The sequence below is a fragment of the Manis pentadactyla genome, chromosome 3 (assembly GCF_030020395.1).
Source record: "Manis pentadactyla isolate mManPen7 chromosome 3, mManPen7.hap1, whole genome shotgun sequence".
Lineage (NCBI taxonomy): Eukaryota > Metazoa > Chordata > Mammalia > Pholidota > Manidae > Manis > Manis pentadactyla.
Genome location: NC_080021.1, coordinates 48,703,250 through 48,769,510, shown reverse-complemented (window position 1 = coordinate 48,769,510; position 66,261 = coordinate 48,703,250). Strand labels below are relative to the sequence as shown.

The 66,261-nt window shown below is 36.6% G+C and overlaps 1 protein-coding gene and 1 pseudogene across 1 annotated transcript; one reads left to right on the top strand and one right to left on the bottom strand.

Annotated features, from left to right (window-relative positions):
- Nucleotides 1–7,548: 7,548 nt before the first annotated feature.
- On the bottom strand, nucleotides 7,549–64,049 carry PIP4P2 (phosphatidylinositol-4,5-bisphosphate 4-phosphatase 2). Its single transcript, XM_036932787.2, has 7 exons — nucleotides 63,740–64,049; nucleotides 36,538–36,686; nucleotides 32,523–32,629; nucleotides 31,282–31,405; nucleotides 23,006–23,058; nucleotides 10,056–10,146; nucleotides 7,549–9,219 (listed from the first exon to the last, which is right to left on the bottom strand). The coding sequence occupies exons 1-7, from the start codon at nucleotides 63,843–63,845 to the stop codon at nucleotides 9,076–9,078; spliced, it is 774 nt and encodes a 257-aa protein (XP_036788682.1). The 5' UTR covers nucleotides 63,846–64,049; the 3' UTR covers nucleotides 7,549–9,075.
- Nucleotides 49,170–49,670, top strand: LOC118936052 (U6 snRNA-associated Sm-like protein LSm8; annotated as a pseudogene).
- Nucleotides 64,050–66,261: the final 2,212 nt, after the last annotated feature.

Genomic DNA, 66,261 nt, shown 5'->3' with positions numbered 1-66,261 from the left:
GGTTGCCGGCCGGGCGGTGGTCTCTAGGCGACGCCTGTGGGCGAGGCCGCCTCCTTCCGCGCTGGGGTTCGGGAGCTCAGAAACGGTTACCGGGCAGGACTACTTTCTCTCACCCAGACTGCCATCCCGAAAGGAATAAAACTAGTTGAAGCGACTCCATCCTTCATTTTCAATCTTCATCTTTATTTTTTTATTCTGTTATCTTTGTCCGAGGGGTGCCAGCACTACACTGGGGACGGTGCACAGGTGAACAAGATAGTTCCTGCCATCACTCCACCCGGAGGGCACCTGGGCCAATAGACAATTCTGTGGGCCGTGCTAAGTACCCTGACGGAGGAACAGATTTAGGTCAGGAGAGAAGTACAAGGGAAGCGTCAATCGACCCTTAGGCCTGGAATGTCAGAGTAGTTTTCAAAACAGTGACAGTTGGCTTGGGGAAGGAAGCCAGAGAGAAGAGGACGTGCGAAGGGAAAAGATAACTTCTCTAGTATGAAGTAGCTGGAGTTGGCAAAACAACGGTGGGGCAATGAAATACAGTAGGTGAAAATGAATCAGACTTTAAATCTTTTAGAGTTTGTCTTTTTGATTATTTAAAGATCGTTGTCGGCAGTATGGAGGGCAGATTTCCGGGGCGGGGATGTTAATAAACTATATAGCAATATTAAACAGGCCCCACGAAAGATGCCTTAGAGGCATTTGCAATAACTGCAGTTAAGAAATAATGATGGCAGAGAAGTAGTGAAGACCTGAGAGATGTTGCTGAAATGAAGTCAACAGTTTAGTTACAGATTGGATGGAAGGGGTGAATGAGAAGAGAATCTAGGGTGGTTCTTGGTTTTCTGACTTGGGACAAGTTAATCGGTGGTGGTGACACAAGATAGGGAATATAAGAGGCAGAACAGGTTTGGAGAGAGAAATGATGAGATCAGATTGGGACTTGTAAATAGATTTAAGTTGAGGTATTCAAACAGCTGTTTTATAAATAGTACAGAAAATAATATACAAATTATGTGTTGCAAATACATGCATACACATATATATCATAGGCATATTAAAGACAAATTGTAACATTAGGAAAGGGATACTAATTGAGAAAACTTACTGCACTTTCTAAAAAGAGGTATTTAGAAAGAAAACCCAAAAGGCATGCGATCTCCAAAGGAGGCTATGTAAAGGCAATGAAAGCTTGTCTAGAATGGGGTAACTGAAGAAGGAATGCCTCTCTGAAAAGAGGTCATCTAAGCTAGGCCTGAAGGCTGCTGTAGAACAGGAAAAAAGTGTTTTGGTAAAGGGAACTTAGGTATTAATAATGCCCTGGGGTGAGAAAAAACAAAGTTTGGCTAATTTCAGAAACTGATGTAAAATTAGTATGGCTGGGCTATTGAAGGCAAGAACAGAATGCTGAGGATGAGTTTGTAGATATAAGAAAAGCCAAAATCATAGTGTTTTGCAGGCTCCAGTAAGGAGGTTGAATTGTATTTTAAGAGCAATGGGAAACATTGAAGGATTTAAGTGAGGCAGTAGTATGATAGGGTTCACCATTTTAAAAGGTGTGCTGTTTCACAAGCACTCCCGTGCATAGTCAAGTTATTGCTAACTAGGTGTAGAAATGGCTTCCAGGAACGTTCCTCCCTCTTACTGAGGCAACTTACCTGGCATCAGACACTGAAGTGCAGGATCTGAGAAACCAGAAGTCAGTTAATTGACAATGGAGTCAATAAATTCTGCCAACCCCCAGATGTAGAAAATTTTAAGTGTAGGATTCAGTTCTCATCAATCTAGTCAAAATAGAAGTCTTTTCTTCAGGAATACTTTTAACAATGTAACATATGCAATTATATATACTTCATACAATGAAGTTATTTTGTATATAGTACTACATGAAATAAATAGTATTATGACAAAAAAGTGAACTGGAAGAAAAAATATTTCCTATCAAAACAAAAACTAACTTACTGAGGAGAGAGAAATGTTAGGTAAATTAATAAACTAAATTTTTTTGATAATTGATAAAGAAGAATGAACCAAACACACCGAAATTTTTAAAAACTTCTTGTTATTTGGCAAGAAATACTGGCATTTACAAGGATAATCTAGAACTCATACCTCTACAACAGCTTGACAACAGGCTAATAAGCAATTTAAAGAGGAGTTAAGATTCATCACATTGCTCTGGAAAACTTGAGATGTCCTGAAATCTTAGACCTCATCTAAGAAACTCAACAGTTTTCACCAAATTTAACAATACTTGGCATGTTGTTACCAAACAAATTCTGACTGAAATTGACTTTTCTAAACTTTCAATAATAAAGCATAAATTTTGATTATGCTGGAGAAACTGCCAAGTTACTTATTCTCACACACAAAAAATTGTCAAGAGACAATTGAAAACTATGAAACTAAAAATACAGGGAAAATATAGGGACAGTTGAGGCAGTTAATTAAAATATTTCTATATATTTTTTGATGTTTGTGGTATTCGTCAACTTTTTAAAATTTTTAACTAGTTGACATTGTATTGCTTTTCTTATTCTAAGTAAATATTTACTTTGGTTCCAAAAATAAAGTTTGGAGAATGGATTGAGGAAAAGCAAGAGTGGAAATAGGAATCCCAGTTAGAAAGATAAATCATAGTTGAACATATCTCCTTACTTGTAAGTAGAGGTTTTATTTACAATTATAGTTTCATATCTTGCTTAACCTTGCATTTACTTAATAAAACCCTGTATGAACATAAGTAACACACACAAATTGGTTACCTGCTCTCATGGCATGTACAGTCTAGTGAGAGAACATATAAAGAAAATTCCAATTCAATAAGCTAGTTGTTAAGATAAAGGCACTCACATTTTGCCTGTGTGCCTGGGTGGTGCTTCTGAAGGCCTGTGGAGTTGGGAAAAGCTGAAGGGTAGCATTATTTCGTGTTTACCAGTGATCTTACCAATCTCCTGCGAATAATCTGCCTCTTGTTCACTTATTCCATAAACATTTACAAAAAATTTATGGAGTACACACACACTTACACACAGTTGATCATTACAGCAATGCATTATGAGCTGTAATTGAGATTTCATTCCACTGAGCTCAGCTCTGCAAAAATAAAGCTTTGGAAGGCTCATGCCTATTATGCCAGGCACTGAGAATACAAACTGAAACAAGACTAGTATCAGAGGCACAATTAGCAAGAAGAGAATGATAGTCTAAGGCTACTTATAAATCAGTAAGTAAAACAGTGTAGTATATATAGTACTTAGAAGTATTTACATGGAATACAAATAGTACAAAGAAATAATTTGGTCTGGGGGTGAGAAGGAGAAGAAGGGTCATGGAAGGGTTAGCAGGGGAGGAAATGCTTGAGCAGGATTTTCAAGGATAAAAAGGAGTTTACCAACTTCGGGATGTTCCTCGCAGGTGGGAGGACATGTCCAAAGACATGACCGGTAATCCATGTTAAGGAGTTGAAGATGAAGATAAAAATTTTAGTGGCATTAATCCATGTGGTTGTGGGATTCACTGGTAAATATAGAATGAAATGACAGATTGGAGGAGTAATCAAGAAACTAGAAGTGTTGAAGGTGATACTCAGGAATAATGGTGCAGAGAAAGTGAGAATTCTGTAGGGAGAGTAGAGGTATACATTCAGAAAGTGGGTATCTAAGTGTAAGAGTTCAGAGATGGATGATGGTTCTCAGCATGAGCACCTGGAATGTAGCTACAGAGGTGAACAGCAGAAGTGGAATCGAGATATAGGTCATTGGATGTGAGGGACTCAGAGAACTGAGTTGAGACCAAAGACAGATCACTCACATTAACATTTAAATCAATGGCATATGACAAAAATGAAAACCAGGTACTGAAGTTTGCAATGATTATGGGGTAGTAAAAGGAGACCTGTGGATATGGTAGCTAGAGAGGAAATTTTAGAGGAAAAAGTAGAGAAGGTGTGTAGGAAGCGGCCAGGAAAGAACAAAGCATTATGTAAGCTAAGGAATTCTCTACAAATCTCCTAAGCTTACTCTTTCTAAAGGCTTAATAACTAATAAAACTTTAATGCATTTTCTCCAAAATTATTTAAATGCCCAGTATCTGAAGTCCAAGGTATATTTGGTAAAGAAATATCAGACACTGTGACAAAGTTTTTCAAAATATTTATTTCAACAGTGGGGACTTGCAGTAACTCTGTATTCCAACCATTAGTACCTACACATATGCATAAGCCACTTGGGGTATTTAAAGAAATTCGGTGAGAACAATGTGTGTGATTACTTCTATTTAGCAAGTTACCTTAAATGAATTTAGATATACTGACAAAACTAGAAAGACTACCTCTGTGGTAGATCAGACTGCGGCTCAGGAGAAAGGGGGTTCCCTGCCTGAAGCAAGATCCCTATTCATCTGGTGAAATCTAAGGAAGACAAGGGCGAGAAGTTGGGAAGGGTTTATTCTCACAGCTCAGTCTCTGCTTGCACACTGGTTACTCTCTCCAGCACTTCTTGGGACCCCCTGCCACATAGCTCCCAAGCTCCCGGTTCCCTCTGGCTGCACTCCCTGCTCAGAACCTGCATGCTTGGCCTCTCCCCACCCACTCCCAAGTCCCGCCTCTCCAGCTGCCTCACGCTCTCCTTCCCCGTGCCGCCTTCTGGGAGGATCTCCCTGGGCAGGTCCCTGGTGACTGGCAGGTGCCTGACCAATTAAATACCAGGAACAGAGGGGATGAGAGAATGGTTTCTACTCTCCACCCCTTACCCTGGAGTGGCAATCAGTGAGGGACTGGTGGCTCTGCGGCGGTAAAAATCACATTGACATGCAAATAGGCCCTTATATGCATCTCACTATCTAGGCCAGGTGGGGATTCTGGTTGAACACTTCCTTTTACCCAACAACTCTTACCTGTTAAAGTGCAAACTATACTCTCTTCTTAGATTTTTAGCCTTATCTGACACCTTCATGGGAAGTCCCAAAAGAAAACAGACAATTTTTCTGCTTTTCACATAGCATTCCACCTCAAGTCAGACACATGTACATTTATCAAAACAAAAAATATTAATATTTATTTAAATTTGTAACTGTGTAAAATGGATTAAAAAAATCAAAAGCCTTTACAAATCCTTTTTAGCATTTTGTGTTATTTAACAACCATTTTAATATTGCTATTACAAGAAAAATTAATTAAAATTCATTGTATGTCAATTTCCTCATATTTAACATGTAATATTACTATTCAGACTTATTATTTTATGTTAATTATAAAGGAGAAAATACATGTAATAATATTTTGTTAACAAGAATTGCTCTAAAATAAAGTAGGATATGACATCAAATTCATAAAAATACTTTTAAAACTAGAGTACTAATACTTAGGGTATTTTCCAATTTTTTTCCCACAGATAATTACAGACAACGAACAGCAGGGGGCACAAAAAACAAAAGTTATTGTCCACAAAGCAAAGCACATACTGTGGAGGAAAGCAGGTAACTTTTGGAGACAGATTCCAACTGGCTCCATCAAATATAAGCTAAGTGACCTTTAATTATTTAACCTCTCTGAACTTCTTCAATGAGAGAATCATGATAACATGACACTGAGATTAAATATTAATATATATAAGGCAGCTCAATAAACACTAGGAATTTTTCTTCAGTGCTTATTACATATATGTCAGTGGGCACCAAAACACACAAGTAAATGCAAATTTAGATTGTATAGCAATTTGTACAGACGCTGCATATGGAAATGGCTGTATAGTTTCAGGACAGCACATAGACACTAGTATCGCTAGATCACAAATAAAACAAAAGCTAAACAAAAGAAATGGCAATATTTACTCAAATATGACCTAAGTTTTTTTCTCTATGAGGGAATATGAATGTCAGAGAAAGTGTATGTGAACACGTGTGCATATTTTTCAGCCTGATACCATGCAGTGTTTCTGAGTATGACCAAGGAAAAACCCACATTAAAAATCACCTGGGGAGTGGGGAAGGGGGAGGGGGACTTGTCCTACTCAAAATCTACTTTTTCATATCTGTGAAAGTAACATCTCAATTTCCTCTGGTAAAAGAGAAAACACTTGCTTCCTAGGGTTCCTATGAATATTAAACAGCATGTGTTATATATAAGGCTAGCACTCTACATAACATATGTCATTTTTAGGATCTTTTCTTTTAAAAGGAAATATGTATACACGCAAATGACTTGCTCAAGAATACCTTTTCATAGTTTGTTTTCCCCCCCTTTTCTAAGAACTAAGCCATTTTTTACTATTTTGGACAGCAGGTGACAAATCCTTCCTTTTCTGATTAGTAGTTACAGGGTATTCTTCAAATAACATTTTTCCAGCACTTTCTGTGTTCCACATGTCTACTAGGCTCTGGAAAGCATGCTCTACTTAAATAAAACTGAGTATAGAGTTTTAATATAACTTATAACTCATAAATTTTGATTTAATTAATTAAAAATATATACTTTATATATAGGACTAAGTTTAAATATGTAGTTTAACTTTAAAACTTAAGGTTTTATCAACTAAATCAATTGGTTTTGATTTTAATAAATACATTTAAAAACTTCAAGAATTTACATGAAGGTGTAATGAATATTGATGTTATCACATGGCACTCTTATTTATCAAGAGCAAAACTTAAACTTTTCAACTGTTAATCTGGTACAGAAATCTTAAAAAGTCATTTATCTTCCATCACCCAGAATAACCACTTGTAACATCATACTGTTTAATTTTCCTTTTTTCTTAACACATACACATAAAATTTTTTGGGGGGGAGTGAATCATACGCTATTGATTTGTAATCTGATTTTGCCACAATATTTTGTAATTCAACAGATGAGCAATTTCATTATATTTTTAATGATTGCCTATTATTTCAAAATAAGAGTATACTATATAACTTATTACCCCTATCCCACATCATTGAATTTTTGGACTTTTTCCTTTTTTAAATTACTGTTACAAACAAAATGTGATACATATCATTGTATATACATATTTGTTCTTTTATCCATAACACCTTTAGGATAAATTCCTCAAGAAATAATTATTTGGTCAAAAAAATATATGTGTGTATGTTTTCTCATATGTTCAACATTATAGGGATATAATCATTCTTTCATTCAATACTATAACAAAATATGAAGTTCAGACCCAAGGGTATATAGGAATCTAATATAACAATTCATTCAATCATTTATTCATTCATGCAACAAATATCTATTGAACACATACATACTAGGTAGATGCTGGAGTTAAAGCGCTGAGCAAGACCACTAAGGTTCCTGTTCTCATGAGTTATATTCCAAAAGGAACAAACAAGATCATATAATTTAATGTGCAATATCAAATTAATGGGGAAAGAATAGATTATTCAATACACAATGGTGTTACAACCATTAAGAAGTAAATTAGATTTATATTTTCATGTATGTCTCATCAAGTGCATTGTAAATGGATTTAAAATCTATATTTTAAAAATGAAACCATGGAAATATTTGGAAAAAAACATATGAATTTAATAAAAAGTAACATTACATACATTCTTAAAAACATGAAAACTCCTTTAGTGTAAGATCAATGCAGTTTTAGAAATGACATCTTATTTTTAAATAACAGAACAGAACAAGGAAATTTTTGAACAATAATCTTTATTAGTATATTTTCAAAGGTACATATGATCCTGAGCTACTTCATGTAGACATTTATCATTTACTCTTTGAAGTTTACATGTATTTTGTTACCAATTCTCTGGTGAGTACATTTTTGTACTAATCAGGAACATAATAACTTAAAATATTGTTATCCCTGGAATAGCCACCTAATTTACTCAGATCATCTCATTACCTAATTCTACTACATTAAAGGCTATAGAACATTATTTCTCAATTAAGCAATTTCTTTTTCAAAACTGCAAAGATGGGCAGTGCAAGAGCTGATTCCTTAAACCCGAGTAAATTCTTAGAAAACTATGTTGCTTTCTGTTTTTGATCTATTCCATTCAATGAACTGGGTAATAATTAGACCATCGATATTTGAGAAGAATGGCAAAAGTAACTACCTCTAATCTCAACATTTTAGCTAGTGAAAAATGTTATAGGCTCCCTTCATATGTAAGTAGTCCAAAATTATCCCAATAAGAACTATTTACCATGATCTAAATGAAAAGGGGGACAACCCAATGTAAATAGATCTATGTTTAAATGGTTGTGTTATAAAAACATGTTACATGAAATGCCTCTCCAGGTTCTGTAAAGGAATACATACAGATGATTAACGTTAAATTTTGTAAATCTAGACCAGGACTTTTATAATTGGCAAACAACAACAACAACAAAAAACAGACAAAAATGGAAGACAAAGTTCTGTGACCTTTAAGAAAAAACATTTATCCAATATTACCTCCGACTGTGCACAAATAAATATTTTCATTCTTGAATTTTAAATTACTACCAAAATATTGTATCTTCCTACAAACAACAAAAAACAAGCAAACAGTATCTAGAAATGGTTGTTATCTGACAAGAATGTCAAGTCTTTGAAGGTACACCCCAATTTTTTTCCTGAATAAGGTCACTATGATCTTAGGTTAAAGTTGCAGTAAGCAGTTCAAGCAAAATGCATATTGCTTAGATTTTAAAGCAAGCACTTTTGATACTTTTTAATTAAAATATAAGTATAAACGTGAAGCTATTGTAGAAACATTTTTAAATGCTTCTTGAGAATACTTACAGATCAGCAAGTAATAGGATAACTAATTTAAAAATAATGAAAAGATGATGTTATGTGTAATGTTTGGTGACAAATCCAAAAACATCTTTACAAGATGTAATGGAACATGAAGATACAGCTTCGTTATTCAGAGCGTGAAAACCAAACAGCAATCAAAACAAACTCTTTGCATATAATGTAGTGCAAGGAGCATTTGTTCATAAAAGACTCCCAAAGTCTTGAAACTTTATACATAAACAAGAATGGAATCCATTAGGATAAATGATTTAAGGATGTCCAGAGTAGCTTATCAAGAACTGCTAGATACTATTACCTGCTCACTAAATCATAAGCAAGCTTATGCAAAACTGTGTTCTGGATAGCTCACTCTTATCGCTCCCCAATAACAAGCTCGGATAAGGCAGATCAAACCTAAGAGATAAGCAACTGCCCAAGAAACATAGGTTGCATGAAATCGCCTTGCAAAATCTTGGCTGCCAACCTAAAATAAAAAGCAGTACAAAAACAATAGGTTATAAACTTTAAGGAAATATCTATCTAGAGAATTGTGTTGGCTTATATGTGATTTTTATGAAATATATTCATGAGGCCACAAAATCCTTATAAAATATGAACTGGAATATTTGTTGATTATCACTGACAGAGTAAAATTTAATAAGAACAGTGCTAATTATGTTAACTATACATTTTATGAAGTAAACAAAAAGCCCACTAAAATATGTTATCTCTGTAAGGAATTTAATCTTTGTAACTGCTTAGTATTGTGTGACACAACAGGAATATTGCTAATAATATGGGACCAGATAGACCAAAGATGCATTGAAAGCAAATAAATGACAGCAAAAGAGATCAGTCCCTTTCTCTTTTCTTGAGATAATCCCTATGCCAATCACAGCTTCAATCTCCTCTAAAAATAAGCCATCCCCATGTTGGCAATAAATCTCTGCTTGACTTGAAAAAAGATAAGAATGTTTTCCAGACTTGCAAACTGACAATAACTGCTTCAGCTTTGGCCATGGCAAAATTGGTTCTGGCACTAAATAAAAACAAGTGGCTTTTGTTAAATGAATGGTAATATCCCCAGTGCCAAGGACCTTCTGGGGGGTCTCAAGACCCCTTTCATCTGATTGAGCAAACTCCATTTACAGGTCCAGGGATTGGGCTTCAGATTACCCACAGTCCTTCACCAGCTTCTGGGCCTGGTATACCAGGGAGGCAGGCTCTTCAATGATCACTGAAGGTTGTCTGAGGCCTCACCATTTACTAGTGGTAAAGTTGAGAGAAAAGAATCCTACCAGTGAGTAGAGTAATACTCACAGTTAATCCAACTCCAATGAAAATACATATCATTCCAATGGTAATGTATGCACAGCAACGTCTTCGCGGAAGAGCACTACCCACCGAGGAACTGCAAATTCATGAGGACAAAGGTGAACATGAACAATTACATGAAGACTCTCTGCTTCATCTTTGTGAGTACTTATCTATGAGTTTAGTAACATATGCATGTCCATTTTTTCAACGTGAGAGACAAGAACATGCATAAAAATTTCATTTTTAATAAGTGACTACAATCATAAATGGTGACTTTGTCATATACTATTGTGGCTTTAAACGAAGTTCAAGCCTTGGAAATTGACAATATCCACAAAAATCCACTATAGTCAACAACAGTCTTCCAAGATAAAAATCCATTTCCAAAATGGAAAATCAGTGCTATCTTATAAATAGTATTTGATGTTTTCTACATTTAGTTATGTTTAGAGTAGTTAGTAGGTTTAGAGTAGAAAATTTGGAAAATAGAGTAAAGAATAAAAAGGAAAAGGAAAATTACCTATAATCCCACTACCATTATCACTCACATTTGGTATGTTTTTCTCCAGTCATTGTTTTGTAACTTACCAAAATAATGCAAGCATTTTCCTATGTCATTATGTATTTTCAAACTGGATTTCCAATGCATGGATATAATATAATTTAACCAATTCCCCACCACTGGACACTTTAATGTTTTCATTATTATAAAGCCAGCTTACACATCATTTTTAAAGAATTCTATTTTTCTTTGTTTTCTTGATATATTTTCAGAATTAGGATAACAAAGCTAAACTTTTTGAAATCTTTTAATGCATACTGCAAGAAGCCTATAGGAAATTCATAAAAGCATATACTATTATCACACTTCTCAACTGAAGTTCCAAATCCAGTAATTTTTACTTCTCTCCACTTTTAATTATTGTAATTTCAAAACGACAGAAGTACAGCAGAGATCACACAGCCAAATCAATGCTTTCTTCTCTTCCTAAATACACATAACATATCATCTGTCAAGCACCATGTGAATGAATGATATAATGAAGTATTTGATTTGCCTTTGTATGGCCAGTGTCAATGTCACACCTAGCACATACTAATTGCTCAAGGAATGTCTGCTGAATAAATACAGACGTGCATCACTTACTAGGCATATTTAGAAATGTGCTATTCCAAAGAAGTTAATTTGGCATAACAGAAAAATGGTTTCAAGTCCCAAACGTTTTATAAAAATTGATGAATATTGCTGCAAATATATATCATAAATATTTCTGAATACTTGAGCTAAAACAAACATCTGGGTGTGTGGGGGCAGTGGGGGTCACCATTAATAGCTGTTGCATACAGCGTGCTATCTGGAGTTACTAGGGTATGCAGAATTCATTGTCATTATGATATATTTAACCTTAAACTAGTTTTGGTGTTAACTCCTATGTGTGCATTTGGTGATTTCTTCTGCCTTATACCTCACAGCTGGCCATCATTTCTCATTTACCTGTGTATTTCCCCCCGCAGTCTAATCTACCAAGGATTAGAAGACAACTCAGTTTATTAGAATTAAGCATTGAATAAGTCAAAAGGTTCTAAGTGAATATTAGAGCAGCTTTCCTGTGAGCCAAACAATACACTTTTTTGTTTTTGGTATCATTAATCGACAATTACATGAAGAACATTATGTTTACTAGACTCCCCCCTTCACCAAGTCCCTCCCACATACCCCATTAGTCACTGTCCATCAGCATAGTAAGATGCTGTAAAATCACTACTTGTCTTCTCTGTGTTGCACAGCTCTCCCTATGCCCCCCCCCATTATACATGCTAATGGTAAGGCCCCCTTTCTTCCCCCCCTTATCCCTCCCTTCCCACCCGTCCTCCCCAGTCCCTTTCCCTTTGGTAACTGTTAGTCCTTTCTTGGGTTCTGTGATTCTGCTGCTGTTTTGTTCCTTCAGTTTTTCCTTTGTTCTTATATTCCACATATGAGTGAAATCATTTGGTACTTGTCTTTCTCCGCCTGGCTTATTTCACTGAGCATAATACCCTCTAGCTCCATCCATGTTGTTGTAAATGGTAGGACTCAAACAATACACTTTCATACATTAATTTCAGTGCAAGAATTCTGCTTAGAATACCCATGCTCATTCTTCATCAGTCAACTTGAATAGTCACTACCTCTGGGAAATCTTCCCAGAAAAGAAAAAATCTACTGTTACTCTACAGCCCCAGTGCCATCTCATCACAGGGATAAGCAATGACAACCGAGTGCCTAGTGCACAGGTAACGAAATCTCTTATACATTTAATACATTATGTGGTATCTCTTTGCAATATATATAGTATTGTTTTGCATGTGTTAAATTTGTATATGTGTATGTGTTAAACTGTATGCTTCTGTGACTTGCCTTTCTTTTTTTTGCATGTTTCCTCAATATTTTACATGAGAGTCTTCAATACTCATATATGGAGATCTGGTTTATTCATTTTCATGACTATCTTCCATTATATGAAAATACCACATTTTACTCATTCTCCCTGTGTTGAAGGACAGTCAGGTTTTCTTTTTCTAAATCTTTTGGTTTCATAACAATGCTGCATTGAACACTTTTTGATATGCTTCTTTATGTACATATGCAGGAATTTCTCAAACATGTATCTGGGAACAGAACTGTTGTGCTCTATCACAGACATATGGTCAACTACAATAAATGCTAAATTTATTCCCCCACCAACACTGTATGAGAGCTTCCATTGCTCCATCCACATCCTCATCACTTCAACACTTGGCATTGTTTTCATGTTTGACAATTTCATGGATGAGAATGGTATTTCATTGTGGTTTTAATCCCTATATCCTTGATTTCTATCAAGGTTGAACATCTTTTCAAATGCTAGTTGACTAGTGATTGTCTTTTTCTATTAACTACTTGTTCATGTCTACTGTCCCTTTGCCTTGGGCTGTCTTTAGCTTACTAATTCACAGATGATATTTATATAATCTGCATCTTATTCCAGGGAGCTATACACACTGCACGTATCTCTTACAGCCTGTGTTTTCCAAAATTCATTTTTAATAACAGCTTGTGATGATGAGTTTTTATTACTGAAAATATTAATGAAATCAATATAATGTAATTCTAATATGCTCAAAATTATCAGTATATTCCTTTAAGCTTTGTGCTTTTTTATCCTTCTCTAGGAAATTCTTTCCCATCTCTGTCATAAAACTATTTTTAAATCTTCTCTTGTAGAAGTATTAGAATTTTGCTTTTTATATTTGTCTTGACCTACAAGAGCATATCCCTTATAATTATCCATTTGCATTTTACATATTTTGAAGTCATTATTTGAGGCACACAAGTTCAGAATTTATGTTTCTGATGAAGTGACCTTTGGAATTCTTTTTATCCTAAAGTATAAGAGATAATTAAGGTACATGCTAAAATGCTGTAATAGAGACATCCAGAATACAGTAGCTTGAAAAGTTAATTTCTCTCACATATAGGAATTCAGAGGTAAATGTACACTCTGGGTTGGTAAACAGCTCTGCTCCATGATTAACTGCCATTGCCAGACTCAACAGAAGAAACAAGTCTCCTAATGCAGTTGCTTTTTCCAGCCAATTGGAAGAGAGAGAAAATCATGACAAGTACTTTTGTCTTTCAAGAGAGTATCAGGAAGCCGTATTCATTGCTTTTACTCATACTTCATTGGCCTTAACTTAAACTCATGGCCATAACTTTCTGCATGAGAGGCTAGAAAATGCAGTTAGCTGGGTGGCCAGTAAGACTCAAGAGTTCTTCTACTAAAAGGAAGTAGAGAACAATCAATCTGCTCTTTTAACTAAGATTAAAACTACTATTTTAATGTTGTTTAGCACCTGCCTAGTATGTCTTTCCTTCAGTTAGGGTTTCATGGTTTTATCTTTTTCTGTCCTTTTACTTTGATTCTTTCTCATATTTCATGGGTCTTTTCTTCAAACTGCCTGTTAACATCAATCTAATCTGATATATTGCTAGCAAGTTTTACCAACAAGTTTAGTCTAAATATGTATATTCTGACAACTGATACATGTGGATTATTTCTGCTACCTGATTTTGGCTTTCTATAATTTTTGTATTTTCTGTGCCTTTCCACCCTCTTTTCTAGACTTCTTTTGGTTTGACTGTGTTTTTCTTTATTAAGGTATCATTAATATAAATGTTATAAAGGTTTCACATGAGCAACATTGTGTTTATTACATTCACCCACATTATCAAGTCCCCCCAGACACACCCCATTGCAGTCACTGTCCATCAGCATAGGAAGATGCTATAGAGTCACTACGAGTCTTCTCTGTGTTATACTGCCTTCCCTGTGACACCCCTATATTACCTGTGTTTATCATAATGCCCCTTAATGCCCTTCTCCCTCCCTCCCTATCCACCCTCCCTTATGCCTTCTCTTTGGTAACCACTAGTCCCTTCTTGGACTCTGTGAGTCAGCTGCTGTTTTGTTCCTTCAGTTTTGCTTTGTTGTTATACTCCACAAATGAGGGAAATCATTTGGCACTTGTCTTTCTCCACCTGGCTTATTTCACTGAGCATTATACCCTCTAGCTCCATCCATGTTGTTGCAAATGGAAAGGTTTCTTTCTTTTTTATGTCTGAATAGTATTCCATTGTGCATATGTACCACATATTTATCCATTCATCTACTGATGGACACTTAGGTTGCTTCCATATCTTGACTATTGTAAATAGTGCTGCAATAAACACAGGGGTGCACATGTCTTTGAATCTGGGATCTTGTTTTCTTCGGGTAAATTCCTAGGAGTGGAATTCCTGATCAAATGGTATTTCTATTTTTAGTTTTTTGAGGAACCTCCATATTGCTTTCCACAATGGTTGAAATAACTTACATTCCCACCAACGGTACAGGAGAGTTCACCTTTCTCCTCATCCTTGTCAGCATTTGTTGTTCCTTGTTGTTTGGATGTTGGCCATCCTAACTGGTGTGAGGTGATGTCTCATTGTGGTTTTAATTTGCATTTCCCCATTAAATAGCAAAGTGGAGCATCTTTTCATGTGCCTGTTGGCCATCTGAATTTCTTCTCTGGAGATGTGTCAGTTCATATCCTCCACCCATTTTTCAATCGGGTAATTTGCTTTTTGGGTATTGAGGCATGTGAGTTCTTTACGTATTTGGGATGTTAACCCTTTATTGGATTGACTGTGTTACTTTTTATTTCATTTTCCCTTTCCTATTTAGAAAGTTTTACAATCTATTTCTACTCAGTTAGTAGTGGCACTTGAAATTTTACACACATGCCTTTTAAAAACTAAAGTCATTTAGTAAATCTACCTTCCCAATAAATACAAGAATCTTGGAAAGCTTAACTCCAAACATTCTGCTCTCATCTTACATGCTCTTGTTTTCAAATACTTCAGTTTTATTGTATTTTTGTTCTTCCACATTTGTTAGCATTAATATTATTGTTATTACTGTTTTTGCTTTTTTATACAATGTTCCTAGTTAATGTTTATAATTTCTTGGTTTACCTTTTCCTGCATGACAGAAATTTCTCCTGGGAAATTTTTCCATTTTCCCTAAGTTTATCTTTTAGCAGTTTCTTTAGTGAGTTTATCAAGATGGTTAACACTCTATTTTTGTTGGTTGGCTCTGCATTTGAAATACCTTTATTATTCTATTATGCTTTAGATGGGCCGATAATACCAGTCTGACAGTTAATTTCTCTTAGTATTTTGAAGTATTCTTAAAAATGTTTTTTGGCTTTTATTGTTGCTGTTGAGATGTTGTGACAGAACCGTTATCTTTTTCATACTGAAAATCTGGTTTTCTCTGCTGTTAAAATATTCTCTTCAACTTAGTTTTTCTGCAATTTCACTATAATGCATGTTTATTCTGCATGGATTTCATTGTTCTTTGTGAATCTAAGGGTTCATATCTTTCATAGGTCTCTAAATATTTAGGGATTATCTCTACAAAATGCCCCCCATCCCATTTCCCTTTTGTCCTTCTAGGTCAGAAATATATTAGATGTTTTCATATTTCTCTTAATATTGCTTTCAACTATGTATCTCTGGTATTTACTTGCTTCTATCTTCCAATCTACAACTCTAGTTTTCAGCTTAATCTGATCTATTTACCCTGTCCATTGCATTTTGATTTCTGTAATTTTTAATTTCTAGAAGTTTTATTGTTTCTTTAAACTTTTGCCTGGTTATTATTTTGTCAATTAAATTTTTTATTTTGAGACATTTGTAGATTTATAAGCTGTTGCAAGAAATAATAGAGATCTCATGTATTCTCTACCCAATTTCCCAATGGTAACATTTTGTAAACTATAGTACAGTATTATAACCAGGATATTGACATTCATACAAACCACTCATATTCAGATTTCCCATTTTACTTATAGTCATTTGTACACTCAAGTGTATGTGTGTATTTAATTCTATAAAATCTTATCACATGTATAGGTTCATGTATCCATTTACCACAGTCAAGATTATTCCTCTCTATAAGGATCCTTTTATAACCACACTCACCTCCCTCCTGCCTATTCTACCCCACTACCCACCACACCATCACTAATCTTGTTCTCCATTTATAAAATTTTTTCATTTCAAAATGTTACATAAACAGAATATATTGTAGATAACTTTGTGGGAGTTTTTTTTTTTTTCACCTAGCATGAATTCCTTAAGATTCATCCAAGTTGTTCCATGTGTCAATAATTCATTCCCTTGACTGTAAAGTAATATTTCAAGGCATGGATATACTACAGTTTGTTTAACCATTCACCCATGGAAGAGCACTGGGGTTGTTTCCAGTTTGTGGCTATTAAGAATAAAGTTGCTATGAACATTCATGTACAGGTTTTTGTGTGTGCTTGCTCATTTTTTATAGACTCTTAACTGTTTTCTCAATTTCTGTTATAGAAACATTTTAGACATTGGTTATAATATAATCTATATTTAGTAATATCTGAAGTCCTTGGGAGTCTAATTATGCTGTTTGTTACTGATGCTGACACTGCTTGGTATCTTGACTCCTCCTACATTGGTAATTTTTATGTGAGAATTTATTTTGGCAGATCTTAATATAATAAATCTTGGATGGCATAATTTAGGGGTGGCTTCATCCACAGAAAAATTTCATTTGTTTTTCCCAGGCTCCCTAAAATGATACCAAACCTAAACCACTTTAAATTGATTTCTGAGACTGGGTTTTCCTAGACTATATAAATGAGATAGAATATAAACTTCAAACTCTCTGTTCTTTAAAATCTCTACTTCGTAATATTCCTTTTCTGGTGGATTTTTTTCTCTCCTACAGCACACCAGCTTTATTCTTTTCATGGAGAATAGTCCTTTAAGGACTTTATTTGGTGGGGGTGGGGAAATAGCTCTCCACCTTCTGCAAAGCCAAAGCCTTCTTTCTCATCATCTGAACACTGACTGAAACCCAAGGCTCTGGAACCCTGGTGTCAGCAAATACACTCAGGATATCTGAAATGAAAACCGTTTGCCATTTCCTCTTCATTTCAGGTCCTTGGGGATTTTCTCAACTTTTGCTGACCTGAACTATGCATTTAGAAGGCTGTTCTAACTAGTCTTTCATGTTACTACATGTAAAAGTCAAGATCTTCTAATGTACAAAAATGGGGACAGTGAATCTCCAAGAGGAAAACATCATGTCATGTTTCCCAAACATCTAAGTATTCACTTTTCAAATGACTAACTTCCCCTTTACAGCACTCTCCTATGGCACACCAGCTTTCTGAAGGATGCCTGGAAAATGAAGATGGTGTCAAGCAATGCTATGTACAACACAATTTTCAGATGAGGTAGCAAAAAAGAGTTTATTAGGTGGGGCTTAAGGACAGGGTAAGATATGAATAGATAGGGCACGAAGTTGTCTTAGCTGATAGCAGTGGCCCTGTTCAGATATGAAAAGCATAAGAATTTTGTTCAAGGAACAAGAAGCAGAATTACCTTTCTTTCAGAAAAAGTCTCTGTAGGTGAGAAGCAGCAGCAAGCGATGTGTGAGCTGTTTGTGAAGTTAAGTGGGTGTTTTGCAGGTGTATGGGAATGAGAAAGAGACTAGCCAGGCCATCCCAGGCCTAGAAGAGTGAGATTAAGGAACAAAAGAAAGAAACTGCATTATGTATTTATGCTGGGACACAGGTTGTGTGTAGAGGTGGATGAAAACATAACCAAGATACCAGTAGAGAAGTTAGTCAAAAACCTAAACCTGGAGGGTTATATATAGACTGGAGTTTGTTTTGGATTTTAGGTAATAGCCTCTAATAATCTATATGATGCACTTACATCAATAAATAGAAAATGTCCTTCCTCAGGATCCTTAACCTGCACAACTGCATGCCACTGCCACAAACTTGGAAGCTAATGAAAGATTGGAAGCCAGAGAGTTTAAAATCATATTTGCATTTGGGCACAATGAGTCTAGTAAATGGATAGAAAACTGCAAGGCTGAAGGTCAAAAGATACAGTAGAAAGCCACTGCAGTAGTCCTGGTGAGAAATCCTGAATGCAAGAATGAGAGAACAGAGTTGGTATCTCAAGAGAGAAAACTGATAGGACTTGTTTCCATTTGGGTATAGAGAATAAAGATAAACTCAGCTTTCTGTCTTTGATTAGCTGGACAAATGGGTAACATTCATCAATGTAATATATTCACTAATACACGTGAACGATTAGTTTGCAGAGTGGGGTAAAGAAGTTGGAATATTGTATCTGAGATGCCTGTGGACACTTAGGTTGAAATAGCTATAGGTAAAATAGTAAAGATCTGGAAATAACTGCTTTGGAGAGTGGGAGAGGGAGTTAGTCAAGGACACCTAAAAAAGGAATATCAAGCAAGGGTTTAGCTGAAGTGTAAAGCTACACATTTGTAAAGAGCTAATCAATGGAGAATTTTTTCATCTTTCAGTTATCTTGACGAAGGAAGGGAGAAGCCATGGCCACACTGATCCAAGATTGGTGGTTTGAAAAGCAGGTGGATGCATCTGAATTTCAAGTGACTGAACTTAGCCAATCTAGCAAATTTAGGAGTCTTAATTTTTAATATGTTCAAAATGAACTTATCATCTCTCTGCCAGACACAGTTCTTCTAGATTCTCTGTTCTCTATCTGTGAATAGTTCCATAGCCTCTCAGGTAGGGTCATCCTTGACCCCAATCTCTCTCTTATTTCTTCACATTCAATCCTAGCTATTCCACTTCCTTAATAGCACACTTAGCCTTTTACTCCGGTGTACTTTTGTACAGATAGCTCCTCCCACAAGGAAAAATCCCACCCTCTCTTACACATCCCCACTCATCTTTAACAACTTAGTTCATGTTAAACATGGACAGCTTAGGCCCTTTCTCCTGAGAAGCTTCTCTCATGTTCCTTTCTCTGCAATCTATATTAGGGGCTCTTCAGAGCAGAGCATGTGGGGCATACCTCTTTCAAAGCACTTAAAACTTCAGTGTAATTATCTACTCTTTTCCCTATACCTACAAGACTAAGTTTCCTGAAGACAAGGCTATATCTTTTATCTCAAGCACTATTACCTAGAATAGGACTGTTTGTTGAATTCATGAATCATAAAAGAAAGCACTAAACAGCAAAATAAAAGAGAGTACAAGTCTGTTACTGTTTAAAATGGTAGGAGGTGATCCACAAGGGAGTACAACAGCAATGTAAAGAAATGATATTCAGTGATAATTATCATTGATTAAATTGGCATCTCAGTTAGTCGAAGGTCCATCATAACATTTGCATGGAAATACAGTCCAGATTGTATTTGAGAATGCTGGGACTACATCTCCTGTTCAGCAGTGGCCACAAGCTGCCCACTGAAACAGTAACCTCATCTTCAGCTACAATAGCCCCAGTGACTGCATGAGTAAGAAACAGTCATATGAAAAAATGCTTCTTCATCTCTGGAGCCCTGGGGGAAGCTTTCCCCACATTTTATGAGGGGGAAATGTAGTGATTAATAACTCCTATAACTTAAAAATAATTTTAGGATAGTTGATATTTGTGTTTAAAGAAATAAAATTCCAGCTCAGAATGTTACTTCAATAGATGACTCATCATTTTGTCATGAAGAAAAACATTCAAAGAGAAATCTAGATACAAGCCATGAGCCTTCATGTGATAAAAGCATCTTTGCTCAAATAGGTAAGAAATACTGAGTCCTCCAATGTCTCACATGTAGTTCCAATTCAATAAACATTCCTCTGAGACTGATACTGAAGCTGATTTATCCCATGTAAATGTCTATTCAAGTTGTTCCTTAAGTAATTGGTATCAATTCTTCTTTAGATTAACACACTGTCTTGTGATATTTTAACCAATCATGGAATAGCTAGGTACTCAATACTTCTTTATTAGCAGTAAAATACTGCCAGTATTCTAAAATAATTAACCAAGCAAAACACTTGAGCAAAATTCTTAACCTCTGTAACAGATTTGTTGGAAATATTACAGCTATTATGTGTATATAAAGCAAATATCACTGGGCTACTTATCAGAACAGTCTGCAAATTATAAGTCTCTGCTTTTTATTTTCAGTAAAATTTTGGAATCCAATTTCATGTTCTTGGTGAAGATATTTGCAATTTAATTTTTTTCAGTTTCATGAAAATATAGACATAGTTAGCTAGAGGATCAAATCTAGCAGAGATAGAGGTATTTTATTACATGTATTTTACTTCTCACTTGTTAATTCTTTGCTAGAAATTAGGATTTCTCTACTCTCAGAACAGATTTAGGTATTTATATCATACTAAGGATCAAACCAATTAAACTATGAACTCACATTTTCTATTTTAATTGTCAAAACATTCCAGTTTAATTTTCCTAGCTTAAGTTATAATTTATGCATATAAGTGGAGAACAGTAACTTTTATATTAGAATGTTATTATCAAAAATAGATGCTATGCAGAAGAGTTCATATATCAGGCATGTGTCTGCTATCCTTAGAAAGGTCTGCTTGTAATGTTAGTTCTTAGCTAGCATCTGGGAACTGAGATTTCTAGAAAGTTCCCATCATTTCCTAACCAATTTCTTTACTATATCTAAATTGTTTGTGCAAACAATACCCTTTATGCTGAACACCTGATTTTCTTCTGAGAGTGGTATGTGTTATATAGTAGGTGTCTATGGGACCAGCTCCAATAAAAATGCTAGGCACTGAGTCTCTAATGAGCTTCTCTGGTAGATAACATTTCACATGTACTGTAACATTTTACTGATGGAGGAATTAAGTGCATCCTGTGTGATTCTACTAAGAGAGGACTCTTGGAAACTTGCTCCTAGTTTCCTCCAGACTTTGCCCCATTTCTTTTGCTGATTTTGCTTTGTATACTTTCATGCCAATAAATCACAACTGCAAGTACAAATATATACTCATTCCTATTAGTTATAGAAAATCATGAACTTGGGGATCCCAGCACAGCTGCCATACATGACTTTAATCAAAATATGTATTTTTTCCATTTTTATATTGCCTTCTGTTATTTTCCCTAGGCACACCATTTAGGAATGGAGAGAAACAGACTGAATAGTTAAGACAGATAAATAAATATATAAACTTTGCCATCAGATAACAATCTTATTAGGCAGGAGATGACAAAATTGAATAACTATAAACCCCAAACAATTTGGTCTTTTTCCTAGACTACAACCCATTTTTTTAAAATTAAAGTATCACTGATATGCAATCTTACAAAGGCTTCACATGAACAACAGTGTGGTTTCAACATTCACCCATATCAAGTCCCCTCCAACACCCCATTGCAGTCACTGTCCATCAGCATAGTAAGAAGCTACAAAGCCATTACTTTTCTTCTCTGAGCTGTACTGCCTTCCCTGTGACCTGCCTATATTGTAATTGTGAATTATAGTGCCCCTTATTCTCCTCTCCCTCCCCACCCACCCTCCCCAACCCCTCTCCTTTGGTAACCATTAGTTCCTTCTGAGAGTCTGTGAGTCTGCTGCTATTTTGTTCCTTCAGTTTTGTTTTGTGGTTATACTCCACAAATGAGTGAAATCATTTGATACTTCTCCTTCTCCTCCTGGCTTATTTCACTGAGCATAATACCCTCTGGCTCCATCCATGTTATTGCAAATAGTAGGATTTCTTTTCTTTTTTATAGCTGAATATTCTATTGTGTATATGTAACACCTCTTCTTTATCCATTCATCTACTGATGGACACTTAGGTTGATTCCATTTCTTGGCTATTGTAAATAGCACTGTGATAACCATAGGGGTGCATATGTCTTTTTGAATCAGGAGTCTTGTTTTCTTCAGGTAAATTCCTAGGAGTGGAATTCCTGGGTCAAATGGTATTTCTATTTTGAGTTTTTTGAGGAACCTCCATACTGCTTTCCACAATGTTTGAACTAATTTATATTCCCACCAGCAGTGTAGGAGGGTTCCCCTTTTTTCACATCCTTGCCAGCATTTGTTGCTGCTTGTCTTTTGGATGTTGGCTGTCCTAACTAGTGTGAGGTTATATCTTACTGTGGTTTTAATTTGCATTTCCCTGATGATTAATTATAAGGAGCACCTTTTCATGTGCCAACTACAGCCCATTTTTTAAATATAAATTTTGATTATTTGCAATAGATGGTAACCTCTCACTTAGGACATTTGAAAATCCTCACCAGGTTACTATTAATGTTAGTCATAACTCTCTTAGAAACTTATTTCCCTTTAGAGAGTGAAAATCAAGCCCAGTCATTTCAATTTCAAAATAGAAAATATTAATCAATCTAAAGATGCCTTTTTTTTTAGTCTTGTAAAACATAAATATATTAAGCACACAGTCATCCCATAGCATGTCTTAAAATCAAAATCTACTTAAATGAGAATTCTGAACTCTTTAAATTGTACTCAAGTACTTCTCAATAGCATTTCCAATGATAGAGAACTTACATTTTTTTGCAGTGTGGGCATTTTGCCAAAGTGTTGAACCTCAGTTCCATCCACTGTAAAATAAATAAAGGGATTGAAAAGAAAAACAACTGAAAACTATCCAATCTGATAAGATGTTTCTTTTAGTTCAAATGTCATCAGGGATCTCAGCAGAAGCAATCACCTTCTCATGGTTATATGAGCTTTTCCCCTCCAATATTTCTCCCCACTCCCTTAAAATAAAGTTTGGGAATCCCCTCTCAAATAGTTCCCATGATTTTTTCAAGCTTCTGACGCAGTCTAGGTTTGCTTTACCATGTAAAGGAATGGACTGCTGTAAATCATCTCATTTCTTTCAGCCTTATGTCTCCACCATTCACTCCAGGGAATAAAAACATATTTCATATACCTTCAAAATTGTTTTCCTTTTACATCTTGAGGAATAGCCTTTTATGTACCTGAATATTTATTCTATTAATGTGGGAAACCCACAAAGTAAACAAACATATCAGATACAGTAGAGCTCAAGTCAGGAAGCTGCCTTGCTATTCCGTCCTTGCTTATTCTACGGAGTGAAAACATAATCCTGTGCTGCAACTTTCTCTTTCAATTTCTCCCCTGTAAATGTAGTACTAGAATGCACTACCTTCTCACAGGATTGTTATTCAGATACTTGAAATGGTGTACTAGTAGTAGGTTAAAATCTTTGAAAGAATGAGCGATATAAATTTAAAGTAACTCTTTACCTCTAAAAGTATATTTAAAAGTACCTCTCACACCTTCCATCTTGTTTACTTTTCTATATACCTTCTTGTAAAGCAAGTATTTCCTTTATAGTTTTAAGAGAATTCCTTTACTTCAGGAGTTTTATCATCAAAACAGTTTTTCTTTTATTAAAATTAATTTTTGTTTAGGATCCCAGGTCACTCACTTCTCTTTTCATAACTTTCCGGTTCTAGGTATAATAAGGCTTCAACAAATTCTGTGCATTTTCAAATGTTTTCCACACAATAGAAGATAATTTTCAGAAAGTATATGATGCATAATTCTTTTCTCTTTAAATATTTTTAAAATGGCTAACTTTTAAAGAAAACAATAAATTTGGGTTTGCCTGGGCTTCTCTTTCTTCATATTTATTTCAATCCTCATTAAAGTTAGTTAACCTTGAAATGATCTCTCTCCATCACAGCAGGAACAGAGGCCAAAGATAAATAAACTAGAAATGAAACATGAATGTTAACTCTCTTTTTGAAATGATTATTTGTCAACATCTGAGAATGTCAAACTAAGGCTCCTTTTTTTTCAAGAAGCAGTAAATTTTTCTTTCATTACTATTTTGTGACAAGTCAATTTATTTCAAAACCTACTGTTTACAGTAAAAATGCCAGAAGTAATGTGGGAAAGATTTCTACAGAAATTTTTTCAGTACATTAAGATGCAAAGAATACAGAAATCTTACTGAGTACTTTTTTCATGTTTTTGTATTTAGCTTTAGGATAGCTGCTGAACTTGTAACATCATTACATATTTTACTTATAAATAACAAACTAAAGTTTTTCACAGGTTAAAAAAAAAAGCTAAGTAGTTGAGGAGACAATTATGAACCCTTGAATGAAGAGGAAATCAAAATTGAAGCCTGAAGGCTAACATGTTGGCATAGTATTCTAGAATTTTAGATGACCAGTTGAAGGAGACTAGCCCAATATTACCATTTTATAGTGGTCTTCATTTTAGCATAGATTATGCATGGTAAACTCAATTATAACTACATCAGCTAATACTTTATTATATAATTAGTAAATTATACAACCAGCAAACTAACACACCTGGTTTTGTTATCTCCAAGTACTCAACATGCAGCAAACTAAGAACATAGAAGCATCTATTATTAGAAATAATTTTGTCATAATCTATTCAAATGAATGCAAATACTTGTGTTTTTGAAAGAAAGTTAACTTACTACTGTTCCTCATCTAAAATGCAGCCTCTGCCCTCTTAAAATTTTATTGCCAGAACTTGTAGCCTCAATAGGAAAAAATTACCTATTTTCCATCAGAAAGATTAAAGGCAACTTCTCTAAAGCCCAATCTTTTCAGTAGAGGTCTTTAATTATCTGACTTATTTTTAACTATTCTATATAAGAGATAAATTCAGTTTCCCCAAGATATACTTTTTTATCAGTCTTAAAGGCTCAAGAAAATTATAATGCTAAAAACTAGTCAATTGATAGTATCCCACTAGATTTTATTTTTTAAAGGATATAATAGGCAACTGATGTCATTACTTTGAACTATATTCAAGTTAAAACCATTTCCACTCTCTGCTATGACACCAAACCATATGTCCCAGGGTCCAAATAAGAAAAATATGACCTTGCCTGAAGGTACTACATTGGCCTAATTCTGGGCAGAGTTTAAACAATCATCATGATTGTGTCTAAAATGAGAGTTCCTGTGGCCAGGATCCTCACCTGGCCCTGGTTGGCTAGCTCACTGCACACATGTGGGCAGTACGTTGTTATTGACTCTATGTAAAGCGCTCCACCCAGTGCTCTGTGCAACATGGTGGTATGGCTGCAAGGCTGCAGGAGAGCAAAGCAGAGGCTGGAGTGGTGGCAGCGCCGAAGACAGAGCCAGAGGATGGCTGTGTGAGACAGCTGTGCGGGCAGAGAGGCCCAGGGAACGGCTGTGCGGGCAGAGGGGCCCAGAGGCAGAGACCAGCTGGCTGCATGCGGATTCGCTCTGAGTGAACAGGATTTTAGTGACTGACCTACCACCATGGAAATAAAGTTGGGTATAACCCTTTCACCTCAAGAACATTCTACTGTCATTTCTTTGGTCACATTGAAGTCATAGTGAACTTGCTGGGGCTGAAACCCAGTGGCAAGACAAGGATGCAGGCACATATTGGAGGCTGTGTTAGTTTTCACTGAAGAATGCCAACCCTGCAGTCAGATATGGGTTAACAAAGCATCTGGGACTGCCTGTTACAGAGAACACCTGACTAACAGAAAAGAGCAATTAAACTCTCTAATGTTCAGGTGTCTTAGGAAACTTTTCTACATTCATGCAGGACTAGCTGAAGGCTATATATTTGCTTTAGTCTTCTAAAAAATTATTTTCCAAGCAGTGTCTCTCAGAACACTACCCTGAGATGATGCCCTCAAAATGTTTGTATATAGTATATTAAAGCTCCCTCCTGGATATTAACAATAATGCATGCTCAAAGTGCTAACAAATACACCTGTAAAAAATAATTCTATTTAATTTCGTTTATCCTAGCAATTCCCCATGACTATGAAATTCTTTACTCATATAACACCTATTATTAACCTATAAAATGAGTGTTTTATTGAATATACTTTTGAAACCACCAATCTAACATTTCTAAACACTGTGTATGGTTCTCATTAGCTCTGAAATGAATAGTGTGAATTTCTAGATAATTTAACTTCAGCATTATAACACTGATATATTACAGGATGTTATTATTATAATCACAGGATGTTGTTGAGAACACAGCCCACTGTATTGTTCTTTTATCTTAATCCATGGGAATAATTCTCTCCAGTCTTAGTATTCCAATAAAGGTTCTCCTATGTGACCTTTTTTCAAAACATGTTGAATATCTTGCAATAGACCATGTTTTCCCCTTTTCATTGACTCTAGAAGACTTACAGCTAAAATTCAGTCTAATTTTAACTGCACAGGATTAAATATTATGCATACTTATATTCTTATGCATGCCTTCATATTTTTTCTGCCCTTCTTTTCATTCTCCATGATTTTTTTGTATTTTATTTTCAGTGCTATTGAATTTTTTGTGTCTCAATTGCTTTTGGGCCTGGTAAGCCAAGGCTGAAACAAGGTAGAGAATTAGTGAATGAACTGTCCTAATAGTTAAAGGCTTGAAGGGCAAAGAATATACTATAAAGGATGTAAGACTTTTCACCATTGGCATAATAATAAGGATAAGGCAAAGTGTCCAAGCCAGAATTAAGAGCTATGCAGTCTGTTTATTCTCCTAACGCTACTCTCAAACCTAACAGGCACTCTATAAGTATGTACTGTGTTCCCCTAAACACCAAAACCTTCTTTTCTAGGAATTTTGAAATCATCTTCAAATTCTGTATATTAATCCAAAATACCCTTTCCTGCTAAAGAATTAAAGTTTTTAATCATAATTACTGTGCTAATATGTTAATATGACTCATTTGCTTGCACTGACTATTAAGTGAGAAAGGGCTAGTTTTAGAAGTTTATCTGTGGCTTGCCTTTTGCTTTAGTAATTTTCTTCTGTGGGAAAATATCTAAATGCACACATTATTTTAAAAAATAAATCACATCACATACATATCTATCTTACCTCTCAATTTGGATCATTCTCTAGAATTCACTGCCAGATTATTTCAAAACATTAAACAAACTTTGGTAACAACTGTCTTTGATTTCTCCTTTTTTCCTCATCCTCTTATCTACTTTATTATCAGTATGGTCAATTCTCTCTCTCTCAAATTCTTTATGCTATTCTCAACCATGATTATCATCACTTTCTGAACAATAAAAGCCAAATGTCTAGTATTGTGCCTCTTCACTCTTGCTCTATGCAATCCATTCTGTACATAGCATCCAGATATACAGATTAATGATAAAGTTACACTGTAGTTGTCCATTACCCCTAAGATAATGTCATTTCCTCTAAGCTAAGCACTTTTCTGTGTCCTCCTAAGGACACTCTGTATTTCCCTACTCCTGTATAAATACATTTCATGTAATTGTATTAATTGTCTTTCTCCATCTATTAGAAAATGCCATGAAGGCAGAGACTACACCTTCCTGTTTTCCCAGCACGTGGCTGAGTGCCTGGTACACACTCAACACATATTTTTTAACAAGTGAAATTAGCTCACTTATAATGCGGCTATAAGGATTATCCATGGCAAAGATTTGAAATATAAAACATAACTGGGTAAAATGCAAATGCAACGCAATTATGGATGGGAGTTTATGGACATAAGTTGAAAACTATTTTGAAAATTTTTAAATGGTATCTCAAAATATAATTTGCTCACATATAAGAAAACAATAATAAATATATTTAATGTATGATTTAGTCAAATCACTTGATACCTATCAATACCTAGACTGTATTATCCTATATTAAATCAATATGTAGTGATTTTTTAAAAAGAAATTTAACTATCCCCATCAAGTATATCCTTAAACATATGTACTTAGTCATTGATTTAATCAATAAGATATAAATGCAATGATTCATCTTGTCCTACTAGATTTAAAAAATCCTAGAAATTCTGGTTAAATGCAATAAATTGGATAAATGCATGCATTTCCATTTCCTTTTCCAAACCTGACTAAAAATGCTAATAAGTGAATTAAAAAATGTATGACACCATAAGGACAAAGAGAATCAAGAAAGAAATGGCCTCCAATTTCTGGACGATGGAAAGCTAAAGGAGACCTGGCATCTGACTTAGTGAAAGGCATGCTGAAATTTGACTGCCTCCAGAGAGAGAAGCTAATGAAAAGCAGGCTGGTTCACATTGAAGACCTGCAGAATGGCTCACAGACTGGGGCTACCAGGTGCTTTCAAAGGTAAGAGCTTGGGGTAGTGATAAAAACAGCAGTATCAGTTGAAACTCTTCCCTCCACACCACAAAACCTGAAACTCCTCCCTTCCCAACACATGCAAGAGAAGAGTGATTTATTTTGAGAAGAAACTGAACTAGAGAGCTTGTGAATTTAGGAACACCAGGCACAGCAGAAGAAAATAATCAAGCACCATTCTAAAAACAAAGGTATTACAAGTTAAAGTCTACAGTTTGAACACTGGATGATACCTGTGTCCATTACCTTCCTTCCTTAGCTCCTAGAATGCTGTGTCCAGGCATATCCTTCATAAGAAATCAGAGAATTGTTCTCCAGAGGAACTTACCCTAAAAAAGGATTATTGATACTAATAGTTGACAGTTCTCCAAAAGAAAAGGAAGAACAAAAAAAAGGAAGAGGAGGAAAAGGAAGAGGGAGAAGAAGAAGGAGAGGGAGGGAAGAGACAGAATAAGGAGAAAAAGTTTAATTCTTGATGCATGAAAAAGAGATTCTCGTCAGTGACTTACTCTCAAATATAAAGGAGCTTTTCAGTAAAACTTCTGTCACAAAAGAAAAATAAATAGAGAATGTGGGGAGAAAACAGAGACAAAGCATAAAGAAAAATAATACATTAGAAAAAATATAATTAATAGCTTCAGAAAGATGCCATAAAGAAGGGAATGCTTTTTAGAAAAAGGGAAAAGAATTGATCAGAGAACACAGGAAAACTCTTGGAAATTAAAAATTAAGTTATATGATCTAAAATTAAAATTTTGAATTAAGTTTACAAAATATAGTTGGGGAAGTTCCCTTCCCCTGTAAGAAAAAGCCTAACCTGAAAAAAAAAATGGGGAAAAAAGGAAAGAAACAGACAATTGAAGTGATCTAATATAGAGTTCTAGAAAAAGGGAACAAAGGAAATGGACTCTAAGAGGACCCACTGAGTACCCAAACAATGAGTTCAAACATTTCCTCCCTAAGGCACATGCTAAGCCACTTCAGAGCACTGGAGAGAATGAAAGGGGAAAATAAAGAGGAAGAAAAATCAGAAAAAGGACCAGGAGTCAGAATAGCAGTTCAACTCCTCATCAACAATGGAGCAAAGCCTTTACATTTTTGAGAGGTAACAATTGCCAACCCATAATTCTACATCTGGACAAATTATAAAGCAAATGTGAGATTAGATTAAAAACTGTTCAAGAAGGGCTCAAATTTATTTCCCTGCATCTTTTCTCAGAAAGATAGGAGAGGGTATGCAATGAAGGAATAAACCAAGAACTACGAAAATGGCATGGGAAACCCAGGACATTTCCTCCAACACAGGAAAAAGGGGAAAGGAATTCCTAGGGTTGCGGAAGGGAGGCTCCAGAACGACAGCTGTGTAGCAGTGTACTTCATAACAGATTCTCTTGATGTGCTTGACTGTACTGACTGGAATTCTATAGATTTATAAAAAGCAGAGGAAGAACTAATGATGTGTACATAGAAAACTGAACAAATTCAAAATGGGGAGGGACAATTATTAACAAATACAAAATATTCTAAAAGCCATACAGGAGAGAAATGTAGTATGTTACTTGAATCAGCTGTAAACATAATTTATCTAATAAAAAATGTAAGCACTAAGTATTAATTGAATAAAATAACTCTACTAGGAGTATAGAATTGAGGAAAGGGATATGGATGGCGGTGGGGTGGTATAAGTGCTAAATCCTTAACCTGCATTTTACAAGGTAATAATTAATATCTGAAATTGCTTAATCAAAAAGAAAAAGGATAAGCAAACAATAAACACATGGAAATAAATACCAGCAGAGCAGCTGAAAGAATTGAAAGTATTTGGGGGATGGTATTTGTGTTAGATAAATAAATAACCACCATTTTCCCTATAAGCTTTATAGTCTTATTTGACATTTGAAATTATGTACATGCATTACTTTAACAAAAATAAAAATCAGAAGGAAAAAAGCAATTCATCTATACTTTCTTAAATCCTTTAATTCTTAGATTCTAAGGAAAATTTTTGCTCTCATGAAGGCTAAATAACAAAAGAAAACCTGTGCTTACCTTCCTGACAGGGTAAATCATGATGAAATTAATTTTTAAAAACAAACATAGGATTAAAGTTAAAAGCAAAATTAAAGCAAAACAAGAACTTCTATAACATTTAGTCATTTCAAACTACTTACACCTTATTTTTCAATCTAGTAGTTTACCTAATTATAGATGCTAGAGATAATTCCCTTTACTCCAATTTTAATTTTTAAAAATCAAAATATTATTGATGAATTGTAGTAAGAATTTTTCTTGACTCTTCCCTTGAATTTTTCACATGTAACCACGTCATGCACTTAGTGCTCTAGAGAGCAGGTGAGGGGAGGGCAAAATTCAGTCACTCACCAAGCCAAGCCACACCTGGAAGAAAGGGCATTGTTTCTCATTAGCCTCCCTGAGAGACGCCTTTTGAAAACGAACCTATCAGAGGATGTAACTTCTGTCTAATTCACAAAATATGCAGTGCAACCTAGCTGCACCTTTGATTAACTGTCTTTCTTAAAAAGAGTTTATTTCAAACTTCTGATCGATTTGCTCTTGGACAAAACTATAAGAGTACAAGCAATGGTCAAATGCATATGATCATGACTTACATTTACAGATTGATGCCACTATGACACGTGTCTGGTTACTTACCAGAAATGTGTTTCCACAGTGCCCACACACGACCCTCGTACCTTCTGGTTGGACTGGCAATGCAGGTTGAGCTGGTTGTTCTTCAGAAATAAGCATTACTGGACCAAGGTTAATTATGCGTCTACTGTGGAAAGAGAAGGAAACACTTCATTATTTCCAAAATGGACTGAGGGCAAAATGTCCATTTTTTGGGAAAATGAAGGAAACACTTCATTACCCCAAAATGGACTGAGGGCGATAAATGGTCAAAACCATGGTATGCAGCATTGAAAATAGGTTATACTTGTTTTATAAATTAAGTGAATTAAATGTGAGACTTTGGAGCCAAAAGTCACAGAAAGTAGCAATAATAATATTTCAAAAGCAGAAAAATGAGTCTTTTTGTACTTGGGATAGAACCCATATATTACGATGTTGGTCCTAATCAATCACCTTGAGATCCATTTAACTGCCATTTCTGAGTTCTTATAAGTTCAAATCAGAAAAAAGTTATTATTATTCTCTATGTAGGAAGAAAACTTAAGTTTGATAGAAGACTACATAAGTTAAAATATTCTACATCAACAAATAATGTGTGTGCCATGAAGGTACCGAAGTGCTGAGTCACAACCAAGTTTCTCTGATTTTCTTTGAGATCATTTAGTCAGTATTGGACAGAAATGAAAATGTGGGGCTCTATTCCTTTCTACTCCCCAGTCTACTATCAGATGGGGTTGAAAATGTTTCATGTAAAGGTTTAAAAAGCCAGAAATCACAGGAAGAATACAGTTTAGGTCTTGATATACTCCTCTCTGGGCACAACCATAATGGCACTTGGCATGGGTAAATAACTCCAGGACTTATTGCATAGATTATGTTCAGTAGAGATTAGCATAGCATATACTGAGGTATACAATGATGATTTAAACATTTCCAGGTTAAGATGAATTATGTCAAAGGTAAACTAAGTGATTATTTTTAAATAATTTTAGTGAGTCACTGATTTATTACACTGCATTAAATACTTACATAACATCAAGAAAACTTTCATTGCTTATTGAAGAATATTTTATCTTACAAATATCTGTGACCATTAATTTCAAACTAAGCATATCGTTCCTTTAACAACAACAAAAAAATAATCTAGGTCCTATAATTACTTCTAGGACAGACTCTAGAACAAAGTGTGGCGCATAATGAGCCTTTCATAAGCACTTGTTGAATGAACAATTGAATGAATGAATGAATCTTTTATCTCTTACCAGTTGGGTCTCGGACATCCTATTCGCCGAGATGTGTCCTTACAAATGAGGAGACAATTACAAGGGCATCTAACATATTTCTTCCCTGTTGGGGGGTTTTTGATTGGCTAGATAAGGGAAGAAAATGCAAACACAGCAAATTAACCATAGTACAGATAGCTAAAGCCTGTTTGTGTGTAAAAAGGGAATGAGTCTTTAAAAACTAAGGCTCTCCATAGTGCTACCAAAATACAATTTAGGGAAAAGTGCATCATAAGTGGTTTTAAGTAGCTAAAATACTGGCAAGCACTATATGAATTTCTGTTGGCTGCTGAGATTTAATTATGAAGGGCATATTTCAAAATTAGTTTGTACCAGCTCTTTAATATAGGAAGAATACTTGGTGCACACAGACAGTTGCTTTTCCTTTAAAGTTTTAAGACAGAGAGGTCATCTCTCTGGCCAGACACAAACATTCACTGAGGGTTCTTGCACCTGTCTGGGAAGCTTAAGCTCAGTAAGAAAGCAGGACAGAGAGGTATGTGACACATGTAAACTTTTATTAAACTTAACTCACTACAACAAAGAGATTAATTTTATTACATCTTTTAACTTAAATTTGAAAAAACCTGGATTAGCTCTTAACACTAGCATTTCTATTCTTTCATTTGATTTAACTTTACAGTAAATTTAAAAGTAAGAATAAATAATACCGGAGAAAGTATTTTAAGACTTTCAAGACTAGGGCTCAAGCTTGTTAAAGTAAAGAACCTGTGAGGTACTGAGTGGAGCCGAACATCTCTCCTACGGCATGCCTGCCAAAAATGTGTAAGCTGAATCTAATCATGATGGAACACCAGACAAACCCAAATTAAGGAACATTCTACAGCATATCTTGCCTGTACTCTTAAAAAATGTTAAGGTAATAAAAGACAAATACTGAATTTCAAACTAAGAGAGATTAGAGAGATATGATACCCAAATGCAACATGTAATTCTGGATTGACTACTGAACCAAAAATTATTTTTAATGGAACAATTGGGCAAACATGAATTAGGTCAAAAGATTAGATAACAGTATAGTATCAGTGTTAATTTCCTTCATTTGATAATTGTACTGTAATTGAATAAGTGAATGTCTCTTTTTTTTTTTTTACAGAAATTCACACTGAAATGTTTAGGGGTAGAACACATGTTCTTTTTACCTTAAAAGGTTCTGAAAAAAGATTATTTATTTAGAGAGAAAGTTAATGTGACAAAATGTTAATATTTGCAGAATGTGGGTGAAGGGCCTATGGGAAGTCTCTGTACTATGTAATATTATTTTTGTAACTTTTCTGTAAGTCTGCAACATATTTTTAAAGAATTTTTGAAAATATAATAACCTTGATACAATATAAAAAAGTTAGCAACAAACCACCTACAATTAAACTATACTATAGATAAAATCTGAAAACCTAAAATTCATGAACATCCATATTACTATACTATCTAAAGTATCAAGAGAACCAGAATTTGGATTAATTTTTAAATATCCAAATTTGGCATTAAGTAAATGTATGCTTAGCAAATAACAAGATTTGTTTTTATTCTGTATTTTATTCCCACCTCACTTCTAGACCTCAGTTTCCTCATCTGTAAAACAAGGTGATTGAAGTATTAGATTTTAAGAACTGGTCCTCAGTGGCAGCTCCACACCATGTCATGCCTGGTCTGCAGTGAAATGGGTGGAAAATGATATCATCCTTTGCAGAAATTCTAATATTCTTGGCAAAATACACTTGTATGTGCTGGGCACTTTACCCCTGTAATCCCACAGCAGCCTTATGAGGTAGGTATTATTATCAATGTACACTTTACATAAGGAAAGCACAATTTAGAAAAGGTAAGTCCCCAAGAATCTATAGCTGCTAAGTGGCTGTGGGATTCAAACCCTATTTTGTCAGCCTCCAAATCTCAGACTCATAATCGGTTATGAAGCCAACAATCTCCAGTCTTTCTCCAGGACTTCTCAAATTTTCCATTAACTTTGTCCTAGAAATTACTTCTCCTTTAACCTTAAATTTTGTATTCTATAAGTCTTGCTAAAATTTGTCCATATTAAACACATACATCCATACATCCCTTACTTCCCTTCCCAATTCTGTCTACTCTATTAAAAAGAATTTGTATTAGCCTTGTTCTTTTGTTTGGTATGTTTTGTTTTTTTTCAATCTCCACAGGACTATCAGGCTCCTATCAGAGGTGGCTGCCCAGGAGAACAGATACATTGATACCCTATTTTAGGTTTACATGAGGAGAATGAATCACAGTAAAACTGAGCAGGGGACAATGATAGTGACACTAACATAAGGGAACTGTAACGCTGGGCCCTGGTCCACTGCATCTGATTTTTTGAAGCTGGACTTTCTCCAGAGAAGCTCTTAATTGCCTAACACCTCTTCATTCATAAATTTAAGATCAAATTACACCACAAACATTGGCAAGTCACATTAAAGCACTCTTCAAAGACCTTTTTTTCTCACTTTTTTCCTCCTCTGTAATGTTACTGATTTCACACAAGGCAATCTGATTAGATACTATTCATTTTCTCTAGAATTTGCACAATTTTATCCATTTCTTTACCTAACAGGGATGGTAATGATACAAAAACTTCAGCATGATTTTCTTTATGTCCCAAAGTAATTTATTTGTAGCCCAATCCTATTGATCCGGTATGAATTTATCACTTGCAAGCAGCCAGACTGAGGCTGTTGGCTAAATCTAGAGTGACTTTGAGATTCCTGCATAAACAACATAGTTTGCTCCACTTACTTCCAAGTATATATATAAAGCTGAAACTCCTTTTTCTCTGTTCATTAAAGAACAAAAATTTGTATGGGAGGAGGAACAGGAGAAAAATTTAACACTAATATCAAATCCAAGGACATGTTTAGGCATTGGTACATTTTAAAATTGTATTTGTCTAACAACTCTTACCAACTCTAAAAAGAACACTAAGGAAATTAATGCTAATTAAATTTGCTAGTGAGTGTTTAATTTAAAAAGGAAATAGTATTGGCATCACCTATTTATATTGTAAAGTTCTTCTCCAAATGATGCCCTCCTAGAAAAAAAATATTTACAGTATTTACAATGAAATACATTGTTTCATGACTTAAGGTTTTATTTTATGACATTTGTATAAAACATATAATAAGCCTAGTATCCATGTTTTATGGCTCTTAGAGACACAATAATGATTGGCTATTTTTAGACTTTATAAAGTGGAAAAAAATACCAATGCCAAAATTAAATTAATATTTAATGGTAGATTTTGAGAGACTGAAATTTTAAAAATAAAGCCTAACCATGAAAATAGAAATATATTTAATCTAACCAGTACATACATTACCAGTTTATTATGTGAAACTAAAATTTTTACTTAAAATGTAGCTGCTTTTCATAAAGTTCAGTTAAAAAAAAATGTGCCCTTCAAATTTTTGAACATTTCACTACATTAATATCAAGTAAATGGAGTAAAATACCAAGCTCTTCATAAATAATTTGGCACAAATAGCAATAATAAATGCATAATCACAAAAGCCAAAAAAAAACAGATATCCCCCAGACATAAAACAAGTTTAAATAATTTTCCATATAAGTACAAAGTCCACATTTGAAGTGAACTATAGTATGTTTTCACTTCAGCGAAAATCAGAATGGATTTAGTTGTGATGAAGAGAATTATAAATAACTGTCTACACTCCTGTGTAGAAAAAAAAAACTGTCTACAGTCCATCTTATTTTAGAAAGTAAAGAACCAAATGATATTATATTTAAATTCACCATGAAATTTTCATAATGGAATTAGCTTTAAACACCCCAAGACATCCCTGTACAAAAAAAAGGAAAGAGAAGAGAGAAAGAATGAAAAAGTATGGCCGTATCTGCATCCAGCCCGCTTCTACCTTTAAGTAACATTATTGGAGCACTTCCTTTAGGGAGAGGATATCAGATAACAAATATGCTTTTGTTAATGGAAATCTCCACTTACCGTAGCTTCATTGCAAACTGTGCACTTAACCACGTGCTGATGAAGCTTGCCATCCAAATTGATAAGAGATTGGCACACTCGGCAGTTTATTACTGGAATACCACTGGCATCTGGACTGGCAATGGCTGTATATGGAGGTGGGAGTTCCGCTGAAAAGACATTAGTCACTGACTCAAGAGTCTCAGAAATACTATGGCTACACTGAGCGTATAAGCAACACAAGTAAAGTAGAAACTATCAAAAATTTCCTGTTCTTTTATTTTTAAAGCTAGCCAACTTATCCTAGTTTCAGAGCATAAACATACACGGGACTATCTTGTGAAATAAATTCTTAACTCTAATAGAATCCAAATCACATTTGCCTAGGTCTACCCCCAATGACCCAGTTTCCTTTACTAACCTGTACTCAAAATACCCACCCCATTCCTATGTGTAAATTCATAGTTCTTAATAGGAAAGTAATGACTTTATGCCTAAAGTAAAAATCTTAAACTCATGATCTGACTACCAAGAAATAGAAACAGTCAATGAGAACAGTTTTTAAATCACTTACACATACACATAAATTGTGTAGTTGCCATACTCTGTTTATACCAGGACCAGTATAATTTGCTGGATTTGACAAGAACAAAATAAGAGTTTTGGTGGCAGTCAAGGAAAGACAAAAACCTAGAAAACAAAACTTATCAACATGGAACAAAGCTAATTAGAATGGTACCATCTTAATTTCAGACACATTTAACCAATTTTTAGCCTCAAATTTTTACTTCACTTTCAAAATGCAGGAAATGCACTAGAGTTATTTATTGTAAAAAATATGATGTCTGGGATTTAGTTTAAATATTACAAGAAAAAACAATGAGTTAATAGATGAATCAAGAGTAGCAAAATGTTGATAATTGAGGAATATAATGACATAGAAGGTCATTTTATTCCTACTACTTTTGGGTGTGTTAGAAAATTGCCATAATAACATATACACATATACACAGTTCTTTAAGAGTCCTAAGGATGACTGATTGGGTAAAGGGAAAGTTTCAGAACCATGTTCATTTACCACAGGTATGTATTTGTTATATAAAAGTCTGAGAAAAAGAATCTAGATACACTACTCTGGAATGGGATTTCTAAAAGGGATTGTCTATACCCCATTCTGCAGCTATCTCAGTACAAGCACAGTAGGCCCGTTCAAGGTAAGGTATTGTCTTAGGACATCTAGAAAGGTTACACCTCAACACATGACTGATGCCCCACTAAAAAGAACTGATATTTCAAGGAACTTCTGTGACTATAAAATACAATCATAACAGCTAATCATGAAAAGAGTTATTTTTGAAATACAGATCTATCCACTGGATTAGATTCTGAACTCTGTGATATTTTTAAATGAGTTAGAGCATATAGCACAGTGTAATATGTTTAAAATCCACATACTACCACCAGCATCCTTAAGGTTTAGCATGTGGAATTTTTCAGACTTGCAAAGGATTAGCAACAAGTGTTATTCATTCAAATGATTCCTAACAAGCCAAATTTCTGCAGCAGCAAGGGCTCTGAAAGAAGCCACTTTAAAATGACAATATGTGCACATTTCTGGAAGGCTTATACCAGAACAATGCAAAACATGGAACTTGAAAAGAAGCTAGATGGCTTAAATTATAAAAATAGCTCTAAATCCTTGAAAGAATTTTAGGTTGATCCAGAGTGACCTGTAATGAGTTAATCAAGACGAAAAACAGGTTAAAGGAACAATGAGTCAACAACAATATATTTGAGCCCTTGCAATTTGCAGATTACTTTATCCGATCTCAATAAAGAAGGTACTGTTTTGGGAAAAAGCATACATACCTCATTAGAAATTCAAGGGACACTGCCTGGTTGTGTGGTAATAACTATTGTTTTTAATAATTATTAGCAATAGCACTACTAAAAAAACTTCCTCTCTTGCCTTTTCCTTGAACTACAAAGTAACATGAAAGAGTTCTCCCATAATTCCAGGTCTCATCTTACATAGCATGACGGAAAAGAAATTTAAAGACAAGACAATTTCACAAATAAAAAAGGTGCAATGAGGGTGAGGGGAGGAGCCAATTCATTGCAGCTACACAAAAAGACAGTGAAACCCACCCACTCTGACAGGCAAAAGCTTTGCTCAAAGGAATCTTCTAAAAATTTCAATGGGTGATCTTAAGCATTTGAAGTATATCAGAGCCAACAAAATGTTGTGAATTTTTCCAAGCCCAAAATCTTTCAGAGGCTTGAGAAGTGTGTGTGTGTGTGTGTGTGTGTGTGTGTGTGTGTGTGTGTGTCTCGGGGGAGGGGTGGAGGGGTGGAGAATAATGAGTGAGGATTAGAAGTCTAAAATGGGAGAGACATAAACTCAGTGAGGCCAGGATCATGTCTGGGGTGTCTAGGACTGGTTCATCAGCACTTGTCACAGTGCCTAGGCTATGACAGAGGCTCACTAAATATTTATGGAATGGATGGATAGGTGGATGGATGGATGGATAGACAGATGAATCACTGAAATTTATCAGATACATCTATTTCTCTTGGGAAAATAACACTATGTATATTACTGCTACTCTCCTTGAAGAGGAGTGAGGGTTCTAGCAGGGGGGGTATAGCTTGGCTGAAAAAAAGGCTCTCTTCTAAGTAGAAGAATATCCACTCCAAATCATGCACTGAGAGTGGTGAGGTAGTCAGGGGACATGGTCCTGGCCCACCAGATAAATGCAAGCAATCCAAGAGATTGATAGAATGACAGATATTGCAGCTTAGTTGCTCTACTGAACAGTGCTTTCAGGCCTATTGTTTCAATTTTCTGTCCATTACTTCAGTCCCAAGCAGACTTAACCATATTTCTTGTACTTTTACCCCAAGGAAATTTTCACCTGTCACTCCCATCTCCTCTTGTAATGCACTCTTAATTCCAGAAATGTATTCCATAGTTATAAACCTCTAATAATTAGCAACTTAGACTGTTCTCTTTTCACTTTAAAAGACTCAATAGATCACCACTAACATATACAAATTTCAAATTTGTGCCCTGAGTACAAAGTTCACTGCAATCTCAACACTCAGGATCATTAGACATTTAGAGTTACAAAAATTCTTCATTTTAGAAGAGTCTTACTTGTTATTTAAACAATAGCCATTTTCTCTATGGAGTTTGTCTAAGTGACAAATCTTTTTCTTCTATGTGAGCAATGTTCGTTAGACTAGTTGTCTTCAATCCTGAAAAATTCCCTCAAGTTCTAGAATTGTACATTGTTAGAAATTCAAATAATCTTACAAATTACATAGTCTAATTTCTTCATTTTATGTAAGACAAAACTGAAGCCCAGAGATTCTAACTTTTGAATAGCCTTTTATATAGCACTTCAGCAAAGCCAAGAGCTGACTCCTCTCCCAGAGGTCTCTGCACAATAACAATGGTTTTATATAAGGAAAAGACGGAAGGACTAATGAGGGCTCTAGAGAAACACTTCGACAAGAATCAGATCTGAGCAAAAAGGGGGTTATGAGGAGGAGAAGGAAGAGTCAGGAAAAATAAAAAACAGGATAGAGTATGAAACGAGAATCAGTTCACAATAATAAAAACATCATATAAAAACCAAGGCTCATAAAAGAAGCAAGATGAAAAAGAATATGGATCACAAGGCATATATAATGATCATCCTAAAACACTCAAAAGGAACCATTGTTACTATATAAACCCATAAGTGATCAAATAACACTTTCCCATCATCACAAATAATGACCTAATTTACTGATTTTATGTCAAACAGCCCTTTCATCCTGCTAATTCATCCTTGTGTATTAATCCATACTTCCTTTTTTACCAGATATATCCTCCAGCACATTAAAGCTTGTTTTGCTGGATGGCTCTAACCTTTATCTTAGTTACTCCTTCATAAGTCTCTTCAATGGCAATATTTTCCAGTTTAACTCACTTATTTCACTAATACACTTTTTGTATTCAGCCCTTCAGGCCCTTGATAAAGATGTTATCAGAATTGAAAAATGAACTTGGATTAAAATGAGAGATATTTTGGGACACTATGATTAAAGGATACGCAAGAAAAGCATAAGGGACCAGTCTGGGAGGAAAGCCCTAGCTTTTTCTCCTCCTCAGGATCTTTGTGGAAAAGTACGGGTTAGTGGCAGAGTGAGCTTGGCTGCTGTGAAATACCTACTTCTAGTGTAAAACCTCTGCAGTCCATTTCAACACAGGGAAAGGGAAGGCCACCTTCTCCTCTTTCTTCTCCAAAACCAAAGAAAAAAGACTATTCCAGGAGACTCCTGGGTTCTTCCAGCACTATGACATTCTCGGAAGGCTCCAACTGGCTGAGTCAGATCAGAAGGTACATGTGCTAGTTATGAGGTTACTGGCGGCTCTCAGCTCCAAATCCACCCTACTCGGCTTCGTCATGCTGGAGCTTCAAATCATGTACTGGCTTTGCCAGCTGACTGCAAGTTATATTCTGTTAATAGGAGGTGATAAAGGGAGCCTGCAAGGTTGGAGGAGAAAGAAGGGACTCGCAGCCCTTTCCCCAGAGACACAAAGTCTTTCTCCAGAGCTCAGAGACATCAGCATCTGCTGGCCAGTGTGTCTCAGAAGTCATAGTCCATTCAGTTCTGCACGGTCCCTCCTCTACATTACTAAATTTAATAATCCCAATCCCTTTCCTTTGTTTTCTCATCCCTAAAGGTGGTAGCTGCTTTCTGCACTTGAAATCTACTTAATACCTTAGAATAATATTTTTACCTTTCAGCTACCTAGTTAACAATTGTACACCTAACTGACAATCTTTCTATTGTATTCTATGATGTGGTTTCTATCTTCAGGTTCTGACACAAAAATTATTATCAGGAGTAATCCCAGGAAACAGACCCTGAGAAATAGAATTGGAGGAGTGCTTTGGTCATGCCTTGGGCTTGAATGTGTGCTGGGCTCCTTTACCAGTGGAACAGATATGGCAGTAATTGATGGCATGCAGGGGCATCCTGATGAATCCTATTATCCCCTGCAGGTGACAGTAATGTTTATGGCTCTTTTACTTGGCTATTATGGCAATAATAATTACTATATGAGTTGTGATATGGGATGGAGTCTCATGAATGCATTTACAGAAAGAAAATGAGAAGCTCAGGTCTTTAAACCTTCAGCTCAATCACGGCCAAAGAACCGAAGAATTTCTATTGCAGTCCTAAAAGTATCACTTATTTGTAGTTGTCACAGGGCTTATACTACTGGGGGGAAAAAAACTCAAAAGTTAATCTTGTGGATTGCAAAATTATGTCAGGTATATCCACAGGCTTACCAAGACTCTCATGTTAAAGTCAGGATGTTGATCGCAAAGGAATGGAACTCTAAAACTTGGAATGTGGCCATTTGGTTGTACCCAAACAAAGCTGAGAATCTTAAGCCCCTGAGTCACTCTGAGCCTCGCTTATGAGTAGAAAGTAGCTTTATGTCTTGTGTCTGAGAAGATGAGCCTTCCCTTACTGGAAAACTCTGTAATATTCTCACCCAAGGCCGGTGTCTTACATGAGGATGGCCATCTTCCTTAAGACCCATCCTCCAACCCCTTATTGTCTCAAGACCCATAAAGGATCAAATTTTAATCTGCTCCAAGAAGACAAATACAAAGTATGACTCTGAAGGAGCTTATGCATCAAGGAATTACAAGATTTGATAATACATACTGTCAGAAACCTGAAGAATATGTGTGACAGTTGACCTAAGGGTGTTAAGCCAAAGAAGATTAAATGTAACACTGACTTGAGCCAAATTTAATGACACAGGTGCACTTGTTAGATGTTCTGGATTCCATGGTTGCTTTAAAGATGGAAATAGCTCTATCAGTTCACTTGTTGATTGATGAGACTTGGCCTTACAGTTAATGAGGCTGGGATGTTAGAACATCCCTAGCATGATACAGAAGAAGCAATCAAAGGCTTAGGGAGTTAGAAATGTTGGAGTGAATTATCATATGATAACTGCATACCCAGGCCCCACAACATCCCTTGAAAGGATCCAGAGGATATGCCTTTCACTAAGGCATCGATATATACATCATTTAGGGGAATCACATGCATCTTGCTGTCATGGCTCTTCTCTGCAGGCAAAGCATTATAGTGCAGGAAGACTCCACTGAGATGTGCAGCCTGATTTCAGTGAGGATTATGGGATCCTATGGTAAAATGAATCGTTTAAAAGCCAAAGACAAGGTGGGTGCATTTATTGTAATGAGAAATAGTAAATAGTAGAACATTTTGACCCACAGGACCTTTGATAGTGACTAACTGAAATAAGACTAGGAATCGAAATGGTTAGGTAAACTGAAAAATGTTACCTGTTTATATATAATAGAAAAAACTGGGTCCTGTACCTAGCAACCTGACTTAGTAGCCACAGTGCACAGTCACAATTTTTCAACCAGTTTCCAACAAGAACAAGTTCATAGACCCAGGACACCTTCATTGAAGGGTTGGTTAATGCCCTTGAGGAATGGCTCCAACACTGCCATAAGCATATATTGTAAATCTCCAAGCATTCCCAAAGACATCTGACACCATTTCCTAGAGTGATTACCCTGAGGATAAGAAAATGCCCAGATCTTTGAGGGATTACTAGAAACTGACTCTTAAGTGGAACTAATTCCTGAAGACTCAAAATTCCATTGTGGTCCACGATTCAAAAAGAAGTCTTAGGGACTGGAAAAAAGATGGCAGCATAAGAAGTAAGGCAGAAACCTCATCCCAAAATCACATAAAACATGAAAATACAGCAAATACAACTAATCCTAAAAAAGCTGCCTGAAGACTGCAGAAAAGACTGCCCACATCTGGGGAAAAAGAGATGACCTCACAGAAAAGGGTAAAGCAGCAAAGCCACGATCCAGCAGGATCCAAGCCCTTCCACCACACCAACCCACAAGAGGGAGGAAGAGAAACAGAGCAGAGAGGGAGTAGGAGCCTGGGACTGCTGAATATCTGGCCCTGGAGATCTGTGTCAGGAGCATGAACCCACATTACATGGTGGTCTGGAGATTAGTGAGGTTGGAAAGCAAAGACAGGTAGAACACTCAGAGAGGCTGAGATTCCAGCTGCTTGTGGAGAACAGATATGCACAACCAGCCTCCTGGGACTAAAGAAAGGCAGGCAGTTGAAGGACCTCCCAGCAGCAAAAGGTTACTAAAGAGGCAAAGATTACACAGACCTCACTGCTCAGGAGAAAGGGCAGGTAGACAAAATCATCCCAGCACTCTCAGCCCAGCAGGTTGGGAACTCTTAGGAGCTTCAGATGCTCCATCCCCCTGGCTGGCAACACAGTCCCAAGGAACCCCACTGTGGTATACAACCTTCCTCCCTGCAGAAGCTGGATCTGCTCACCTGCCGCCCCCGCCATCATGCCAGGCCAGCTGAAAGGTGGCCCTACCCGAGGCTGCTGCAGGGCTGTAGCACAGAGGCTCTTTCCTGCACACACGGCCCACTGGCCCTGGCAGTGGAGGCAGGCATTACAATGGAAAGGCAGGAAACCCTCCCAGCTGAGCTCTTTCCTCCTGGCAGGCACCAGATCCTCCACCTGTAACCCCTACCATTGCTGTAGGCGCAAGGAAGCTCCCGAAAGTAGAGCTTCTGGACACTAGAGGGTGCTGCCTACACAAAGTTATTATTCCAAAGGAAGCAGCAAAAAAATTTGGTCAAAATAAAATTACAAGAAAAAATGCCAGAAAGAGAGCTTAGTGAAATGGAAATCACTAATTTCTTGATAAAGATTTCAAAGTAAAAGTAAAAAACATGCTCATGGAACTACAAAAAAATATCCAAGATCTCAGGGAGGACTACAACAAAGAGATAGAAACTAAAAAATACAGTATCTGAAATGAAACATACAATGAAGGGACTTAAAAGTAGATTAGACAAGGTAGAGAAGATGGTAAATGAAATTGAAATGAGAGAACAGGAAAACAAGCTGAAGCACAGAGAGAAAAAAGGATCTCTAGGAATGAAAGAATAATAAGAGAGCAGTGTGACCAATCCAGACAAAACAATATTCATATTATAGGGGTACCAGAAAAGGAAAAAAGCAGAAAAGGGATAGAAAGTCTCTTTGAGAAAATAATTGCTGAAAACACCCCCAATCTGGGAAAGAAAATAGTCTCTCAGGTCACAGAAGTACAAAGACCTCCAAACACAAGGAACCCAAGAAAGACAACACCAAGACATAATAATTAAAATGGCAGAGATCAAGGACAAAGAGAGAGTACTGAAAGCAGCCAGAGAGAAAAAGGATCACTTACAAAGGAAATCCCATCAGACTACTAGCAGACTTCTCAGCAGAAACCTTGCAGGCCAGAGGGATGTAGCATGATATATTTAATATAATAATGACACAGAAGGGCTCCAACCAAAAATATTCTACTTGACAAGATTATCATTTACATTTAAAGCAGGGATTAAACAATTTCCAGATCAGCAAAAGTTGAGGGAATTCAGCACAACCAAACCATCTCTACAAGATATTTTAAAGGGACTGCTCTAAATGGAAAGCCTTCTAAGGCTAAATAGCTGTCACCAGAGAAAATAAACCCACAGCAAAAAATTAATTACTAAGTAAATACAAAATTAAATCATAAAAGTTCATCAAGGGATACACAAAGATTACAGAATATGACACCTAATATATAAAGACTGGAGGAGGAAGAAGAAGGAGGAAAAAAAGAATCTTTAGATTTTGTTTGAAATAAAGTAATAAGCAATTTAAGATAAACTGTTAAGATAGTAGGAAGCTACCCTTGAACTTTTGGTAACCACACATCTAAAGCCTACAATGACAATAAGTACATACCTATGGATCATTACCTTAAATGTAAATGCACTGAATGCACCAATCAAATGACATAGAGTGGCACAATGGATAAAAAACAAGACCCATATGTATGCTGCCAACAAGAGACTCACTTCAAACCCAAAGACATACACAGACTAAAAGTGAATGGATGGAAAAAGATATTCCATGCAAATAAAAGGGAGAAAAAAAGCAAAAGTAGCAGTACTTACATTAGACAAAATAGATTTCAAAACAAAGAAAGTAACAAGAGACAAAGAAAGACATTACATAATGAAAAAGGGTCAGTCCCACAAAAGGATATAACCACTATAAATATCTATGCACCCAATATAGGTGCACATAAATATGTGAAACAAATACTAACAGAATTAAAGGGGACATGGATGTGAAGCATTCATCTTAGGAGACTTCAACACACCACTCACACCAAAAGATAGATCAACCAGACAAAAAGTAAGGGGACAGAGTCACTGAGCACACATTAGAACAGATGGACGTAAAAGACATCTACAGAACACACCATTCAAAAGCAGCAGGATACACATTCTTCTCAAGTGCACATGGAACATGCACATGGAATGTTTTTGAGAATAGATCACATACTATGCCACAAAAAGAGCCCCAATAAATTAAAAAAGACTGAAATTGTGCCAACCAACTTCTCAGATCACAAAGGTATGAAACTAGAAATAAATTATGCAAAGAAAACAAAAAAGCCCACAAACACATGCAGGCTTAACAACATGCTTCTATATAATCAATGGATCAATGACCAAAGTAAAACAGAGATCAAGCAATATATGGAGGCAAATGAAAACAACAACTCAGCCAACAGACCAAAACCTGTGGGATACAGTGAAAGCAGTTCTAAGAGGAAAGTATGTATCAATACAGGCCTACCTCAAGAAAGAACAATCCCAAATGAACAGTTTAAACTGACAATTAATGAAACTAGAAAAAGAACACATGAGGCCCAAAGTCTGTAGACAGAGGAAATAATGTAAGATTAGAGCAAAATAAATAAATTTGAGAAGAATAAAACAATAGAAAGAATCAAGAAAACCAGGAACTGGTTCTTTGAGAAAATAAACAAAATAGATAAACCCCTAGCCAGACTAATCAAGAAAAAAACAGAGTATACACACATAAACAGAACGAGAAATGAGAAAGGAAAAATCACAACAGACACCACAGAAATCACAGAATTATTAGAAAATACTAAGAGAAAATATATGCCAATAAATTGTACTAAAAGAAATGAACAACTTTCTAGAAAAATACAACCTTCCAAGATGACCCAGAAAGAAATAGAAAATCTGAACAGACCAATTAGCAGCAATAAAATTGAATTGGTAATCAAAAAAATTACCTAAGAACAAAACCTCAGTCCCAATGGCTTCACGGCTGAATTTTATCAAACATTTTAAGAAGAGCTAATGTGCATCCTCCTTAAGTTTTCCAAAAAGTTAGAAGAAGAGGGAATACTTCCAAACTCATTCTATGAGGGCAGCATCACTCTTATACCAAAACCAGACAAAGACATTGCAAAGAAAGAAAATTACTGACCAATATCCCTGATGAATATAGATGCAAAAATCCTCAACAAAATGTTAGCAAACTGAATTCAAAAATGTATCAAAAAGATCATCTATCATGATCAAGTGGTACTTTTATCCAACATAGTACTGGAAGTCCTAGCCACAGCAATGAGAAAACAAAGAAATAAAAGGCATCCAGATTTTTAAGGAAGAAGTTAAACTGTCCCTGTTGCAGATGACATGATATTGGACATACAAAACCCTAAAGAATCCACCCCAAAACTACTAGAACTAATAACTGAATTCAGCAAACTTGCAGGATACAAAAGTAATACACAGAAATATGTAGCATTCCTATACACTAACAATGAATGTGCATAAAGAGAAATCAGGAAAACAATTCCATTTATAATCGCATCAAAAAGGAAAAAAAAACCCTAGAAATAAATCTAACCAAGGAAGTGAAAGACCTATACTCTGAAAACTACAAGACACTCATTGAAGGAATTAAAGAAGACACCAATAAGTGGAAATCTATCCCATGCTCGTGTATGGAAGAATTAATATTGTCAAAATGGCCTAAAGCAATATACAGATTCAGTGCAATCCCTATCAAAATTCCAACAGCATTCAACAAACTAGAACAAATAGTTTTAAAATTCATATTGAATCACAAAAGACCCTGAATAGCCAAAGCAATCCTGAGAAGAACAAAGCTGGGGGGATTATGCTCCCAAACTTCAAGCTCTAAAGTCACAGTAATCAAAACAATTTGGTACTGGCACAAGAACAGACTGATAGATCAATGGAACAGAGTAGAGAGCCCAGATATGAACCCACACATATATGGCCAGTTAATATATGATAAAGGAGCCATGGATATACAATGGGGAAATGACAGCTTCTTCAACAAATTGTGTTGGCAAAACTGGACAGCTACATGTAAGAGAATGAAACTGGATTATTGTCAAACTCCATACACAAAAGTAACATGAAATGGATCAAAGACCTGAATGGAAATTATGAAACCATTAAACTCATAGAAGAAAACATAGGGAAAAATCTCTTGAACAAAAACATAAGCAACTTTTTCCTGAACACATCTCCTTGGGCAAGGGGAACAAAAGCAAAAATCAACAAATGGACTACATCAAACTAAAAAGCTTCTATACAGCAAAGGACACCATCAGCAGAATAAAAAAGCATCCTATAATATGGGAGAATATGTTTGTAAATGACATATCCAGTAAGGGGTTAACATCCAAAATATATAAAGAACTTATTCACCTCAACATCCAAAAAACAAATAACCAGATTAAAAAATGGGCAGAGGATCTGAACACACACTTCTCTAAAGGAGAAATTCAAATGGCCAACAGGCACATGAAAAGATGCTCCACATCGCTAACCAACAGAGAGAAATGCAAATTAAAACCACAATGAGATATCACCTCACACCAGGTAGGATGCCCAACATCGAACAGACAAGAAATAACAAATGCTGGTGAGGATGCAGAGAAAGGGGAACCCTGCTACACTGTTGGTGGGAATGTAAATTAGTTCAACCATTGTGGAAAGCAGTATGGAGGTTCCTCATAAAACTAAAAATAGAAATGCCATTTGACCCAGTAATGACATTCCTAGGAATTAACCCAAAGAAAACAAGAACCCTGATTAAAAAAGACTTATGCACCCCTATGTTATTGCAGCACTATTTATAACAGTCCATATATGGAAGCTACCTAAGTGCCTACCAATAAATGAATGGATGGAGCTAGAGGACATTATGCTCAGTGAAATAAGCTTCGTGGAGAAAGATAGGTACCAAATGATTTCCCTCGTCTGTGGAGTGTAACAACGAAGCAAAACTGAAGGAACAAAACAGCAGCAGACTTGCAGACGCCAAGAAGGGACTAGCAGTTACCAAAGGGAAGGATTTGGGGAAGGTGGGTATGGAGGGAGGGAGAAGGGGATTAAGGGGCACTCTAACTAGCAATTACAAGACAGGCAGGTCACGGGGAAGGCAGTAGAGCATGGACAAGACAAGTAATGACTCTATAGCATCTTACTATGCTGATAGACAGAGACTGAAATGGTCGGGGCAGGGAGGGTGCTGTGAGGAGTTGAAAGTATGGGTAAATGTTGAAACCACAATGTTTTCATGTGAAACCTTCATAAGACTGTATATCAATGATACTTGAATAAATAATAATGATAATAAAAGAAGGCTTATGGCCTGGTGGGTGTTTCTAGCTACCCTTACAGCCGCTGCTGCTGTGTTACCCGTGCCGGCCGGGCCGAGAATCATGACGTCCGCCTTGGAGAACTACATCAACCGAACTGTTGCTGTTATATTACTTCTGATGGGAGAATGATTGTGGGAACATTGAAAGGTTTTGACCAGACCATTAATTTGACTTTAGATGAAAGCCACGAACGAGTGTTCAGCTCTTCACAGAGAGTAGAACAAGTGGTACTGGGGTTATACACCATAAGAGGTGACAGTGTTGCAGTCATTGGACAAATTGATGAGGAGACAGATTTTGCACTTGATTTGGGGAATATTCGAGCAGAACCTCTAAACTCTGTAGCACACTGAGGAAAAACTACATACATTGGATGGACATCTGTAAATCTTTGTACAGAAACTGACTATTCTGAGGATGATGTATGGAAATTTTATGAGAGTGTAATTGTGGATTTTGACTTCATATTGATTCATTGTAATATGAGATGTAAATTAAAATATTTCTACATTAAAAAAAAAAAAAGAAGGCTTATGGCCATCAGGTCATACATGTAGACTTACCCCTGGTCCAATACACAGTGGTCCCAGTAGATCTGGGGACCCACTCTGAAGTTATTTTCCCTGTTCCTGAATATATAAATTGGAACAGACATTCCTGGCAACCAGAAAAATACTCAAGTTTGTTCTCTGGCCCATAGATTAAGGTAGGAAGGGTAATGTCGAGGCCCCTGGAACTTCTACTAAATGCGCCACAAGAGCCCTGGGAGGATGGCAGAGATCAGTGCCACTACAAAAGACTTGAAAGATGTAGGAGTGGTGATGCCTTTCACAGCTTCCCGCAACTCACTTTGTTTTTAAATCTGCTGCTCCAGGGCAATCCTACTTCTGTAACTGAGGAGGTGTGATACAAGATTCCTCTATGAGCTCTGCCAGGGTATTATCAGGCAAAAAGCAGCAGCAGGCACTCTATGATGGATTCCCAGGAGTTAGCTAGCAGTCAGTCAGTCAAGCACTTGAACATCCATTCTGTACCAGGCACTGGGCTAGGAATATGTCAGGGATATGATGGAGAATGAGGGCACTCCAGGGCTCAAAGAGATCACATTCTTAACATGTACAAAGACAGTAAGACTAGTAGTGCAATTTGGTGTGTAAGAGCTCTGATAAAGACATGCACACAGGGGACTTTGGAAGCTCAGAACAGTCATCTAAATCTGACCAAGATAGAGAATGTGTGAGGGGTGAGGTATGGGGGAGGAAAGAGGAGGCTGGTGGCATAGGGTCACTCTAGCACAATTTAGCATTCTTCAAGTGCTGCAACCTTTCTGTGGTTTTTGCCATGAACTGCTTTCTCCTAACAGCAGCTCTAGAAAAACAGCCATACCTTATTAAGCATAGGGTAATATCAGCTTGGGACCCATATCAATCTATATTCTAGTACCTCCAGCATGGCTTGTAGGAGCTTATGTGGGTCCACAGTAACCCCAAGGAACAAAAGAACAACCAATCTTACACAGCAAGTGATATGAGAACTGAATTCCACTATGAGCTACTAATCTCCCATTTTTCCCTCCCCTAGTGTTCTCAGGCAGTTGGGTTGTATCAAAACACTGCCATACAATTGGACATGCTGGCAAGAAACACCCAATTACCTGCCAATGACCAATTCCTGGATGATAAAAGCCTCTGCTCTGGCTCCTCCATGTCTCATAAGGCAATATTTCTACCTCATTCTATTAATGCATTTCATCTGTGGCACTAGTGCTTTCAAGTATTGACAGCTATTGAGTTATGTATTCTCTCACTTTATCAACTACTGCATTTATTTCTATTTCAAAAAATACAATTTTTCCTGACATGATTTATGTGAACTCATATCATTTATATGCATGGCTCTGTTCTTACTTTGGTATTTATAGTATTGCTCCTAAGTAAGCATATGTTCCAAGAAAAATAGTGATACTCATTTTTAGTAAAGGAAAACAAATTGTTTACAGGGCAGAAAAGCACCTGCCTAGAAATAAAGAGACTGATTCTGTAGCCTGAGGAAATGAAAAATTCCTACTCTGTCACTTTTCCTAGACAGATCACTTGTCACCAAGTATTACAGGTTGTGTGCATTTTCCAAGAGAAAGCAAGACACCACTTTGCACATAACTAGGTATATACACTAAATGATTATACTTACAGGTTACAAGTATTCATAAATCACAGTTATGAAATGAAGTTAGATATAACTGAACCCACAATTTTTACAAGGCATTTTAAATAAGAGAGAATATGAAAGGGAAAGTGACCTCAGTATATGAGGAAGGGAAAAAGTTAAACTCTACTTGTAAGGTCTTATTTGCTTAAATATATTTGCTAACATAGCACAATGTTAAGATCCAATAGAATTAGATGGTTAAGATACATGAATGATTATATGATATTCAGTATTTTTCTCTCTTGAAATGTTTCACCCATTAAAAAAATAAAACCTATGTATTAATAGATTATAGATGATAAATCAACAGTTTAGTAATTTTGGAATTTGGGACAGAGTCACCATAAAGCTAAGCAAAATCAGACACATATATGGAATGAAATTAACCACTTAGAACAATTTTTTTTTTTATTGAAGTATCATTGATATACAATCTTAAACTGGTTTCAATTATACAACACAGTGGTTCAACAGCTACCCACATTATTAAATCCCCACCCCCACTAGTGCTAGAACCAATATTTTTTACATATGCAACAAATGTGGAAAGATATTTAATGAATAAATCCCCTAAATTCTAGTGCTTACATGTTTTTACCCCATGGGTTAACTAAATTTCATTAAAACAATACAAATTGCTAAATGTAGAAGTTAATGCATGTAGAGGGCAGTTTCTCATTGCAACCAGCAGGGGGCATAGATAAAGAGTGCCTTCCCTTGCTATGTGGGCATTTCTTAGTGAGGAAAGATGTCATTACATACATGCTCTGCTGGATCACTTCTACCTTTGGCTCTCACATTCCTCCAGCCCCCTGTAAAACCTTCACTCGCTAAGTGACTTCACCATCACCAACATGCCATTTCTTGTTTTCTCAGTCTATCATTCATTCATTTCCTAATATTTGTTGAGGTCCTAGATGTAAAAGACCTTTCACACAGGGCTACGGTAGGACTCAAAGATAAGAGATACAGGAATCTGATCTCCTCATGGTCTCCTTCAATAGGGTCATGCACACAAGTAAGCATTAACATATATATAGTGGACCTGTTGAGAGATATTGAAAACATATATATTCCAGCTAATAGAGGTTAGAAAGGACTGCATGAATCGAAAAGACTAAGAACAACAAATGCTAGCGAGGATGCGGAGAAAGGGAAACCCTCCTACACTGCTGGTGGGAATGTAAGCTAGTTCAACTATTGTGGAAAGCAATATGGAGGTTCCTCAAAAGACTAAAAATAGAAATACCATTTGACCCGGGAATCCCACTCCTTGGAATTTACCCAAAGAATACAACTTTTCAGACTCAAAAAGACAGATGCACCCCTATGTTTATCGCAGCACTATTTACAATAGCCAAGATATGGAAGCAACCTAAGTGTCCATCAGTAGATGAATGGATAAAGATGTGGTACATACACACAATGGAATACTATTCAGCCATAAGAAAGAAACAAATCCTACCATTTGCAACAACATGGATGGAGCTGAAGGATATTATGCTCAGTGAAATAGGCCAGGCAGAGAAAGACAAGTGCCAAATAATTTCTCTCATTTGTGGAGTATAACAACAAAGCAAAACTGAAGGAACCAAACAGCAGCAGACTCACAGACTCCAAGAAGGGACTGGTGGTTACCAAAGGGGAGGGGTGTGGGAGGGCAGGTGGGGAGGGAGGGAGAAGGGGATGGATGGGTATTATGCTTAGTACAAATGGTGTGGGAGGTCATGGGGAAAACAGTTTAGCACAGAGGAGGCAAACAGTGACTCTGTGGCACCTTATACACTGATGTACAGTGACTGTGATGGGGTATGGGTGGGGACTTGATAATATGGGTAAATGTAGTAACCACATTGTTTTTTCATGTGAAACCTTCATAAGAGTGTATATCAATAATACCTTAATAAAAATTTTTTTAAAAAAGAAAGGACTGCATGAAAGAAAAGAGTTTTGATGAATAGGTAGGATTTGAATGTTTCAGTTCCCAAAATCTCTTTTCTACTCATCTACCTCATAGGAAGTTAAAAGTAAAGCCTCATCAAGAAAAGGCTAGAAGTGGCTAATAAATGATACCAGTATGAGGCAATGAGTACGGTCTTAGGGAAAAGCATACACATACAATGATACATTTCCCATTTCAAAACAGGATTCTTCCTACTAAGACCTTGAGAGGCTGAAATAATGGACCAAATCAAACACAATGAAATGAAAGGTGCAACTGCAAAGACTTGAACAGAGATGTGGGGACATATCTAAAAAATGGCATTTGTTAAAGTGTTCAGGGTACTAGTCAAGGATAAACTCAACAAAGACCAATAATATAATGTGGCCAAAGTGCCAATGCATTTTTAATGATATGTTAAATTTTTATTTACATGGCTCAAAATTCAGGCTACTGTAAAGGAGTGTAAGCTCAGAATTGTTACTCCAACTTCTGTGCCCATCCCCCACGCCCTGCTTTAGAGATTTCCATTATTTTGTGACTCCTTCCAGTGTTTCTTTAGTCTCATACAGTTCATATACACATAGACATATTTTCTTTCTCCCATCTTTTCTTACAAAAAAGGGAATATGCCTTATACATTATTCTTCACCTTGCCTTTTTCGCTCTACTGGATATCCTGGCAATCTTTCAATATGGTATATATATAGTTTCCTCATTTCTTTTCCAGCTGCATAATGTTCCAGTATGTGAATATTTTATGGCTTATTGTGGTGTTTTACAACATAGCTGCAAATCCTTTGACATTCCTTCCACTGAAAGGTGAAGTCTATATTCCTTTACCTTAAGTCAAGGTGGTTTATAACTGCTTTGACCAATAGAGCATGGAAGAAGTGACACCATATTTCACCTTTGAGACTAGGTCATAAAAGACCATCTTTATTCAAGCATGTCTGCTAGTTTCAATAATAACCTTTATTCTCAATAGGGACTGGTAGCAAATACAAATACTACTTTTGCTGACAATAGCAAAGTATTCTATATAGAGAACCAGAACAGGGTCCCTGAATTCCATGAATTTGGAAAATGTTTTTTTTTAGAAAACTTTGTATTAATTGGTGGAATCCATACATCTCCGTAGAAATCAACGCTTATTTGGGAAACATCCTTTGAACTAAGATTAATAACAACTCAGGTGTCTGTGAAAGTCTTCTTACCTTAAATCTACTATCATCTCTATATAGTGCTCTTCCTATGAATGGTGTAGCTCTTTACTTAATCTCTGAAACTATAAAATTACATCTTGTAACACCTTCCCCCAGATTCTCGTTCTGGAGAAATCACATATTCAAATGTTGAACAATTAGGGGCCTTCTTGTACATTGTTTTATGAATCTACCAAACTTAAATGTCTCAGGTTGACAAAATACTGGAGGAAGAAATATTTTGCCATTGTTTTTAGAAATAAACACTTTGAACAGAATGCCCTAACCAGTCATGTAGCACATACAAATACAGTCTATAGAGGAAAAAAGTATTGTATGCTAATTGGGTTTCTGGTGCTTAAAGTAGCCATGTAACACTCCTTTATGTCTAATATATTATCTTTCCATTTTCAAAAGGGTACTGGAAGAAACAGGAATGTGAGTGAAAGAGGGCCATTGGAAGCAAAAGAGTGAGGTAAGAATACATATGATCACCTGTATTTGAAAGTTCTGGGTATATTCTCCTAGGTGTATCCAGATTCCTTACCAAGAATAACTGTGTAATAGAATATAAAGGCAAAAGGGAACATACCATACCACTCTTTCTCAGATGGGAAACTGAGGCCTGGAGATTTAAATAACTATTCTAAGGTCAACAGCTAGCAACAGGCAGAAAGAACTCAAGTGGCAGGTCCCCCAGGCCAAACCATATCTATGGCAGATCATTGCTGAGATTCTAAAGGGGTCTAGTTATACAGTGCTTGAGAAACTTACCTGAAGGCTACGAGAAGGCGCCATGCTTTCCATTTCTTTTTCACATATATTTTTTAAATTCTTACAGAGAGAAATAAATTCACTTCACAATAGCAACTAGAGAAAGGAAAAAAATCTAGAAAAATGCCAAAGCAACACAAACTCTGATGCACCTAGAAGTCTTCTGAAAAGGACAGAAAACTTCTAACTTTAGGAGCTATTAAAGGGATGTCATTCCCAAGTTATGCAATATCTCTTCATCCTTATAAAAATGAAACACAAAGCAGCTGAGCAAAAAGTATATCCAGGGTTGTATGCTTTTCCCCAAATAGAAGGATTAGGGTTTCCATTTGGATTATTTCCCAGATAGTTGCTTACTGCCCACAAAGATAGTTATGAACATCCATCCCGCTAACTTTCCCCTCTAACTTCTATATCCATCTGGCTAACATCTGTATCCATCTGGCAAATCTTTCAAGATTTTAACAGAATGCTCTACCCAAAAAGTTTGACATTCCTGAAAAGAGTTTGCAGAGTCTTTGGAAATAAATGGGAGGTTATTGGCATCATCTCCCCCAACAACAAAGTGTTATCCTACTTATAATAAGTAGTTGTTGAATGAAATTTACTCTCCAGCCCTGATGTCTCCTCAGACTCCAGACTCGTACATTCAACTGCCTACTCAACATTTCTAATTGGGGGATGACTAAAGGTATTTCAAACTCAACTGTTTAAAACAGAACACTGATTTCCTCTGCACTTCTCCCCCTCCCCTACATATACCTCATTCCTTCTGTTTGTCCATCTTAGAAAAAAGCACACTTCTTTTTTACCTAGTTGCTTAGGTCATCTTTGGATATTTGTGTTGCCTTTCTTTGCACTGATTCAATCCATCATTAAGTCCTCCTGCTGCTCTTTGCTTAAACCATGTTCAGAATCCAACCACATCTCACTGCTGCTATCACCTCTGTGCTGGTTCAGACCACCACCTCTTGCTTATTTCACTCTAACAGCCTCCTGAGCAGTCCATGTCTTCTTAGCCTCTTCTCATTTCCCCCCAATAATCCATTCTCCACACATCAACCAGGATGAAAAGTAAAACATTTCATGCTCTCATTTCCTCTGAACCGTCCACAACTTTCCATTATCCTGGATATACAAGCCCATCTCCTGACGGTGACCTACACAGCTCTCCTGGTCTCTGCGGCTAGTCCTCTAGCCTCTACCACATTTCCCCTGAGTCACCAGGATGGAGTCTGCTGTCCTCCTCATGGTAAACATCATGTTCTATACCTGCTGTTCCACTTGCCCAGCTCATTCCTCTCCAAAGTCTTCCAACAGCTGATTCTGACTCATTTTTCAGGCCTCTAAGCAATTGTCATCTCTGAGATATCTTTCCTGAAGAAGCTATTTGAAACATACCCCACGCAGCCAGTTACTCTCTATCCTCATGCCCTGCTTTATTTTCCTCACTCTCTGAAATTATAATGCTCATTGTATGTACCTCTCTCTGGGATGTAAGGTCCCAGGCATCTGAAACAGTATAATAGGCACTCGAATATTTGAAAGGATAACTGATTGAATGAAACATTTCTTTATTAACATTTTAAAGATGCTGGGCAAAGCCATGAAGAAATGTGGGCATTATAAAATAGAATAAAAGAAGCATGGAGCCCAATGCCTGCCGAATAATGGAAAATAATTATAATAGGAAATGGGCTTGCCACAATACTGGAAAACTGGAAGCAGATATACTTCACCAATGTTTGGCCTTTATTTTCCTTTCATAAGAATATGGCCTCAGTGAAGCACATTTTGATTCAAGAACTTGAAAAAAAAAACCTTAAATGGAGCATTAGCTTTAGGATAGCACAAAATCAAACTTCAGCAAGACCCTACTTGCTCAGGGTGCACAGCTGGTGCACACCCCTCGTGGGGTCTTCAGAGAGCTTCAGGGAGCTGCTCTCAAATACGCTGCATGTATTTCTGCTCTTTGTGACAACCTGACTTCCCATGGGTTTCAGAATGCTTGGAAAATAAAATGAGAATTTAATCTAATCTTACAGTGGGTTTTGCATGTGGCATGGGTCTCTGGGTCTGCATCATCTCTTCCAGCCAATCCTTAAATTTGGTAAGGATGCAAGGAGGTTCAGAAATTTAAAAGACTTCCCAAGGACTTTTAATTCAAGGACTCTAACACAGTGCAATGGATTGAATGTTTATGTTCCACCCTCATATGTTGAACTTGTAATCCTGTGTGATGGTATTAGCAGGTGGGGTTTTGGGGAGGTAATTAGGTCACGAGGATAGAGCCCTTATGAGTGAGACTGGTGCTCTTAAGAAAGGGACCTGAGAGCTCTGTGCCCTCTCTCTGCCACGTGAGGATGCAAGAAGTCGGCAGTTTGCAACCCAGAAAAGAGCTCTCACCGCATACTGATCTGCTGGCATCTTGACCTAGGATCTCCTAGCCTCCAGAACTGTGAGAAACAAATGTTTGCTGTTTAAGCCACCCAGTGTATCGTATTCTGTTACAGCAGCCTGAACTCAGTAAGACACTCGGTAAAACTCTAGTCTAGTGTAAAACATAGTTCTAAATGAAATAAGATTTTGCCCCACTTTAAACTAAGGCATCATTTCTAACTTTAGATTTCTCTCGACAGAGGACATGAGGATCACTAAAAATATACCTTATTTACTATAAAATTTATGAATAAGAAATACAAGAGTTTTATGTCAACTTATCTCTCAAACCAGGAGTCAATTTATTTTCTAGTCACTGAAAACATTTCCCTACACAATTCAAATTTACACATTTTTTTAAAAGTGAAACAAAGGTAAAAAGGAAATGACAGTGCCTTCTAAAGTACAATTATGTTTCATAGGAAATTTAAGTGTGATTTAGAATAAAGAAATATTAGCCTCTTCATTGAAGTTAAGTTGCCTGGAGGAAATTTCACAATTAAAATAAATGCACATTAGACTATTACATTAAATGGAAATGAATAATTCTTCAATGCTTTAAAAAGGATTTGAACATAAACATGTATAACAATCTCACTAGGTCACTAATGACTCCACGGCACTAAGCCCAAAAGACTTTTTCTGTCCTTAATCTAGTTGCTCTTTCTTGCAGCTTTTGTCATGGTTGACCACTCCCTTCTTAAAGTTTTCTCTTCCTCTGATCCTGTGATATTACTGTCCCCTAAGTTTTCCTCCTACCTCACTGGAAGCTACTTATCAGTGTTTTTTCTAGGCTCATCTTCTCCTAACATGTGACTGAATGTGGGAGTGTCTCAGAGCTTTGTCCCAGGCTCTCTCCTTTTCTTACTTTATTTTTTCTAAGTAGTCTCATGTAAAGCTTCCCAAACTTTTGCACATTTTGGTACAAAGGGAAAGTGACAATAATTGCACAGCTACTCAGTGTTGGAGGCCACTGGGCTGGCAGCACCTGGTGCTCCAAGGACTGAGGATAATATCTTAACACATGTGTACTCTATGTTAGCACATCCCGTGGTACACTGGTGGGCCTTGGGAAGCTCTGAATCAGCACCCATGTATTCGGCCATCGCCAATATGCAAATAAGTTCATGGTCTGTGTTCCCAAAACTTGGCCCTCTTCCAGTGTTCTCTGTCTCAGGGAAGGTAATCACACTATGAAGTTGTGGAAGCCAGAATTCTAGGAGATACCCTTGCCACCTCTCTTGTCCTCCCACATCCAATTCATCATCAAACCCTCTTCTGTTTACTTCCTTAACATTATCTCATCTCTCCACCTCTACCACCACCAGAGCCCAAGCCATCATCAGTTTATCAGATTTGCCTGAGTCATTACAGTAACCACTCAAGTCATCTATCCTCATCCACTCGAAACCCCCTCTAATTCAGTATCTAATCTACAATTGTGATTTAAATCATTATAACAATACTAAAGATCTAACTAGATCATTCCTTTGCTGAAGGCAAAATTCCTCAACATGACCCACAGTACCCTGCATGGCCTGATTAATACTTACTGTTCTGGTCATCTGTTGCTACAGAACAAATCACCCAAACACTTAATACCTTAAAACAGTGATTGAATATTAGCTTTCATGATTCTACGAGTAGTTCAGCCTCAGCTGGATGGTAATCACCTAGAATCTATTACCCTGCAGTGAGAATTTGGCATGGAGTGGAGTCATCTGAAGCCCAGTCAACTGGGCTGGGCATCCAAGATGCCTTCTTCACTCACATGTCCGAGGGCTGGTCAGACATCCCTCTCTCCATTTAACCTCTCCACATGGCAAGTCTGGAGTTCCTCAAAGTCAAATTCTTACATGACAAGTTACTTTCCTCAAAGCATACTATAGAGACCAAGGCAAAAGCTGTGACCTAGTCCCCAAAGTCATCCAGCCAGTCAGTTTTCTTGCTTATTCTATAGGCCAAACTGAATCACAGGGTCAGCCCAGATTCAAGGATAGGAACTACCCAAGGACCTGAGTATCAAAAAGCATAGTTCTTAGAAGGGGGAAGAGGCTCTTTGGGGAATATCAACCACACCCACCTCTCCAATCCCACTTTGTAGCACATTCCCTATTACTGTTTCCACTTTAGCCATGTTGGCCTTCTTTCAGTTTCTTGTACTTAGCCATACTCTATCTTGCTTAAAGGCTTCTGCACTGTTTTCTTTGCCTAGAATGTTCTTCCAATCCCCCTTTGCCAATTAACTCCTGTTCAACTTTCAGACCTTAATCAAGTCTCAGGAAAGCCTTCTCTGACTTCTCTACCTAGTTAAATTTTTTTAATATAATTTTATGGCATCAGATACATTTCTAGTATTGTCTTCATCCCACTGCACTTTGCATTTGTTTGAATTAATTATGCAATTTATGTTTCAATATTCCACTAGACTGGAAGAGGAACTATGTCTGATTTTTCCCTCTTACCACAAAGCTTGACTAGTACTCAAGTATTTATTTGCTGAATGAATGACTGAAATTAACTAAGTAAATGAAACTAACAATGTACTTTTTTTTCCCTTAGAATTACAGTGAAATAGGTAATCAGTCTCATGTTCAATAAATAGAAAACCCTAAATATAAATCATTCTTCACAGAGGAAGTTCTCATAAATTTAAAGGTCATATTCTTTTGCCATATCCTACTTATAAAATTAGCAGATGTATAAAGAAATCAATTAAATGTAGCCAAATTGTGTAAGTTTTATGAGATTTCTTCCAATCTCCTTTTAAATAAACCTAAAACTGTCTTATTTTAATTTCTCTGCTTTAACGAAAATGGACAAGTGTGCCAAATAAGGCACTGCAATCACAGGAGAGATGATTTCCTACTCTATGCATGAACCTGGTAGTGACAGTAAGAAACTTAGAAACCTAGGTGGACTGTTACACAGACTGCACATGATTCTCATTGTGCTAAAACCAGATGCACAGTACTAACTGCTCCCTGCTACATTATCAATAATCTGTCTATAAATAAACACTCCACCAACTTTCAACTTGAAAAGGGATATTTCATCTTGGTGGGGAGCTAACATTCCTATTCTTAGAAGGTAACACAAATAGCCCATGGTTGGAATGGAGAGAATATTTGCTACTTAACTACTTTTATGACCCTTAACTATTCTTTAAAAAAAAAAAGTCTGTGTAATTATAAATGACATTATAACCAAAGTTCATTATCAAAAAGTACTTTCTATTTCTGGTCCTCTCAATCCCAAGTTTCAATTCTAACTGTTGCCAACTACTGAAAACATCTGGTACAGTGACAATGTTCTTACAGTCTGAATTCAGCCATGTGTTTACTCATTCTTTCTCCCTACAACTACAACGTGTTGCTCCCAGAAGGGAAGGGTTTGGTCAGTCTGGTTCACCTACAGCAGTGTCTGGCACATTGTGCCCCCCAGTGCATTGCTAAATGAGAAAACAGTGGTCTTTTAGAATCAGATCTTATACATTACTCAAATCAAAATATTTGTGAAAATGCTTATTTATTATTTATTAAGAAATTGTATATGATATATAATGACAAATATATAATTACATAAAAATAGTTATGTTATTAAGAAAAGATATTCTGTCAAAAATGCTTCTAAAATGCCTTTACTACTCATTTATGCTTCTTGCTTCCTAGGTATTATATTATATGAAATCAGTGTTTCTTCTAAATAAGACCTAACCTGTCTTATTTACTAGTTAAGAAAAAAACACTATTTTACCATAAAGCAGAAGGGGCTTTTTGCTAACTCAATTGTTAAAAACAAGACAATTGGCCCAAAATGGAGTCACTTATGCTAAGCCCCACGTCACAAAAGGGAGCTTTACCTTAATTTCACTTTTGTCCTCTCCCAGAAATGGAATCTTAAGTCAGTAGATCAGGAACTACCGTGAGGTATTGCTGATAAACCCCTGCTATCCCTTAAAGGAAAGTGACCTAGCCACTACCAATCCACACTGTGCTAGTACAACTTCTTCATCCTGCTCCCTTCCACCTAGAAAAGTCTTTCATTTTGTACAGCTCCTTGGAGCTCCTTTCTAGTAAACAGCTGGATAGGATGCTGCCAGGTTCATGGATCGTTGAATAAAGCCAATATGATCTTTAAAATTTACTCAGTTGAATTTTGTTTTTTTTTAACACTTTGAATTTCTTTGGTTATTAAAAGCTTTCTGGGATGAAACTTCTTTTTCTCAGTAGCTGAACTGGAATGCGTGCTTTGTTGCATAGTTTGAGGAGCCTTATCAGACTAAACAAATGTACAGCAAATGACAAGGAAGTCTATAAGCAGGTCCATGAGTATGCTCATTTTGAATATGAGTGTGCACAGTGGAATAATTAGCCACTATTTACTAAAAGTACGAAAATATACATGGAAAATAGAGGGCATGAAAATCTGTTGGGCACAGTTGCTTAAATCCAAACTTAGTATCTTAATAAATTATCAAATAGTTTGTCTTAAAAGGTTGACTTGATGTAGTTGAAACATTCAGTAATAAGTTTTTAACCTAGTCTAGATTGTACGATTTAGTTAACAGTAAAATATTAGTATCACATTGCCATTAAAAGAAATACCCCCTCCTGGTAGCCTCTTACACAAGTGTAATGCTGACCAATAAACATGACTTACAGGTTTTCTGGGGGTTTAGTCTCTGTTCCATTTTGCACCTTATTTAACAATTCATCAATCACACTGAATTATTCACAACTAAACATCTTTTTTTCTTTGTCCTGCTTCTAAGTGTGCATTTAGATCTGGATTGTTGCTTTTCAAGTTACAATGTGTTAAATGGAAATTTTACATACTAGACAAGTTTAACCTGCTCTACTGCTGCTCCAATTCCACACTTAAATTCCAGAACTTAGAAGAAGTTGTGTTACAAGAAACATGATCCACCCATATTTTGAAAGACATTAATGTTTGCCTTGTTGGGTTTTTAAACATTTTTCACACGCAGTCAAAAAAAAAAGAGAGAGATTCACTTAAGCTACATTGGCAAGTGCCATATTTGACCAATCGTTTCATTATTCTAAGTGGTTTTTAAAGTTGTGCCTTCCATTTTCTATTAACTCCTCACTCCACCTTATCTAAGTTACGGAATCAACTAAAAGGCTTAGAACAAAGATAGAGCTTTGAATGAATTGAAGAGTTTGGTAAATAGATCCCCTCACTTCTTTCTTCAGACCCCATTGCCGTAAAATCTTTTTTGATTCCATCTCAAGAAGAGAAATAAATAGAAACACATGCACTATTAACTTGGGTTACTTTTAGAAGTTAATTTCAATTTCACCCAGATATGCATCAAAAATATTTCATCTTCCTTTCTTTTCCTTTTCATTCACCACTAAAGCTAACACATACTCCTTACAAGTAGGATTAATAAGAAAGGGCAGGAATTTCAGACACATTAGGAATATTGATTAACTCTATTCTTTTTGGTAAGGCAATTTCCTGACTTAACAGAACAGTGGTGGGTGAACGGTAAGAGATGCCGGTCTTTCATGTTAAGCCCTTTCAAGGGCAGATGCCAAGGTGAGCAGTATTCCCGGTTTCTCAGCAACCAGAGAGAATTTGTGAATGACTGAAAGATTTGCACCACTTCACAGCCGCACTTGGGGGCTGCTCTAGAACAGCAAAGCCCAGTCAAGGAAATTCATATCACATTCTGCATCCGTGGGTAAAAGGGGATGAAGTACACACACACACACAAACACACACACACACACACACACCTCACACCAGTGGGCAGAAGGGGTGAAACACCCCCACCCAATCCACCCACCATAAGCCCTGCGGCGAGCTCTCCCGCAGGCCAGCTCGGCTACGGAAGGCACGGCAGACATCCCTCTCCCTGCCCAGGAGAGAGGCTCGCCTCCGCCCAGGAGCTAGAGCTACCTGGTCTATAGCATTCTAGGCTTTTCCTTACAAAGTAGGAAGGTCTCTGCTGGCCTTACCTCTAGGGCTGCTTTCTTGTAAGTACGGTGGGGCCGTGGGAGTGACGCTTCCCGAGGGGGATGCTGACAGCAGAGGCGAGCGTTCGTCCACCCCATCAGCAGCCATGACTGCAGCAGTGGCGGGGCCGGCGAGGGCTGAGCCGCGGGCCGCGCTCCGCGGAGCTGGTGGCTAGTGCTGAAGCCGCGGCTGCCGCCTGGGAGGGCCCGGGCTGTGTCACAAGGCAGGAGGCGGGGGGAGGGGAAGGTGCGGGACCCAGAGGCGGGGGAAGGAACGCGCGCCGGGAAGCGTGTCTGGGAGAGCGGAGGGGAAAGAAAGAAAGGGCCCGGGAGAGGGGGAGGCGGGGCCTGGGCAGAGCCCGGGAGCACAGTAGGGCTGACTGGGAACGGCTGGGAAGGGAAGGGAATATGCAAAGTGACCAAGATGCGGGAGGTGGTGAGCCGGAGGAAGGGGTTACAACTTTTTTTCTCTTTGTACTTTACATTTCCTTAGCTAAGGAGAAGGATAAAGAGCTGGGGGTTAGAGAAAAGCCTGTGACGTGATTAAGGAAAACTCCAGCAAACAGAGAACTCAAGGTTCGATCCTGGAGGGAGGAGGAGGAATTCTTTGCTATCAAACTTTGCAGCAATTGCTTGAAGAAAGCTTATTACTAGATCAATTCCTTCTTAAGGGCTGCTTCTTTTGTTAGGAAATCACTTTTCAACTTCTGTTGTTTAAGAGGAAGTAGATTTTTGCATGAGTGGTGCTATTCCCTGCTTTCCTTTGCTAATTTTTTAATACCTGTTTGGCACTCTAGTAACAGTTCCTTATTGAAATGATGCATAGTGTGTTGGCTTTTGCAAGTTTCATTTTACAAATTACGTTGCCATTTTAGTTTTGTTTTTGTACTATATTGTCCCTGACACATACAAGTAATGTATTAATAATGTAAGACAATTATAAAGCTATTTTCTTGAGCTAATGTTTTAAAGTAATCTTTGAAATGTAAAAGGGAGTTAAGAAAATATCTAGGCATAGTTCTCATCTTGCTTTCTGTGTTTATTTTATTTTTTGGTGGTGGTTTGCTAAAGTGGCTAAAAATCAAAGTTTTGGACATGCCCATATAAAAAGGCAATGGGAAAATAGTCATGGTCTCAAACTATAATTTTTCTGCAATAGTTCTTTGACTCATCTAACAAACGTTTTTTGCATGCTTACTGGGTCCAAAAAGAGAATAGAGCATGGGCTTGGTCCCCAAAATTGCGGTGAGATGGCATAGTGAAAAACAAACAAAAATGAGGCTGGTAGTCCCAGCTGAGATTTAAAGGGGCATGAGGAAAACAGACTTCAGACATTTGAAACTACTTCTCATATTACATTAAGAAGGGTCTTCATTTTGCTCTCTGAAGATACTCTTTCTTCCAAAAAATCCATTTAGGCAACAGCTGGGAATCCCAAGGGAAAAATCAAAGAATAATGTTTTCTATTATACAGCATCTTTTTGTGGGCCAGTAATATCAAGATACAATACAATATAAGGATTCCCATATGATGTAATCCAAGGGCATTTATATGTCTCCAGGAACCTGGAAAGGGAGAGGTCAAGGTGTAGCACTCCTTGCAAAGGTAAACAGTTCATAAAATGAACAGTGGTGTTTTTACAAATGCATCCTGAATGCTTCTGAGTTAAACTGTTAAGAAGAATCAACAAAATCCTATCATCATAATGTCCTATCCCATCACCTATTACACACTATTCAAACAATGTTTACATTTTTATTATCCATCCATAGTTCTGCTCCTGGTGTTACTGGGTTTCCTCCTCTATTGCTCTCCTTAGCTCTTTGCCCTGCCACTGAGTCCTTTCTTTTCCACAAGATATGGCTCCTGTCTGCAGCTAAGTAGCTTTCTCAGTCTGCCTCCTGCCCAAAGACAGTTGGTGGCCCAAAGATGTTTGAACTGTCTCTGTTTCCTTTTAATCAAAGTTGATACAGCTCCCTTAAAGACTTTATGGCCTTTTTGTAAATCTGATTGGGGCTTATCTCTGTCTCCAAAAGCCATAGACATAATTCATTTTGAGGTAGTTAGCTATGTTGGACGACATTTGAGGCCCTTCATATTCTTAGAAGCACCTTTGTTTATCCATGGAAGTCTGCAAGTCACTGCCTTAAATCTTTCATAGGTCTTAACAAAGGGCTTTACAGCCATACCCTTGATTTGAATTTCATCCTAAGACTACTTCCTACATTGAAAATCTTTTACTGGCTGAAAGATTGTCCTCAGTCTTCTCTATGTCCTCTAAATTCTGTTGTAAATGGACAGTTCCTTCTTTAGTTCATCTCCGAGGTAGGCAAAATAATGTCCCCCAAAACATGTCCAAACTCTAATCCCTGAAACCTGTGAATATTTTACCTTATAGGAAAAGGGATTTAGGAGATGTGATTAAAGAGTGCATGGGGAGGTTATCTCCTTTCAAAGGTGAGAACCTTCCTGGCTATAGCTAGCAAAAGCCACAGAAGAAGGAGGAGAAATTCAAAGTGTGAGA

What these genes read in the sequence shown, in the direction of transcription:
- PIP4P2 (XM_036932787.2), bottom strand. Translation starts at nt 63,845, where the DNA reads ATGGCTGCTGATGGGGTGGACGAACGCTCGCCTCTGCTGTCAGCATCC. An exon ending in ACAAGAAAGCAGCCCTAGAG is followed by an intron (nt 36,687 to 63,739) that starts GTAAGGCCAGCA and finishes ATGTCTTTTCAG; the next exon opens with CGGAACTCCCACCTCCATAT. An exon ending in GGATGTCCGAGACCCAACTG is followed by an intron (nt 31,406 to 32,522) that starts GTAAGAGATAAA and finishes CTCTTTCCACAG; the next exon opens with TAGACGCATAATTAACCTTG.